This window comes from Muntiacus reevesi, chromosome 2 (assembly GCF_963930625.1).
Source record: "Muntiacus reevesi chromosome 2, mMunRee1.1, whole genome shotgun sequence".
Lineage (NCBI taxonomy): Eukaryota > Metazoa > Chordata > Mammalia > Artiodactyla > Cervidae > Muntiacus > Muntiacus reevesi.
In genome coordinates, this window is record NC_089250.1 from 34,591,308 (window position 1) to 34,663,396 (window position 72,089).

General features: G+C 43.0%; 1 protein-coding gene across 1 annotated transcript; it reads right to left on the reverse strand.

Annotated features, from left to right (window-relative positions):
* Nucleotides 1–41,579: 41,579 nt before the first annotated feature.
* Nucleotides 41,580–53,232, reverse strand: LOC136157818 (lysozyme-like protein 1). The gene is made up of 4 exons (XM_065919583.1): nt 53,094–53,232; nt 52,449–52,607; nt 42,515–42,593; nt 41,580–41,716 (listed from the first exon to the last, which is right to left on the reverse strand). The coding sequence occupies exons 1-4, from the start codon at nt 53,230–53,232 to the stop codon at nt 41,647–41,649; spliced, it is 447 nt and encodes a 148-aa protein (XP_065775655.1). The 3' UTR covers nt 41,580–41,646.
* Between the last annotated feature and the right edge of the window lie 18,857 nt (nt 53,233–72,089).

A 72,089-nucleotide genomic window follows, 5' to 3' on the forward strand; every position in this document is an offset into this window, starting at 1 on the left:
TCCCTTTCAGACAGCCTCCTCCAGAGCCTCCTCCATGTCAAATATCCACCTCCATCTTAAAATAAAAAAGAAGCGCCCCATTTGCCCCCAAAGCATCCCTTTCTGTCACTGTCTTCCCCAGGATGTGTCTGTACTGGGTGTCACTGACTGCTCTGTGACAGTGCTTGGCACCTGGAGTCTTAGTGAATCCTTGCCCCCAGCCCAAAAGCTGTGCCACCTTTTCCTTCATGAAAGACGGGGAAACCAAGCCTTGTGGAGGCGAAACACCCTGCCCAAGGCCAGAGGCTAAGAGCCCACATCCTGGCTCCAAAGAGAGTTCTGTCAGTGGTGAGCTCAGATCCCCCCAGAGCTGGCGTGGATATGCCTCATTTGATGAGTCACTAGGGAGAGGAAAGGCCATGATTTGGAACAACTTTGCAGGACACTGGGTCCTGGGCACATCAGAGGATTGGCTGAGGTCTTCGCTGTGTTTGGTGGCAAGCCCACCTCCCCCTCTGCTCGTTCTGGTCTCTATGTCCTCACGGGTGTTGACCTGAGAGTCCCTCTTGTGAACTGCCCACATGCCAGCCTGCATTCCAGAGCTGACTTGGGGTTCAGTGGGGATTGTTGCCACAGTGTATCTGTACCAGGAGACCCCGACCCTCAGAAAGGTCTAGCTTACTTCCTCATCTTCAATGTAAAACCCTTCCCCAAAACCACAATTCCTGTGCCAGGATTGGCTCTCGGGGTGATGGACAGTGGGATCGTCTTCTCTCTGGCCTCTGAAGACAATTTCTCAAAAAATGCAGAGCTCCATCAGGAGTTTGTTCTGGAATGTTAGGTCTTAAATACAAATTGACAAGGGCGTCAGCAGCCCGACCCTCACCCCATTTAAGACACATTACAGCTTACCTTCCAAGGAAGGGGCAGTAGTGAAGATGGCTCCTGTAAGCCTTACCCTGAATTCGAGTGCTTTGTGTGTCTCTTGAGAACAATTAATTGAAATTTGACAAAAACAATCAACACTTTAATTTTAGGCACAACTAACAGTTTCTTCCTTCCCAAATCGAGAAATTCTTAAGAGGTCACAAAACTAAGGGCAACCCCCAGAACACCAGAACAAAGATTTTTCATCAGGTCCAGAAATGTAAGCTTAGGTCATCTCTTGCTAATTTGAAAAACCCGCATGTGGCTTTTGATTTATGAATATTTTGAGATTTAACTTATCAAGTTTTAGAAAAGAAAGATTTGGGGTCCAGTCTCAAAAAGATCATCTAGTTACACTGCAGAGACATTGATGAATGACCTCATTACAGAGGGATGTGGAAGGGCCTCATTGGAAACTTCACGCTTACATCTCATTACTGTGAACAGCTCTGAGTTCTTGGAAAAGCTGCTCTCTTTTTATCTTGTGGACTTGCCAAATTGCAGAGCTTGAGGAGATGGCATCAGAGCACAGGTCCAGGGATAAGATTGGTTTTGGAAAGAAGAGATAGGACCATGGATGTGCTAAGTCACTTCAGTCATGTCCAACTCTTTGTGACCCCATAGACTGTAGCCCACCAGGCTCCTCTGTCCGTGGGATTCTCCAGGCAAGAACACTGGAGTGGGTTACCATTTCCTTCTCCAAGGGCCAAGGTTCCTGAAGGTTAATTTGGATTCCAAGCAAGTTGGACGTTTGGGACAGCTCCACCTGTGTGGCCCCAAGCACGTGTGGGAGGAAGGTTGTGTTGACTTAAAAAATAGTCACAACCTAAAAGTTGAGGGTTATGAGAGAACTTTGTTCCCAGGAAGAGTCAGGTTATACAGAAGTTTGCAACAAAAGGGCAAGTAGTCTGAACAAGAACAGTGTTTTTGTTAATTAAAGAAAAGCAGATATCCCAAGATAATGAATTTAGCGCTTTTCTGTGTAAGGAAAGATGCAAGAGTCTGGGCTCACTGAAATCTTTCCTTTCTTATGCATCTCAGCTATGTGGAGCTAGCATCCTGTGTTTTTCACATCCTTAGTTCCTCAGGGAGAGGCTGCAGCCTGATGTCTGCTGATCTCAGGGATTCTTCTCCTTCTTGAGTGTTCTGGAGAGCTGGAATCGTTGATGACTGTGACATCCTTGTATATTGCTATGGCAGGAAATACTCTATGTCACAGCTGGCAGCTGGATTCCCTCCACTGGACAGGAAAGGCCCTCAGGGAGAGAGAGCCTTGTCCTTCCACGAGGGAAGGCCCCCTGGGGAAGATGAGGATTCCAATCCTGAGGATGTTCTGGACCAGATCAGTGTGGATGACGGTGAAGGCAGCACACAGAGCCCAGCGGCCTTGGAGGGAATTGTTCAGGACAGGGGGTCTTACGACTCTCAGTTCAGTTCAGTTCAGGCATTCAGTTGTGTCTGACTCTTTGCAACCCCATGAACCGCAGCATGCCAGGCCTCCCTGTCCATCACCAGCTCCCGGAGTCCACCCAGACTCATGTCCATTGAGTCAGAGATGCCATCCAACCACCTCATCCTCTGTTGTCCCTTTCTCCTCCTGCCTTCAATCTTTCCCAGCATCAGGGTCTTTTCCAATGTGTCAGCTCTTCGCATGAGGTGGCCAAAGTACTGGAGTTTCAGCTTCAGCATCAGTCCTTCCAATGAACACCCAAGACTGATCTCCTTTAGGATGGACTGTTTGAATCTCCTCACAGTTCAAGGGATTCTCAAGAATCTTCTCCAACACCACAGTTCAAAAGCATCAATTCTTTGGTGCTCAGCTTTCTTTATAATCCAACTCTCACATCCATACACAACTACTGGAAAAACCATAGCCTTGACTAGATGGATCTTTGTTGACAAAGTAATGTCTCTGCTTTTTAATATGCTGTCTAGGTTGCTCAAAACTTTCCTTCCAAGGAGTAAGTGTGTTTTAACTTCATGGCTACAGTCACCATCTGCAGTGATTTTGGAGCCCCCCAAAACAAAGTCTGTCACTGTTTCAACTCTTTCCCCATCTATTTGCCATGAAATGATGGGATCAGATGCCATGATGTTAGTTTTCTTAATGTTGAGCTTTAAGCCAACTTTTTCACTCTCCTCTTTCATTTTCATCAACAGGCTCTTTAGCTCTTTATCGCTTTCTGCCATAAGAGTGGTGTTATCCCATACACAAAAATAAACTCAAAATGGATTAAAGATCTAAATGTAAGACCAGAAACTATAAAACTCCTAGAGGAGAACACAGGCAAAACACTCTCCGACATAAATCACAGCAGGATCCTCCATGACCCACCTCCCAGAATATTGGAAATAAAAGCAAAAATAAACAAATGGGACCTAATGAAACTTAAAAGCTTTTGCACAACAAAGGAAACTATAAGCAAGGTGAAAAGACAGCCCTCAGAATGGGAGAAAATAATAGCAAATGAAGCAACAAAGGATTAATCTAAAAAATATACAGGCAACTCCTGCAGCTCAATTCCAGAAAAGTAAATGACCCAATCAAAAAATGGGCCAAAGAACTAAACAGACATTTCTCCAAAGAAGACATACAGATGGCTAACAAACACATGAAAAGATGCTCAACATCACTCATTATAAGAGAATTGCAAATCAAAACTTCAATGAGGTACCATTACACGCCAGTCAGGATGGCTGCTATCCAAAAGTCTACAAGCAATAAATGCTGGAGAGGGTGTGGAGAAAAGGGAACCCTCTTACACTGTTGGTGGGAATGCAAACTAGTACAGCCACTATGGAGAACAGTGTGGAGATTTCTTAAAAAACTGGAAATAGAACTGCCATATGACCCAGCAATCCCACTGCTGGGCATACACACTGAGGAATCCAGATCTGAAAGAGACACATGCACCCCAATGTTCATCGCAGCACTGTTTATAATAGCCAGGACATGGAAGCAACCTAGATGCCCATCAGCAGACGAATGGATAAGAAAGTTATGGTACATATACACAGTGGAATATTACTCAGCCATTAAAAAGAATACATTTGAATCTGAGATGAATAAAACTGGAGCCCATTATACAGAGTGAAGTAAGCCAGAAAGATAAAGACCAATACAGTACACTAACGCATATATATGGAATTTAGAAAGATGGTAACGATAACGCTATATGCAAGACAGAAAAAGAGACACAGATGTATAGAACAGACTTTTGGACTCTATGGGAGAAGGCGAGGGTGGGATGATCTGAGAGAATAACATCAAAACATGTATATTATCAAGTGTGAAACAGATAGCCAGTCCAGGTTGGATGCATGAGACAAGTGCTCAGGGCTGGTGCACTGGGATGACCCAGAGGGATGGGATGGGGAGGGAGGTGGGAGGGGGGTTCAGGATGGGGAACACATGTAAATCCATGGCTGATTCATGTCAATGTATGACAAAACCCACTGCAATGTTGCGAAGTAATTAGCCTCCAACTAATAAAAAAAAAAAAAGAGTGGTGTCATCTGCATATATGAGGTTATTGATATTTCTCCCAGCAATCTTGATTCCAGCTTGTGCTTCATCCAGCCCAGCACTTCTCATGATGTACTCTGCATATAAGTTAAATAAGCAGGGTGATGATATACAGCCTTGACGTACTCCTTTTCCTATTTGGAACCTGTCTGTTGTTCCATGTCCAGTTCTAACTGTTGCTTCCTGACCTGCATACAGGTTTCTCAAGAGGCAACCCTCACATTCTGCTTTTTTTTTTTTTTTAATCTTCTAAGAATGAAGTCATTACCTTCTCCTGTCCGCTTTGCTCTGTTCCTGCTGCCCCTTGCCTATAGCCTCCCATCTTGGTACTCTAGCCTCTCCTGAGAGCTGGGTGCTGATGGGGGACACATGACTCTTATGGCACCTGTGACCTTCTCAGATAACTCCTACCCATCTTTTTTTTCTTTTTTAAGAAAACTTGAGGACTTTTTAAATTGACAGTTCTTCATATACACAGATGTCCTTGTAGTTTCTCCTCTCATGTGTAAATAAAGCAAGAGGACTTAATTCTCATATCTCAACAGGAGACAGAACCCCAAGGAAGGGGGTCTACCATGTCCAGCCTGATTCTCCAGGGACTTGCCCCCCAGGGCCTGGAGCAGGCCCCTGGCTCCTAGACTGGCTGGCCTGGAGAAAAAACTGGCCTAGGATGACCCCTGTCTCCCAACCTGCCTTCTTGGGTCCCTGCTTAGAGTATAGATGCATCTCCACCTCCCAGAGCTCTGAATCCCAGACAGCCCATGAGTCCAGGGAAGTGTCCCAGGACAGGAGAAGCCCCCCATCCTCCTTATCCTGTTCCCTGAGCCCCAGGTTTCCAGGAACCATGCACTAAATAAACAAATACTTCAAGAAAGCATGGAAGCTCCTGGGGAAGGAAGGGGTGCCTGAGCCTGCTCATGGCTTAGGGAGAGACAGATTCACTTGCCCCTAAGAAACCATGGACATGGAAGTGTCAGAGATGGGATGGGGACCCCAGGTGGCCTTATGCTGTAACTGAGATGGTCCTGCTGAAGAGCAGACCTGGAATGTGAGACCCAGCCCAGCAAGATCCCACACTTCCCAGGCCCCCAAAGGTAACTGCCACTCATCTTAAACTTAGAAGGTGGTGGACTTTGAGAGTATAACCCCTCACTCTCCCTACTTGCTCTCCGAGAGGAAAGTCTTTACATCTGCTAACCCCCACCTCCTACTCCATCCCTCTGCCATCCCCTCCCCCGTGGTGACCACAAGCCTGTTCTCTATGTCTGTGACTGTGTTTCTGTTTTGTAGATAAGTTCATTTGTGTCATATTTTAGATTCCACATGTTAGTGATATCACATGTCTATGATTACATCTTTGAAGTGAATCTGTCTGCTGAATGAATTTTAGTGTGAAGATCAGTTATTTTCTTCTTCTTAGGGAAGAAGAAAATGAAGTTGTAGTTATAATTTTTTCCAATCAGCAGCTTTCAATACACTTGTGAAACTGCCTATTGTGAAAACAGTATTTTCTTTTCCAGACAGGGGCAATTAACTGGAAATATTGAAATCTAGGCTATGAATATTGTCACCAACCTGAGGTTTTTATTTTAGCTCTTAAGAGGAAGGTCATAAACATGAGCGTTGAGATCAAGCTTCCATAATTGAAAGAACCTCTGCATAAATTTTTAATGTGTGTGAATAACCACCCCATTTGTTGGTTTCTAATCCTGGATTTTACTGTGGGTTTTTAAATCCACTTCCTGGTTTTTGTCCTAAATGGAAGGGAATGGGTTACATTCAAGAAAATCAGCTACACGTGGACTGTTACTCCGGAGTGATCGTTGATGACATATATCTTGATGTGCTTTTTCTCCTCAATTTCAAGTCATAGTAACCTGCCCCTGGCTCATTCCTGCTTCTTCATTAAGAGCATCTCACTCTTACAACCGTTTCCCCTCCCATTACTGTTTGGGGCCTCAAGTTAACCACTCAGCTCAACATTTGATATAACCTGCTTTTGTCTCATCTTTCCCTCTGCCCCGTCCACTAACCATCTTGAACAGTAGTCCTCTGGCATTTTGTTCAATTCCCCCTAAAATGATTTAGAAAAATTATATATCTGCTGGCCCACCTTAAGGTTGATACCTAAATTTTTTCCTAATAAATTCAAGTGATTACAAAAGATGTAAATCTCTAGTCTAAACACTGACATTGAAAAATAAACCTGTTATAGTTCTCTTTAAATATATCTAGTAGAATCTGAACATTACAGTTATTTGACACCTGTTCATTTAAAAAATGCATGGGCAAGCATGAGTGGGAAATTTTATTTGAAATCATATTTTTATCCCATTTTCTTCCCTAAATACCACCTTGCAGGCATGCTAAGTTGCTTCAGTTGTTTTCAACTCTTTGTGACCTTATGGACTGCAGCCTGCCAGGCTCCTCTGTCCATGTGATTCTCCATGCAAGAATACTTGGTTGCCACACCCTCCTCCAAGGGATCTTCCCAACCCAGGGATCGAGCTCAAGTCTCCTGTGACTCCTGCATTGCAGGTGGATTCTTTACCTCTGAGCCAGTGGGGAAGTCCAAATACCACCTTAGAATACTTTTATTAGGAAATTTCATATTGGTAACCCTCCTGCTTCTCTGAAGCAAAAATATGATTACAAAATCAAAGTTTAAAATGCTTTCATTTATTTTCTTCAATGAAACTGTCATTAGTGAGATGTCTATGAAAGTATCATTACTATCTTATATACTTTTATAAGTAATTATTAAACTTAATAGTAAAAATATATTGGAACCATGCCTCTTAATGGGGTGGCTGCAAAGGGAGTGGATTTGGGGTCTTGATTAGCAAGAAGCCTCACCTACCCCGAAGATTTTATTTTAATTTTTTAAATTGAAGTATAGTTGATTTACAACGTTGTGTTAATTTCTGTTGTACAGAAAAGTGACTCAGTTACACACATATATACAGTCTCTTTTATATCCTTTATCCCTATATTTTAAATGATCCTGTGTTTGATATACATTGTTATACCTTAGGGCAATGCATACCTACAAAGATGTGAAATGCGAAGAAGCAAGAATTACCTTAGTCAAATGAGAAAAGAGTGATTGTGAAAGAGGAGACAGAAAAGGAGAATCAGAAAATGCAAAATGCTCATGGATGGTTTTAGGGAAGAATACATCGTGGAGCTGAGAATCTGCAACCAGGGTTGTACAAGCCCAGTTCTGAGATGACCGCCCTAAAGTACTACCATACCACGACCAGTAAGTGAAGTTTCTTCTGCCTTTCTTCTATTAGTTACAAATATTTTGAATGTACTGAACATTAAGGTTTGGTGGGCAGGGGAGACTTTATTTCCTGAAAATATTAATGTATTTACAAATATATTTTCTATTAAATGATCATATTTCCACTATGATTCTCTGTGACTTTGTCAGATGAATGTGTATTTTGTGTCTATTACCCCAACTGAGCTCTGCATTCAGACCCAGGGCTGGTGCTGGCTTGGGCCATGACCCAGTGATGAAGGCGGGTCCCTTGGGATTTCATTCCTTCACTCTGGCCTCAGTGCCACAAAAGTGTTGCCTGGATAAGTTGACATGGACTTGTCAGCTTAACCTGGCATATTTCAAATACATGTTAACTAGTGCCAATTTACCACCATTTCATTTCAGGGGAAAAGAAAAAGACAGGCAAAATAATAAATGTAAAATTATTAATAAAATATCACCATGAGATTTTATTTAAGACTACTGGCTCATAGATAAATATATCATTTTGGATATAACTTATGATGAATCATGAAAATATTATATATATGATGTATAGCTTGGATATATTAACAGCTTTTAAAATCTATCTTAGTTCTCTTCTAATCTATTATACTTTTTGAAACTGCCCTTATTTCCTTTGGTAATTAGGGCAGTTTTTTTTTTTCTTCCTGAGAATCCCATTGGTCTTTAGACTGATTGTTGTTAACTATTTGTCTGCCAAATAATAAGTAATGAACCATTTGAATTTGCCATCACAATGCTAAAAAGTTAAGGTCTGTTATCCAAAAATGCATTTTTTTCTAGATTAAGAGTTATATCAAGGTTGAGTAGACTGAAAAAATAAACCTTACTCTCATTCCTGCTTTTCTGCCCTTTAGTGTGAAAAGCTTTTTTTCTAGCAGCTATCTGTACTATTCCAGTTCACAGAGTCACAGTCATGAATTAACTGAACTTGATTTCAAGGTCAATTGATCCATCATGGAGGTTTTGGCACGAAAGTCTCCTTTCTTCTGGTGGAATCAAAGAACTGGAGGGGACTCTAAGAGAGTGGGGAAGAGGTGGGGAGATGCACAGATGATAGTGGCATAAGACTTGGTCAGGAATGTGGGTGTTTTCAGCTCAGGAACACCCTTTGGCTGATACTGTATTACATTTTCTCCCACTGGGGAAAATTATCTTGAGGTGGAGTTATGTGGTTTGGCACATCTGATTTGTTCTAAGCCTGAAATTAAATGTGCCCTATGTGTTTAATTCCATATGGGAATACCAGAACATGGTGAAATAGGAATGCCAAGTACTCTGTAGGACTGAGCAAGGACATAATTCGATTTTGGTCTCATCTATGTTTTTCTGGACTATGTTGTGATGGGAATATGGAAGCATTTTGCTCCTTTTTTTTTTTTTTTAAATCTTGACAATGAGAAGTAAGACTTTCTTCAGGGCCTTGAGTGGGATTCTTGCCACTTTGTGCAAGCTATACCTCACAGAAGGAGCGTACATTTCTGCTGTCTGGCTGCATAAACTTTCTATGGATCAGAGTGAAATTAGTGAGAAGATCTCAAATTGGGGGTTGAAAGTCAGGACCCTCAAGTCTGTCTCCAAAAAGTCAGCTGACCTTGGGCAGGTTGCTTCCCACCTCTGGTCTTCAACATCATCTTTAGAATGAGTGTGTTTTTTTTTTTTTTAGTTGAAGTATAATTACTTTACAATGTGTTAGTTTCTGCTGTACAATGAAGTGAATCAGTTATATGTATACATAGTTCCCCTCCCTCTTGAGTCTCCTGCCCCACCCCATACCTAATCCCATCCCTCTAGGTAGATCATCACAGAGCACCAGGCTAAGCACCCTGTTCAGTTCAGTTAAGCCACTCAGTCATGTCCAACTCTTTGCCACCCCATGGACTGCAGCATGCCAGGCTTACCTGTCCATCACCAACTCCCAGAGACTGCTCAAACTCATGTCCATCAAGTCGGTGGTGCCATCCAACTATTTCATTCTCTGTCGACCCCTTCTCCTCCTGCCCTCAATTTTTCCCAGCATCAGGGTCTTTTCCAATGAGTCAGTTCTTCGCATGAGGTGACCAAAGTATTGGAGTTTCAGCTTCAGCATCAGTCCTTCCAATGAATATTCAGGAGTGATTTCCTTTACGATTGACTGGTTTGATCTTCTTGCAGTCCAAGGGACTCTCAAGAGTCTTCTCCAACACCACAGTTCAAAAGCATCAATTCTTCAGTGCTCAGCCTTCTTTATGGTCCAATTCTCACATCCATATGTAACTACTGGAAAAACCATAGCCCTGACTAGATGGACCTTTGTTGGCAAAATAATGTCTCTGCTTTTTAATGTGCTGTTTATGTTGGTCATAGCATTCTTCCAAGGAGTAAGCGTGTTTTAATTCATGGCTGCAGTCACCATCTGCAGTGATTTTGGAGCCCCCCCCAGATATAAAGTCTGTCACTGTTTCAACTCCTTCCACATCTATTTGCCATGAAATTATGGGACTGGATGCCATGATCTTAGTTTTCTGAAAGTTGAGTTGTAAGCCAGCTTTTCCACTCTCCTCTTTCACTTTCATCAAGAGGCTCTTTAGTGCCTCTTCACTTTCTGCTATAAGGGTGGTGTCATCTGCATATCTGAGGTTATCAGTATTTCTCCTGGCAATCTTGATTCCAGCTTGTGCTTCATCCAGTCCGGCATTTCACCTGATGTACTCTGCATAGAAGTTAAATAAGCAGGGTGACAACATATAGCCTTGACGTACTCCTTTCCCAATTTGGAACCAGTCCATTGTTCCATGTCCGGTTCCAACTGTTGCTTCCTGACCTGCATACAGATTTCTCAGGAGGCAAGTCAGGTGGTCTGGTATTCCTATCTCTTTAAGAATTTTCCACAGTTTGTTATGATCTACACAATCAAAGGCTTCGGCATAGTCAATAAAGCAGAAATAGATGTTTTTCTGGAACTCTCTTGCTTTTTCGATGATCCAGCAGACATTGGCAATTTAATTCCTCTGCCTTTTATAAACCCAGCTTGAACATCTGCAAGTTCTTGGTTCACGTACTGTTGAAGCCTCACTTGGAGAATTTTGAGCATTACTTTGCTAGCATGTGAGATGAGTGCAATTATGCAGTAGTTTGAACATTCTTTGGCATTGCCTTTCTTTGGAATTGGAATGGAAACTGACCTTTTCTAGTCCTGTGACCACTGCTGAGTTTTCCAAATTTGCTGGCATACTGAGTGTGGCACTCTCACAACATCATCTTTCAGGATTTGAAATAGCTCAACTGGAATTCCATCACCTCCACTAGCTTTGTTTGTAGTGATGCTTCCTAAGGCCCACTTGACTTTGCATTCCAGGATGTCTGACTCTAGGTGAGTGATCACACCATTATGATGATCTGGGTCATGAAAATCTTTTTTGTATAGTTTTTCCTGTGTATTCTTGCTACCTCTTCTTAATATCTTCTGCTTCTGTTAGGTCCATACCATTTCTGTCCTTTATTGTGCCCATCTTTGCATGAAATGTTCCCTTGGTATCTCTAATTTTCTTGAAGAGATCTCTAGTTTTTCCCATTCTATTGTTTTCCTCTATTTCTTTGCATGGATCACTAGGAAGGCTTTCTTATCTCTCCTTGCTATTCTTTGGAACTCTGCATTCAGGTGGGTATAACTTTCCTTTTCTCCTTTGCCTTTCACTTCTCTTCTTTTCCCAGCTATTTGTATGGCCTCCTCAGACAACCATTTGGCGTTTTTTCATTTCTTTTTCTTGGGCATGATCTCGATCACTGCCTCCTGTACAATGTCACAAACCTCCATCCATAGTTCTTCAGGCACTCTATCAGATCTAATCCCTTGAATCTGTCACTTCCACTATATAGTCATAGGGGATTTGATATGGGTCATACCTGAATGGTCTAATGGTTTTCCCTACTTTCTTCAATTTAAGTCTGAATTTTGCAATAAGGAATTCATGATCTGATCCTCAAGAGGGAGGACATACATATATGTACACATACACTTTCCATGGGTTGGAGTGGAATTAGTGGGAAGATCTCAAATTGGGAATTGGAAGGCAGGACCCTCAGGTCTGTCTCCAACAAGCCAGCTGACCTTGGCCAGGTAGCATCCCACCTCTGGTCTTCAACAACCATCTTTAAAATGAGTATTTTTTTTTCCCCTTATTAAATTGGAGTATCATTACCTTACAATGTTGTGTTAGTTTCTGCTGTATAATGAAGTGAATCAACTATATGTATACATATATCCTGTCCCTCTTGAGGGACACCCGTCCCTTCATCCCACCCCTCTAGATCATCACAGAGCGCCAGGCTGAGCCTCCTGTGTTATACGGCAGCTTCCCACTAGCATCTGGTTTACAAATAATAGTCTACGTATGTCAGTGTGTGTGAATGCATGCTCAGTTGTTCAGTCTTATCCGATGCTGTGACCCATGACTGAAGCCCACAAGGCTCCTCTGTCCATGGGATTTTCCCAGCAAGAATACTGGAATGGATTGTCATTTCATCCTCCAGGGGATCTTCCTGACCCAGAGATCGAACGCATGTCTCAAACCCAAGTCTTCTGCATTTCAGATAGATTCTTTTCCACTGAGCCACCAGGGAAGCCCCATATTTTTTCCCTGGGGTCAATTAAATTGCTTTCTCTTCAACCTGTAGTAAACCTCCAAAATTTCCTTATTTTTTGTTTTATTGTTTGGTTGTTGACAGCATGCAAGTTCCATGAGGCCAGGGATCCTGCGTCACAATTACTATGTCACTATTTCATAATGACAATTATGGAATGGATGAATGAATAATGTTAGGACTAATGAGCAGATAAGGAGAAGCATTGCTGTGAAGAAGAACCACGAAACAAAGAATGAAAAAGGACATTGAAGCTATTATGGAAAGTTTTCTGTAACTAAAGAATTCAAAGAGCTGGTCTCAGCTGAGAAAAGACTACAAGGAAATGACACATGTGAGCAAAAGTTCTGTGAAAATAGGGCTCAGGGGGTCAACTCCTTTAGCTGTTTCAGTATTCTCATACTTCAGGAACTCTTGGGATGCTGGGAGCATGGAGAAGACATTTGGAGAAGCTGGATAGCGTATCTTTTTTTCCTTTGTTTTAACCTGTCTAAGTACTTCAGTCATCCTCTCAGAAGCCTCCCAGAGTCCTTCTAGATTGTAGCATTCCTGCTGGGAAATTCAAAAGTCTTTTGAAAAGTAAAGTGAATGTATTAGTTGCTCAGCTGTGTCTGACTTTTGCAACCCCATGGACTGTAGCCCACCAGGCTGCTCCTCTGACCAGGGGATTCTCCAAGCAAGAATACCGGAGTGGGCTGCCACTCCCTTCTCCAGGGGATGTTCTGGACCTGGAGATCGAACCCGGGTGGGTCTCTGCGTTGCAGGCAGATTCTTCACAGTCTGAGCCACCAGGGGAGTCCTAAGAAGCAGAACATTAAATGAGGGACCAAACTTGATATCCTGAGATGACTGAAATTCAGGAAAAATGTTTATTTTTAGTTCTTCTCCCAAAATTAGACACACACAAAAAAATCCCTTTTAGTAGGTTAGTGACAAGATAAAAAGTTAATTATTAAAATGAAGATTTTTTTTGTTTGTTTTATGGCTCAGCTTCCCATTTGGAAAGAAAACATCTTTGAAATTCAATTTCCTGTGGAAAATTCTTTTGAAAAAAAGAAAATGGCTTTTCACAGGCCAAATCTTGGAGTTAAAAAATGTATCTTATACATACACAAATAGATGTATATGTGTACGTGTGAGTGTATATAAATATTTAGTATATACATTTACATTTTAAATCATTTTAGGGGGAAGTGAACAAAAAGCTAACACAGCATATTAGTTTAGGAGAGTTGCCCTGGCCAATACTCCAGTCCCAACAATAGAGATTCCTGCAGTGGGGGAGGTCTCCAGCCCACCACCTTAGTTATCCTATTGAATTCCCTTTTAACTGGGTGAAAGAGGTTGCCAGCAAATATAATCCCAAACTCTACCTCTGAGAAAGTGGATCTTTGCCCATCCTAAGTGAAGATGGAGTTTGTATTTGAAAAGGTATTTGAGGAGATCATAAGAACAATCTAGAGTCCTGCCTCTTCTGTCTGCCAAGCCTTTCCCCCAGAAATCTTGCCTTCACATTGATCTTAATTTGAATCACTTTCTGCAGACTTACAGGGGTGGGCATGGTGCACAACTTCCTTTTAACCATTTAATGAGTCTGCCTGCAATGCAGATTCCTGGGTTGGGAAGATCCCCTGGAGGAGGACATGGTAATCCACTCCAGTATCCTTGCCTGGAGAATTTCATGGACAAAGAAAGCTAGTAAGTTATAGTCCATGGGGTTGCTAGAGTTGGACACAACTGGACTAACACTTCCAACTTTCAAGTTAAATCCACTCCAACTTCTTTCCTATAATACCTCCTCATTCAGGAGCACTTGCCACATTTCAACTGCGTCCCAGGCATGAGTGAGACACAGGGAACGCAAATACTGAGGACATGGCCTCAGTCCCCAGCAGCCTCGCCCTGCTCAGGAATGGCCATGTAAACACCCCCTGTTGTGGCTCGTGGGGACATAGCCCCGTCATCCAGAGGCCTGGAGGAGGGATCCCGCCCTTATCTTCGTCATATTTTGCAAAGTTGTTTTCACTCCCGTCTCCCCACATCCTTCAGTTTCTTTTTTTTTCTGTTTGATTTCACCCTTTGGTGAATTTACCAAGGGGCAATTTACCAACCAGCAGCAATAAAGGAAGCAGAGGCCTGAGCATCTCTCCCTCACAGGCTGTCAGACGAGCAGAGGAGACAACCTGCAGGAGGCATGTCCTTCCCAAAGCACCTGCAGACTCTGTGTATAGAGTCAGCCCCAGGTTCCCACCCTGAAACTCCATCCCACCAAAGTCATGGGCATCTGCCTTCTGAGAAAGTAGGCGTGTGGGCCTGGGGAGGCCAAGGGCCTTGGGGAGATGTCCTCTCAGACTCATTTCCCTATTTTTTTTTAGTGTATAACAAGGGTCCCCAACCTCCGGGATCTAAGACCTGATGATCTGAGGTGGAGCTGATGTAATAATAATAGAAATAAACCGCACAATAAAGATAATGTGCTTGAATCACTCCAAAACCATCCCCCTGCCCAGGTCCTTGGAAAAACTGTCTTCCATGAAATGGGTCCCTGGTGCCATAAAGGTTGGAGACTGCTGATATACAGGTTCACAGGATTGTGTTTATTTATTTGCTTATTTACTTTTGGCTGCACTGTGAGGCTGTGGGATCTTAGCTCCCTGACCAGTGGCTGAATCCTCACCCCCTGCAGTGGGAGGGTAGAGTCTCAACCACTGGACCACAGCGGGGGGGGGGGGGGGGGGGGGGGGTGTGTCTCTCATTTCCCTCTTTTGTTTTGTAAATTTCTTTTTAAATTTAAGAGACTCTCCACAGAGGCCAGGGGGTGGGGTCAACACTGGCTTCTCCGTGTGTGGCTACTTTTTGTAACATTCACCCCTGAATCTCTCTTGTTCAGTTCCGTGACCCTCTATGTCATTCTTGCCACGAAATCCTGTGGCTCTCTGCTCTCGCTCCCAGTGTTATTTCTAAGATGTGAGTTGGCACCACGGAAAGCCACCAAGTAACCAGGGTGTCCTAATCAGCCCAGCCTGGTCAGATGGAGTCCCCAAGTGGGAACCTGACGGCTGATGAATTAAAATATCACCCCAGCTGAATTTTGCCTGGATCTGTTTCTCAAGTGCAATGGTTCCTATACAACCTGCCCAAGGCTTAGCACACATCTCTTTCTGATCAGATGCTAAACATTTAAAATATTCATGGAGTTTTCATACAAATTAGTCTCAGTGGTGTTAAACTTTCTGGGCACTTCGTTTTGCCCAAGTAGGATCTCGCGCACTGGTAACGGTTGCTATGCAGCCGGTGACTAGAATTCCTCCACAGTGCTAGTTTAGGGCTTAGCATTGGTTTTTCTCAGAAAGAGTTCAAACCCTGACTCTCAGATCCTGGGATCTTCTGAAAATTGAAGTTAATCCACAGCTTGATATAACAGGAGGTCATTTCAGTCTTTTATAGCCATACCTAGAAAGCACTGTGCTATTAACATTGTTAATTCCCAAGGACATTTTTATACCTGACAGATTAAAGTTTATTTCCCAGTATTGAAAGCAAAATCTTGACCCCCTGGTGATTTCTGAAACTCTGCCTGGTGGGCATGTAAGTCCCTTCAAACTAAAATTAAGCTTATTTTCACATTCTTTAGGTGGGAAGGAACATGGGATAAATCAGTTGTGCCCATAGCTTGAGGTTTGCATTTCTGGAACTTGCCTGATTTTTTTTTAAAACCAATTAAGTGATATTTCTGCTTGGGCACCCTGGGCTTGGTGGAGGACCTGATTCATCTATTCAAGTTTTAAGGGAAGAATGGATTTCTGATTTCTCATGGTGACTTTTGACCAGAGATGCCAACGTTTTTTGAGCATATGGTCCCTTTTAAAAGTAAAAATAGAAATGTGCACACATGCCATATTATAAAGCTGTGTTCTTAACAGCCTTTGATGGGAAAATTCACAAGTTACCACAGATTCTAGGACTCTGGTCATAAATCTCTTGTGCTCTCGGTCTCTGGTTAGGGAATCTGGGCTGGAAGAGAAGAAAACCAAGTTCCTGCTGGTTTAACTCACTCCCCGCATGGGTCACTAGGAAGGATTTCAAAGGAGGTCTGACCTGATTCCTCCATGGCCTGAAGGGTACACACCCCCCAGTGGGCAGAGAGAACTTGGACCTGAATCTGCCTCCTCCCCCTGCTTCAAACTTCCCTTGAAAGCCCCTGGGTCCCCCAGCCTGTGGGTGGCATTGTTGAAAGATGAACGCGATGCACAGGCCAGTGATTCACGTCCGTGTGGGTGGCCCCTGAAGGCCATTTGCAGAGGACGTGAGATTGTTTTAAAGCTTCATAAATGAGCAGCACAGGGCTCTCTGGGGGCCTATCTGGGGTTTACTCTTTCAAAGTGGTGTAAGCCAAGTCCAGCTACCCAAGGTGAAGCCAAGGTTAGGATGCTCTGGCCGCTTCTCCGAGGCGGGGAAATGATGGGTTTCTCAAATGTGGACCTCCCAGTGGCCTTCTGGAAGGCTCTTTGTAGCCGTGGGAGCCACGGGTACAAAGGGAAGCCCTAGCCTCTTCTGGGAAGGGTAGCCGCGGAGGCGCGGGAAGATGGTGAGCATCAGTCTTCCTCTATGCATCCTGATGGCTCACATCTGGACCCTCTGGATGCTCCCCTTTCCTTTGGTGGTTTCGGAGGTCAGCGGGGCTCCCCGTCTGTGGTTGGGCCCACCTACACGGGGTCCGGAGGCAAACCCACCCCAGAGGCCCGGCGGAGAGTGTGGGGAGGGTGTTTGGCAACTTCCCCGCAGCGCTGTGGACTCTCAGAGATACAAGTGGATCCTGCGCCAGACGTGGGGGCCGCCCTTCTCCAGGGCAAGGAGCCTGGCCATCCGGGCCCGAGGGGGCAGCTGCCCAAGCTGAACAAAGACCCCGGGGTGGGAAGGAGCAGCCCCCCGAAGGGCCCCGCTTTCCCAAACTCCAGCCTGGACCCCGCAGGGAGGGCGGTAAAGGCTGCCCCAAGCCTCCCTCATTATGTAAAACCAGCCCTCCACCATCACTCACCCCAGCTTCCTGTTTTGAAGCGGCAACATAATGGAGCCTCTGTAGTTCGTTTGTTTGACTAAGGAATCTAATTCTGCTGCGTGGCTGGCTCCCAGAGTGGAAAGATAAAATTCAAACCGTCAGGAACTGTCAGGTTTGTTGGATTTTTTTTTCAGGCCACAGGAAGTGGGGATGAAAAAAAACACATCTCTTTCAAGTTAGGTTTGAGCATAATTGTAAGTTTATGGTCAGAAAGGTTTTATAAGCCCACCTGGACACAAGAAGGAAGGATTTCCATCCTGCTCTGTCAGGTAAGGGGCGTCCTCCCAGGAAATGTGTCTTGGCTAACTCTGTACTTAAGAGCAGATTTCTGGGAGGCATCAACTTTTGCAAGTCAGCGAGCAGCCAGCTTGTGCTAAGTGGGAAATGGAGCATTTGGAGAGAAAAAATAAATTAGCCTTGGCACCACACCTTGACTTTTTCTTTCCCGGGCTGTAGAAAAAAGTCCCAGCGAATGGGCCAAAGATTATAAAGGAGAATGGAATTGAGGAAAATAAAAGCCTCGGAAATACAAAGATGAGAGTTTGGCCCGAGACATTCAACAAACACAGTCACAACATCCCTATCAATATGGTAACAAAGTCATTATGCCATTTATTCTGGGGGCTTCCTCTTCATATGATTTGGGTATGAATTGGCTGGAAAGGAGACTTGGGAAGGCTTCGGGACACCTGTGGTTGGTATTAGAAGCTGAGATGCCTCAGTCCTGGGCTAGTTTCCCTGAAGACAGAGGCAGGGCAAAGGTGACTATAAAATCTTTATCAACTTGCAATTCTTCATGTTCAGAGATGCAGAGCATTCTTGGCATGAGAAATGCCAAAAAATCTACAATCCCGGATCTCTGAGGAATGGCATGAGCTGAAACATAAGGCACTGAAGAGGTCTCATCCATGTGCCATGTTCTCAGTGGGTTTTCCAGGAGAAGACTTGTTTGTGGAGCATGTGTAGGTGAAATGGTTGGATCACTTCTGTTCCTCTCCCTCCCTCCACTGCCTCTCCTGGCTTTTGTTATCAGGACTTAGAGTCTAAAACTACAGAGAAGTTACATCCAGTCTTCTCACTCCTATTTCCTCAATTCCCTTAATTCACCTGGACCTTGATGTCAAAGAATGACATCTCTCTTTGTTAAGAGTTAACCCTCCTTCCAGCATCTCAATAGATCCAGCACTTTCAGGAGATGATGACCTATATTTCATCAATAATTCCTCAGCCTCCAAGATCTCAGTGATACCTTATATATCTCTTCCAGAGTTGAGAAGCAGCAAGGAACCCAGTGGGTCTTCATTTTCCTGCCTTAAACACTATAAACTCCCAAGAAAAGATGTGTACATCTGTCAGTGACGTGAGCCCTAAGAGCCCACCCCTCACTGAGCCACATCGGCACATGGCAAAGCCAGTTGACCTGCCCTCTACCCCTGTAGCCCCACCTTGACATGGTGGACAGCTGGATGCTGTGGGAAATGACCAAGTCTGGAACTTCCAAGCTCAGGTTTAGACCATGGCCTTGACACTGACTACTTGTGTGATTTGGGGCAAGTCACTGAACACTTACAAACTCTCCAAGTCTTGGATTCCTCCTCTGTGACAGGGTCATATCTACCTCACTGGGTTTCCCAAGGATGGAATGCTCTATGAAGACCTGTTCAGATGTAAGTTGTTTCCATGCTCATAAGCTGAATGATGAAGATCCTTATTGCCTTGACCTTCTGGTAAATATCATCATCTTCATCAATATTTACAGAATGTTCACAACACATTGGTCTCTGTACTGGGTTATAGGAAAACAAGATTTAATATGTCTAACACTACAACATTATCATCCTTCCCATCTTTCCCATCTCAAACCTGTTCCCCTCTGCTGGACCTTGATTAATTGCATCCGCAACCACCTATTAGTTCAACCAGAAACTTTAATGGCATGCAACTCATTTCCCTCACTCATCACATTCAATGGGTTCCAAAGCTGGTTAAGCAATTTTTTTTTTCCAAAACACAAATTTCTGTATAGAAGCCTAGATGGCTTTTTGTTTTGGCAAACGTAAGTTCGAACTCACTTGCGCTATTGCTTGGTCCATCACTATGTGATTCTAACGTAAATTTACTGTGTCCTCTCCCAGACTTCACTCAGCTCCTCTTTGCTGGTAATGCATGACCAGCTGCTTTCCACAAAGAACAGGCTCTTTCCAGCCTCCAATCCCTCCAGCTATAGCCTCCACCCAGGAGTCTCACAAGCCAGCCTCCCTTCTTTGCCGCTCTCATCATTTATCTTTCAGTGTCACAGGTTGAATGTGTCATCTGAGAAGCCTCTCCTTCCATTAGAAGTCATCACTCTGTCTCTGTTCTCCTGCATCATTTTTTTTAGTTTTACTATAGGGCAAGAAGTGGGACAGCCTTTTGGCAATGGTGTACACACCAGCCCCTTCCAACTTGGAAGCTCTTGAAAGCCCAGATGCTGCAAGTCTAGTAGTTGAATTCCACTTAAGTCCTTTTGCTCAAAAAGCTTACATACTATGTGGGAGTCAGGCATTAATCACAGAGAGATCAATGACAATACAACAGACATCAGCTCTACCGGCCCCAAATGAGTGCTGTCCTACTGGATCATGGTGTCTGAGAGCAGGGGTGCAAACCCAGGACTCCCTAGACCCACGTGTGTAACAAACTCTGCTGAGCAGTGTGGCTTTCTCATCCTGAGAGTGCAGGCTTATCAAGGGCAGCTTCTAGAAGGCAGTGCTAGCTTTACACTCAGCCTTTCACTTGTTCATGGGACTTGATTGAATGTCTGCTACATGCCGGACTCTAGAGAGTGAAACAAATCCAGTCCCTACCTTCAAGAAGCTTGATCCTCCAAGCAAGGTTGGTGATATCATTGCCAAGGGAACCAGTGATTGGAAAGGTCTGAGGATGATAGTGAAACTAACCACTCAGAGCTGATGGTCCTGGATTGAAGGGACCTTCAGTCTACCTTCATCTACCTCTGTGTTGATGATCAGAACTCCCAGGGCACCACCAAGAGACAGAAAGAGGCAGAATCACATTAAGCAACACCATGGAAATGTCACTTCTGATGACATTTTCAACCTTGTCCGACAGATGTAGGGCTGATCTGTAGCTGGAGAACTCTTGGGAACCATTAAAGAGATCCTGGGGACATCCCAGCCCACATGGGCTGCAGTGCTAATGATAGCGACCCTCACGACACAGATGACATCACATTGGTGTGGTCAGATGCACAATCAGGAACAACCGGGGAGAATACTTTAATAGAAGACCATTTGAAAAACAAAAAAATTTATGGATAAAATCTAAGAGGACAACAAAGGAAAATTTAATTCTTTTTGAAGTAGAGAGCTGACTTTGCTTTTTGATTTTCTCGTAAGGACCTGAGGATCATCTCAGTTTAGAAGATTTGGTACAAATAAAAAAAAATTTAAAGCACGAAATTATAAAGCCATAGAGATGGTTGAGTCAAATTCTGTAGCTTTATAGAAATTTTGGTTACGAGAAATTTTGCCTTGTCCAAAGTCACGTGATGAGTTAGTGACTAAACCAGGATGCGATGCCCGGTCTTCCCACTTCAGAGGCTTCTCTTGTTGCAGAGCACGGGCTCCGGAGCACCAGGCTCGGTTGTTGTGGCACACAGGCTTAATCCCTGCTGCATGTGGAATCCTCCCGGACCAGGGATCAAACCCATGTCCCCTGCATTGGCAGGTGGATTCTTTACCACTGAGCCACCACGGAAGCCCGAGGTGTGTTATTTTTAAATACTTGCTCTGCAGGAGCCTGGGGTGAGCATTGCAGGGGCTACAGTGATAAACACGATGCTGTTTTTAAGGAATTTACAACCTGTGGGAAATCTGACTCATTTGGAGAAAAAAAAAAGACTTCTCCAAAGCAGACTGTGTTTTGTGTCATCACGGAGGTAGAAACTAAATGAAGCTATGAGAGGTTCAAAGAGATCACAATTATAATTGTGAAGATGGGGCTGGAGATGGAATCAAAAGGGGCCTCACAAAGGAGCTGCCTTTGACCTGACCTTGAAGGATGGATAGGATTTCAGTAGTTGGTGATGAAGGGAGGGGGTTGTTACGGGAGGGGACCTGAGTCGGATGACCCCTGTCATTACAGATGTTCAAGGCCGAGGACTGTCACAGACACTCCTCACACAGCAGGGAGTCAATAGCATATGTTGATTGATTGCTGCTCTGTACCAGGGTTCCTGTCACTCATCTCTGCCTTTGGCAGGTGAGGTTCACAAGCGCTATGAAGTCTCTGAAGACCTTCATCATGTTCATGAAGCTCTTTGCTTCTCTGCTTTGCCTCTGCAATGTACCTAAGTGCCTGATTCAAATATTTGTCTCTTTCCTGCTCTCAGAACACACCTGACTTCCAGTCCACAGTTGTCAGTTTAGATACTAATGGTGTCCAATTTGCCTGGGCAAAATCTAAATCCAGGTTCCGGGGTTTTAGCTCCATCATCTCCACAGCTGGAGCTTCCTACTCCCTGGCTCCTGGATGTGGCTGCAGACCCTCTGGGTGTAATGAAAGCGCTCATGGGCGTGGGCTGTGGTTCTGCCTGCCTTCCTTGCAGTGGAACAGTCAGGTCAGCTTTGTTAACCTGGATGTATTGTGCCTGCTGGATTTTCCTCTCCTGGCCTTTCCCCAGGAACCCATTAATTAAGCCAGAGTCTGTGCAGTGGATGTGTCCAACCCTTTTGAGAATTGGCAGCTGATGTTCTTTTGCTGAAATGGTCAGACGCCCGATCTCAGAAGCTGAGAGCAAAGCCATTGTCTAGAACAGTGTGGAAATTCACTGGGGAGTTCTGTCAGTGGGACTGTGTTGCAAAAATTAAAAATAAATGAAAGTTAATTTAAAAAATAGCTACAAGCAAAAGAGCCTTTAAGCTCAAAAATCACTTAGCAAGAAAAATTAGAAAGGATCCAGTATTTTCCCCATGATGATGTCACACTCATTTCATGGCCTGGGGTAGGAGAGAGTTGACTTATAGGGCAGCAGGCTGGGGTAATCCCAACACCTCCACCCTGGCCCACATGGTCCTGATGGGTCAGGTGCAGGGTGGGGCCCATCTGTGTGGCTATTCAGTGACTCAGCTATTGACCTTCCAGCAGATGACTCTTCAAATGAGACCAACTGTGAGCTGGCATCCCAGGTGGAGACAGGGGGCCTTACTCACTCAACCATTATCCCCTAAAGCCTGTGCCAACATCACTCAGTTGTGTCCGACTTCCTTGCAACCCCATGGACTGTATCCCTCCAGGCTTCTCTGTCCTTGAGGATTCTTCAGGCAAGAATACTGGAGTGGCTTGCCGTGACCTCCTCCAGAGGATCTTCCCGACCAAGGAATTGAACCCAAGTCTCCTGCATTGCAGGCAAATTCTTTACCATATGAGCCATCAGGGAAGCCCAAGAATGCTGAAGCGGGTAGCCAATCTCTTCTCCAGGGGATATTCCTGACCCAGGAATTGAACCAGAATCTCCTGCATTGCAGGTGGATTATTTACCAGCTGAGCTATGAGGGAAGCCCTGCCTTTTGGAGCTCAGAGTGGATTAAGGTCCCTGTGCTATCATCAGGAGCCATGACCTTGGGCCACATGGCGATACAGGCATGGGAGACGGCATGCCAATTCACAGATGACTTACAACCCACCCAGACATGATAGGAGCAGATCCTTGAAGACTTTGCTCGCTGGGTTTTGTACTTGATTGTGTCTTTGCTACAGTAACTCTGTGTCCTTAAACACTTTCAGGTTCTCTCTCTACATAGGCTGTGCCCATCTCCTGGGGTGGGATCAGGAGATGCACTTGGTCACTGATTTACCAACCAACCAGAGGTTCCATCTACTGTGTCACTTTTGTTGAGTCCTGCCCCAAGGCCACAGGTACAAGGCCTTGCACCAAGGACACAAAAGTGGAGCCCAGAACCCAGGTCACCTCCTAAGCTGACTGAGCCCCTTTGTAGCCATTGCCAAAAGCCCCCTTGATCATCACTAACAAACTTCCTGACCCCAGATTAGGCAAAAGTGCCCACCATTGTACTCACCCTGTAGCACCCTAACCAGTCATCTAATGCCAACCTTCCAGCAGGACTTTTATATCTCAAGGCTATAAAAATTGGCTACTAACCCACAAAAACTGTCAACTCTCCCTGGTCTGTCAGGAGTTCATTCTGCTGCACTTGCAACACCTTCATTATCTCTGCTCCTTGCTCTTAATAAACTCACTCCCTTCTGAAATGCTCTGTTTCTGGAAATTCTTCTCCAACCTGTGCTTTGACTGCCTCCAGAACTTTATCTGTAAGGAGAGATCATGACATTTTGTCCCTTGGGTCAGCATGGAGGCTCTATGATAAGTGAGTGATGATAGGATTTCTCAGGAAGGCAAGTCATACAGGTTCTTGGGGCTGCTGTAACAAATGACTAAGAACTTGGCAGCTGAAAACAACTGCAATTCATTCTTTTCACAGTCCTGGGAGGCAAGAGTCAGAAATCAAGATGTTGGCAAGATTGACTTCCCCTGGAGTTTCTGAGAGACAATTCACTCCAGGCCACTGTCTAGCCTCTGGTGGCTGCTGGCAGCCTCTGGTGCCCCTGGGCTTCTGCCTCTGTCTCCATACAGGCTTCTTCTCTGGATTTCTGTGCCTGCTCCTCTTCTGTCTTTATAAAGACAGCTGCCATCAGATTTAGGGTGTGCCCTAATCCAATATGATGACCTCATCTCCAGAGCCTTACCTTAATTACATCTGCAAAGACCCTTATTCAAAATAAAGTCAAATTCTGCCATCCTAGATAGACATATCTTTGGGAACCAGAATTCAACTCACTACAGTAATTTATAGTTTTGGGTGATCTTCAAGCATTTACATGGCAGGTAGTCCTATCTGAAGCATCCATACTATCTATTTTGAAAATGCAAAAATAGTTACTATGATCTGAGGTCAAATCTTAGGCTCAGAAGAGTCAGGACCTGCCCCCCCCTTCCCTATTTTGTTAGCACCTTGAGGAGTTGGCTAATGGTGACGCTCTTTTTTTTTTCTTTCCTCCCTCTTAAGATCTCCTGCCCAGTAACGTAGAAGAGGAATATATTTGGCTCACATCCATCTTGGCACTGACCTTCTCTCCCTGCAGAAGAGATTGTTGGCCCTTAGCCAGCAGCTTTACATTCCTTCTTGCCTCTCCCTGCATATACAGGTAATGACAACATTTCTAAGGTTCACAGGAGTATAGGAAGGAGGCTGCCCACAGCCAGAGCTGCCAAGGCCCAGAGCAGGATCTCAGCACACGTGGGGTGCACTTGCCATGGCCCTTGGTGGATGCCCTGTCATGGGCAGTCATAGAGATTGGACCAGAGTGATTGTCCAGTTTGCCACCAGCTTATCTGAACCACATTTGCAATGTTTTACCTAGTGGTGTAACTCAATAAACAGAAACTGCCCCACTGTTTACTTATAAAACTGCATCCCCAAGATGTATGTCCTTTCAAGATTTTTCTAGTTCTCAAATACTGGAGAGGGTATGGAGAAAAGAGAACTGTCCTACACACTTGGTGGGAATATAAAATGGTGCAGTCACTACAGAGAACAGTGTAGAGGTTCCTCAAAATATGAAATGATCCAGCAATCCCTCTCCTGGGCATATATTCAGGCAATACTATAATTCAAAAAGATGCATGCACCCTCCTGTGTTCATAGAAGCACTATTCACAATAGGCAAGACAAGGAAGCAACCGAAGTGTCCATTGAAAGATGAATAGATAAAGGTGTGAGATATATATATATATACATATATGAATATTACTCAGCCATGAAGAAGAATGAAATAATGCCATTCACAGTTAAAGGGATGGATCTAGAGATTATCATACTAAGTGAAATAAGTCTGAAAAAGAAAAATACCATATGACAACACTTATACATGGGATCTAAAAAAATATGACACAAGTGAACTTATCTATGAAACAGAAAATAGACTCAGAAACTTGTGGTTGCTAAGGTGAAGATGGGGGGTGGAGGAAGAAAGGGCTGAGAGTTTGGGATTAGCAGATGCAAACTAGTATATAGAGAGAGTAGATAAACAACAAGGTCCTACTGTATAGCACAGGGAAGTATACTCAATATCCTGTGATAAACCATAATGGAAAAGAATATGAAAAGAATATGAAAAAATATACTTCACTTAGTATGATAATTTCTAGACTCATCCCTGTAGCTTGAATGGCATTATTTCATATGTGTGTGTGTGTGTGTGTGTGTGTGTGTGTGTGTGTATAACTGAATTACTTTGCTATACAGCAGAAACTAACACAACATTACTATACTTCAATAAAAAACTTTTTTCTAGTTCTTAATCTTCTTATATAATAGGTCAGAAGTCAGTCAAATAGGTTGGACTAGTCAAGATAAGCGCAAATCACTCAACTGGTAGGTTAAGAAGGAGAGGTGCTGACACTAGCTGAAGGGTAGGAAGAGTTAGATTTTGAGTTTAGGTCAGGTCTGAACTTTTTTGAATAATTTACACTCCCTGAGACTCAATTTTTCTGGCTACCAGATCAGAACCTTAATACCTGCCCTGATTGTCTAACATGGTTTCTTTCTCGAGAGTTAAAAAGTGTGGAAGTTAATTGCATAAAAGCTAGAATTATATTGTTGCTAGTGCGCAAAGTTTAAGGAGATATTCTCAGGGCCAGGCCTGAGATGTTCTCAGGCCTCTCTTGTGTCACCCTCGTTACTAGAAATCATTTCATTCAATAAATAATGAATAATTAATGATGGCAGGCTCTTGAAGCTCCATCAGTGTTCTGGGCATTGTAGGGAATTGATGATTCTGCTTAATGTGGAGATGGGCAGATGGAGGGTCAAACTTGTGATTCCAGAACCATGAAGAGTCTTTTCTTTCCAGTGTTCTAGACAAGTTTTGCATTTCTTTCTTTATCTGAATTCTAGACTTTACTGATGGACATGCTGGGGTTTTGGGATGCTATCTTTTCTGTCAAAAGGACATCAGAAAGGTAGGAAATATACATTGAGTACTTACTAAGTGTCAAGTACTATGTGCTAGATACTTGACATGCATTTGTTCATTTAATCCGAAGAATATCACCATAAGGCAAGTCTTATTATCTTCATTTACAGATGAATCAACTGAAGAGATTAAATACATTTCCAACACACAACCGGTAAATTAATGTATCTGTCTCTGATGTTAAAGTTCAGTGTTCATTCTGTTAACCCATGTAGTTAAAGAGGAGGATGTGGAGGACTTTCTGTAACTGTTGTTGGATGATTTTATACAACTGTGTAGGTACCTAACATTGGAGTGACTGTCGGCTGACAAAACCTAGATGGTATATTAATATGTGAGAAAGAAAGAGTGAGAATGAGACAGAGGAATGGAGTAGAAAAATCCAAGGAGACACAGACACACATGCATGGTCCACGTTCCTCTGACCTCAGCCAGTCAATGGGAGGATTGGATAGAAGCGGGTCCCTTGCAAGACATTGACTTTAGAAAGGTTGTCAGCGAATTCTTTTAACAGCTGTTTGCTGATGATTGCATCCAGAGGCAAAAAACGTGAGTGCAAATTATGTCTGAATGTTATGATGTCAAAAAGAGAAAGGAAGGAAGGAAGAATGAGTGAATGAATGAGGGAAAGAGACAATTTGGAATGCCCAGGACCATTCTCCATTCCCTTGTGACCATATTTTCCCTTGGTCATAAAGAGGAAAGAACACTGATTATAGAAATGATTGAGTTCTTTGTGCTCTTTCTCTTGCTGCTTGCCATCAGTGCTGAATCCTTTTTCTTTTCACAGAAACACACACGTAAGCACACACCCCAACTCATCAACAAACCACGTTAAGTACTTAATGCCAAGTGCTGTGAAAGGCACAGTGTGAGGGACTCAGTCCATGTTACTGAAGGTTCAAATATGTGCTCATGGATTTGAACTAAGAGGAGACACCATGCCTTTTAGGGAAGCAATCGTGTAACTACTTTGTTCTGTTTGAGAATTTACAAAGTAGAGTGCCCTTAACACCTATTTCAGTTAGATGTAAATGCATTAAGTATAAAATTAAACTTCTCTTCAGTGGTGGTTGTGAAGCTAAGCAAGATTGGCTCAGAATAAGTGTGACCCATGGGATTTGCTGAAAATCAGAGAGGTGGGGAGACCAAAATGTGGGTTGCATTTGCTCTAGTGGGTAGAAGGTGCTGAGATGTTTCGCAGAGCCAGTCTCGGGATAATTGGTAGATCATCCACGTGGCAGTGAACTTGGGAATGGTGAAGCCCTTCTCAGGCATTTCCTCTGCTCCTGGCATCAGTCTTCGTGTTTGGAAAGCATACCCCGTGGAATGGTAGTTTCCTAAGTTTTAGGTCCTGACTGCTTTCCTGAGAAACATCAGAATAATCTTTGTTCCAAACTGTCCTTCCATCTTGCTGCTAAAAATCCAACTAACTAACCACCTCACCAAGGATGTCATATAGGTTCCATATCTGCCAAGCTACTTGAAAGAAAAATTTCGGGGGTGGTCTCTCTTGATATCACATCAGATCTATGAGATAAAAGAATAAAGAAAAGGAAAACTATGGGAGGGAAGATGAGGGTAGATGATGGACATATTATCCCAAGTCGGCCACGTGCAGAAGAACCTTGTCTGAAGAGGCAGAAAACTGCATACGGATAGACACAGGCTTTGGAGTCAAGTGGATACTTGGTGCTCAACTTCTGGTTCTGCCCTGACTGCTTGCGAAAATTTCCCAGCCCCACCCCCAGTGTCTGCATTTGGAGTGATCCTCATTCCTCATGTAATTAAAAAATATATGTCATTATTATTGGGCTTCCCTGGTGGCTCAGTGGTAAAGAATCCACCTGCCAATGCAGAAGATGTGGGTTCCATTGCTAGGTTGGGAAGATCCCTGGAGAAGGAAATGGCAATCCACTCCAGTATTCTTGCTTGGGAAATCCCATGGACAGAGGAGCCTGGTGGACTACAGTCCATGGGGTCACAAAGAATTGGACATGACTTAGTGACTAAAACAGCAACAACATTATTGCTATTATTTTATTTATTTCCCAAATAGTGATTTGTTGGTTGTTGCAGAAATCTCTCACTGCCCTAGGACCCTCAGAAATTCTTGCAGCTTAGACATTCTGACCTCCAGCTACAGAAATGGGGCCATGGAACTTGCCAATGGGTAGATACCTTGATTTCCCCAGTTGCCTTTCTGCAAGGTTTGAGTGTGTTTATGGTCAATAAACTACATAATCTACTACTAACCCAAAGAAGAAAACCATTTACATGGCAGCAATGGCTTGAGGTTATGAAACTGGAATTTGAGAAAGTGAAAGGAAATTTCCAATGCCCCCGGATTTAGCCTGGAGAGTCTCAGCCACTGTTCCACAGATGGCCTTGCCAACATCGCAGGGCAGAATGACAAGATGCCTTCATCTTCACGGCATCTCAGGGATGACTGGGCAAAACCAACAGCCGGAGAAATATTGATGTGTAAATCAGAGAGAAACCACTTCTCTGTGAGCCTCGTGTTTAGTTTAGGGTTCTTTGGAGTTTGAAACAAGAAAGCTGACACTGTCTGGGGCACTGCCTATAAGCGTGGGAAACCACAGGCTTTGGAGAACCCAGGACCTGCAACCATGTGGGTTTATTTTTTCCACACACTGATAAGTTCTAGCTTTAATTCCTTCATGTACTTATTTTTTATTACTGCCCCTGCTCTGGGTGCCCATTAAACATAATACATAGGCTCACCCAACATTAGCAATAGCAACACAAACCATCGCTTGTACAGTTAATGGAAACCAAATGTCCCAGTAGCTTGCAAGTAACTCTGCATATCATGTTTTTCTTTTCCCCACTGATTTAGGAATCTCTCTCCCTGAGCTAATTTTCTTCCCTGTTCACTCCATTCCTGGGCCCATACATCTAGAGTCTAAAGGTCTTTTGTCAGCTGCACTTAGAGAGACGTCCATCTCCTCCAGGGTGAACTGGCCTCCCTTGGTTCATTACTTAACATGGCCTTCCTCACAGATGGGGATATTGACCTTCTGAAATTCCTGCTGGAGATGAAATACCACCCCCAGCAGTCCACAGGAGAGTTAACAGACAGCTTCGGCACAGGCAGCCAGACCTCTCAGAGGGGTCAGATTATGAACTTAGGGGAAATCTGAGGGGGGGGATGGCTAAATGCAGAATGTAACCCACATTATGATTGGCTCTTGGCACTGGGGGGTGGGGGGAAGAGTCCAAGGTAGGGAATATCTCTGCTCTTGGTGAGCAGGAGTTAGAAACTTTGAGCTTTTTCTGCAAAGCACATTAATGCTTTTGATTCCTTCTTGATGGGACTTTTTAGATGCTTTGTTCCCTTTTTAACCATTTGAAGTGGCCCTCATTAAAAGGGCCCTCATAACTGGCCCTCATTTCAGTGGTCTTGGCAGTGAATGAGTTGGAATCACCACCTTCTTTTTTAACCTCCCGTTCTCTTTTGCACAGTTTCAGGCTTTCCTTTCCTTTTCTTTTCTTTTTTTAAGGATTTTCTAGTAGTTTAAAATATTACATGGATGATCAGTAAGACAGAAATTAGTAAGAAGTTTCCTGGAACATGAGGCATATGTTTCATTGTTATCAAAAGTGGGGTCCGGCTGCTCACCATTCAACAGCCTGTAAAGAGGCAACGATGGTGGAAAGAAAAGTTTGCTTTATTTCAGAGTCTGGCAATGGCGGGGGGAGGGCAGACTCCTGTCCAAACGCTGACTCCCTTCCCTGCCACTGACAATCAGTGGGCAAGAGCTTTAATAGGTGGGAGAAGGGGGCTACATGTAGAAACAGCAGAATCAGCTCTGACAGTCATTTTGAAATTGGGCCTTGGTGGTCTGACCAGCCTTATCTTGATTGTTTAAAGTACAGTTAGTCTTTAGTTTCAGGGTCGCTTTATTCTCATTTCTTTGAGGCCAGTTCTCAGAATTATGGCAGCCTATGACACTGCTTCTTGGCCTTTTGGCTAAGATCAGATGTAGTATGGGGGTTTCCCAGTTGGCACAGTGATAAAGAATCTGCCTGCCAATGCAGGAGACCCAAGAGACAGGTTCAATCCCTGGAACGGGAAGATCTCGTGAAGTAGGAAATGGCAACCCACTGCAGTATTCTTGCCTGGAAAATTCCATGGACAGAGGAGCCTGGTGGGCTACAGTCCATGAGGTCACAAAGAGTCGGACACGCCTGAGCAACTAAACACATATCATGGCTACAGTCTCGTCCTTATGTAGTTAACTTCTTCCACCTGGTGGGAGTTTCAGTATCTATAAGACAGTTCACATGACATGACTTAGAATATTATCTATAGTCCTTGAGGAGGAACTAAAGATCCTTGATTATAGAGAATAAACTATTATTTAGTCTTGTTGGACTGCTTTCCTTTGTTTCTGCATTTTCTCCCTTCTCTGATTAAACTTATTCTTAAGCTAAAATTTTTCTATATGAAAGGGCAGACTGAAGACACAGTAGGGGGAGGACCCTGCTCTGCTTCACCATGGCTTTACTGGGTCTTGAAGTTACCAAGTTAAGTCACTGGTGGGGGAGCCAGGAATATAGTTGAGAAATGTAGGTCCTCCATTCAATGAAAAAATATGCTCACATATTTATTGTTTGTAACTAAACAAAGGTTTTTAAGTTTCTAAACATTCTGAAAAATCTGTAAATTTCATTGAAGATGTTGGGCCAATGGTCTTTTGATCAATTCAATTTTTTCCCTTGACCCCGTCTTTTGGTTGCCTGGCCTTTGGTTATCTTTGTTACTTACTCCATGAAACAAAGGGAAGGGTCCCAGAGAGAAGGAGAGATAAAAATATGACTCTATGTTCTTTCCATTTTGGAATTTGTTAACATTTCTTGTCTATAGTGAAGTCGCTCAGTCGTGTCCGATTCTTTGCGACCCCATGGACTATAGCCTACCAGGCTCCTGCGTCCATGGGATTCTCCAGGCAAGAATACTGGAGTGGGTTGCCATTTCCTTCTCCAGGGGATCTTCCCGACTCGGGGATCAAACCCGGGTCTCCTGTACTGCAGGCAGACACTTTAACCTCTGAGCCACCAGGGAAGCCCTTTCTTGTGTATAGGAGACTGAAATTCTGAATAAAATGTGTTTAGGGGTGTGTATTCAGGTAGTATAGTGTAATGATTAAGAGTAGTCTAGAAAAAATCTAGACTTGAATTACTTTAATTAGCTAACCTTGTATGACTAGACTGTTTTACCTTTCTCATTTGTAAAATGGGAGTAATATTAATTTCATAAGATTATTAAGGGAATTTAGTTATGAAAAATTCTTAGCTCTGTTACCAACATATAGGAATGTCTATTAAATATTATTATTACTATTATTATTTTTACTATTGTAATAGAGAAGAACAAATCTAACTCTGTATTGAATCTGTTTCTTTTACTTTAGCCTTGGTATTATGTTGCTTTTACTTCAAGTTAAGAATGGCTTCCCTGGTAGCTCAGTTGGTAAAGAATCCACCTACAATGCAGGAGACCCCAGTTTAGATTCCTGGGTTGGGAAGATCCCCTGGAGAAGAGAACAGCTACCCTCTCCAGTATTCTGACCTGGAGAATTCCATGGACTGTATAATCTATGGGGTTGCAAAGAGTCAGACATGACTGAGAGACTTAAAACAAAAAATGTTGCCTATAGCCTGAAATATACTGGAAAGCCCATTCTTAAGGCTCTGAACTTTAAAAGTATAACATTTTCCATTCATATAGGTAAGAAAGTTGCAGAACAGAGAATATTTGTCTTGTTGGAGATTTATAGGAACAGTATGGCCTGACCTATATGGACAGCTGCAAGAAAAAAGGATTCAAGCACCAAGAAGTTTGCAACAATCAGCCATACCTACTCCCCTTTTAGTATAAAAGAAGCCTGAATTCTAACTTAGGTAAAAATGGTTCTTTGGGACATTAGTCCACCATCTTCTCAGTCTGCTGGCTTTCCAAAGAAATCCTTGCCCCAACAACTTGTTTCTTGATTTATTGGCCTGTGGAGTGGTGAGCAGTATAAACTTGGACTTAGTAACATTATTATTACTATTCTCTGCATTACCACATTAATCTATCACATATGGAACACTGATGGATCAGCTAGCAAACCATGACCCCACATGCCAAACATTTTATATGCATTGCGGCAGGATATTTTTAGAATTTAGTTGATGGTTTTCTTCCCTCCTCCCACCCTTTTATTGTTCAAACAGGTAGCAGGTTACTTCTTGGGTACCCAAGTTGGTGGGTACAAACCATATGCTGTGCCATTAGACACAGCAAAAGTTCCCTAAGTGGATAAAAGGAATGTCAGATCAAATGGACTGATGCCTTAATAATAATTCTGGTGCTACATGCATGCTCAGTCACTTAAGTCGTGTCCAGCTCTTTGCTACCCTATGGACTATAGCCTGCCGGGCTCCTCTGTCCATGGGATTCTCCAGGCAAGAATACTAGAGTGGGTTGTCATGCCCTCCACCAGGGCATCTTCCTGACCCAGGGATCAAACCCGTGTCTCCTGCATTGCAGGCGGATTCTTTACCCACTAAGCCACCTGCAAAGCTCATCCTGGTGCTACGTGCTCTCGATTATTCTATTTACCCAAGTCCATAAAGTTAGGAAACTCAGTAGCTTTTTGGAGTGTACATTTGGCAGCACTCCTAGTAAAAGCACAAAAGAGAAAGTTCAGAAAATTTCTGCAGTTTCTGACCTATGCTGCAGAAGCATTTCAGATGCCTCAACTTTGCTAGGATCTACTGTAGGAGCATTTACAATATCCATTGTAAATCAACTATGCTTCAATAAAAAAATAACTTAAAATGTTCAGAATTTAGTAGTGCTCACCTGATTTTTTTCCCCCCTAATTTGGCCAACTTGGTCCAGTTCTTGTGGTTGCTTTGTCTGCAGGCTTCTTCCAAGCCCCAAGAGCTTGGTTTTCACTCAGCTTCACATGAGAAAGAAACTATAAGCCATTATAAGACTGCTTGGTCAACCTTCCTGTGGTTCCCCAGTTGATTAGGATGGGGCTGTTCAGAACCCACTCAATTTTAGAGTCAAAAGTCCTTCTTGTAGTGTTGAGGAGTGTGAGTAAGAAACCCTTGTGTTCAGCTCCCAGAAACCTTGGAATTGGCCCAGCTTGTGTCCTGACTTAAGCCTAATTAAAGCCAAGAGGTCAGTGATGGTAATACTCCCTGATGATACTTTGCAGTTCACTGAAGATGAAAAGTATGCAGTTCTTTCTGCTCTGGGAGGTCTGCTGGGCTAACCCATAGTAAAAATAATAATAAAAAAGTATGGAGCACTTGCTGTGAGCTAGAGTTCTTGTGAGGCACTTGAGTGCCCATCGCAGTCCCATGGATAACACTATTATCAGATTTGAAGATGAGGCAGAGGCTAGGAGGGTCCGAGTCACTCTCTAGGCTGCAGAGATGGGGCTGGAGCTGAGGTCTTGCCCACCACCTTCAAGCAGGAAGCAGCCTCTGGGAAGTAGGAGAGTTGGCACAACCAGGATCAAAACCTGGATCCCTCCTTCCCCAGCTGGTCCTCTTCCTCTTACATGGTGCTAAAGGCACTCTATATTTTGGATTATTAAACTTTAAGCAGCTTATAAACCCACTCAGTTTCACTCACCCTGCAGCTGGGAGTGATTAGCTTAGTACACGCCCTCCGGTCGGCACACAGATTACACGGGGCCCAGCTTTGCTCTCTCCAGCTCCGTCTCCTCCTGTAGCATCTCAACCCGGGTGCCCATCAGAGGTACAGGTTTACAAGTAAACGCTGATACCCTCTGCAGATGAAGTAAATAAGAGTCTGGGGTAGGGTGAGGGCAGACACGAATGTTTTCTGAAAGCTCCACATGAGCCCTGTGGCAGTTAGGGTTGGGAACCATCAACTGAGGTGTCAAGGTGTAAACCCTGAAGGTGGCTGTGGAAATGGCGCATCATCTCAGTCCTGTATGTGTCTCAGCCAGCGTTGCAGAGGGAGAGATGCAGAGTGTTCCGTGTAACACTTAGCCCAGGGCCACACACTGGGAATCTATCTGTTTTGGATGCTAATCAGCTCAGTTGCTCAATTATATCTGACTCATTGTGAACCCATGGACTATAGTCCTCCAGGCTCCTCCATCCATGGGATTTCCCAGGCAAGAATACTGAATGGGGTTGCTATTTCCTCCTCCAGGGGACCTTCCCAACTCAGGAATTGAACCTGCATCTCCTGAGTCTCAGTTTTGTTTTTATTTGTGAAGTACCCATGTGGTGCAAAAAAATCCACCTGCCACTGCAGGAGATACAGGAGACTCGAGTTTGATCCCTGGGTCAGGAAATCCCCTCAGTCATGTCCGACTCTTTGTGACTCCATGGACTGCAGCATGCCAGGCTTCACTGTTCATCACCAACTCCCAGAGCTTGCTCAAGCTCATGTTCATCAAGTTGGTGATGCCATCCAACCATCTCATCCTCTGTCATCCCCCTGTCTTCCTGCCTAATCAAACTAATCAAACTGATCACATGGGCCACAGCCTTGTCTAACTCAATGAAACTATGAGCCATGCCGTGTAGGGCCACCAAAGACGGCTGGGTCATAGTGGAGAGTTCTGACAAAACATGGTCCACTGGAGAAGGGAATGGCAAACCACTTCAGTATTGCTGCCTTGAAAACCCCATGAACAGTATGAAAAGGGCTACAGTCTACAGAGTCGCAAAGAGTCTGACACCACTGAGCATGCACACAGTTGATGTTAGTTTCAGGTGTATAACAAATGGATTCGGTTATACATATGTTCTTTTTCAGATTCTCTTCCATTATAGAGTATTACCAGATATTGAGTATAGTTCCCTGTGCTGTATAGCATATTGTTATTATTTCTCTATTTCATATGTATTAATAATAGTGTGTATCTCTTAGTCCCAAGCTCCTAATTTATCCCTCTCCCTCTTTCCCCTTTGGTAATCTTAAGTTGTGATTGTATGATTTCTACTCCTTTTCTCCCCCCCCCCTTTTTTTAACTGTTTTTCAAAAAAACCTTGGTTTATAACATTATATAACTTTCATGGGTATAGCATTATATTTCTACTGTATACACTATGGTGTGCTCAACACCAAAAGATTAGTTTCCATCTCCCCTGTCTGCTTGGATGCCTGGGGTCAGATCCTCAGGTCCAGGGATTGGTGCTAAGCCTTCTGAGGGAAATGGCTTCCTGAGGACCCAGGATGAGGCCAGGAACATGGGGGTACTTGATGTTCTTCTCCCAATGAGGAGACTAGGACCCAAGAGGCAGAGGAAGGCCTGTCCCCGTCAGGGTCCCTTTGAGTCTCTCTCTGGAAGTTCAAGGCCTTGACCTCACATTAGAATTGGGAGTTTTAAAAAAAAACCTCCAGGGAGCCTGATTAGCCCAAGTGAGCCAGGCCTGGGCATCAGCATTTTTTAAAAAACCTCCCAGGGATGCTTCTGTTCCGTGAGGGTTGAGGACCCCTGCTCTGGCACAGACTCTAAGCCTGCCCACAGGACCCCAGGCTGTCCTTCCCCTGGGTGCGGCTCCTCCTCCCCCTCCTGTGCGTCATTGGAGCTGGGTTCAAACGGCTCCTCAGGACTGCTTTTTCGGCACAGCATCCTGTGTTAGTCCTCCTGGTAGGGCCGAGAGGAGTTCCAAAGTCCACAGAAAAATCCCAGCTCCTGAAAGATTCTCCTCGTATCTGTCAGCTCCCGGCTGCCTGCACAAAACATTACTGTGGGAGTTTTTTCTTTCTTTCTTCTTCTTCTTTTTTAATTCCAAGTTCCTGGCAGCCACTAAAAAGGCAGAAGCTGACTTTGATAGACTGTCAGTGGAGTTGAAAATTGCAACTTTTAACAATTTTCAAAAACCTCACTTTTCTGGTCTGTCTTTTGCTTTGGATATGAGTGTTAGTCAGACACGGTCGTGTCTGACTCTTTGCAACCCCATGGACTGTAACCCACCAGGTTCCTCTGTGTGTGGGATTCTCCATCAAGAATACTGGAGTGGGTTGCCATATCCTTCTCTGGGGGAATCTTCCTGACCCAGGAATCAAACCTGGGACTCCTGCACTGCAGGCAAATTTTTACCATCTTGGCCTTTTCTTTGGATAGCCTGCCGGATACACACAGTGCCCTTCATGGGCCTGCGTGCCACCCGCCTTCCCCTCCTCCAGCCCCTAGAAGTTAACGCAGCACTGCTGACACCGTGTCCCTCTCTGCCATCACAGCCTGGCAGTGTTAAAACTCTCACCATCCTGTTCTGTCTACTCCCTGCCTTAGCCCTTTGGCCGGACTCCACTGCCTGGGTCAAAAGTGTGGCCTCAGTGCCCAAGACAGGAGCTGCAGTGCCCAGAGGCTGTGCCCGCCTCACCTCATTCTCCCCTTTTCCCCTTCTCCACTTCCTCCTCCAAAACCAGCTCTTCCTCTGCAAAGATAAGGCTCTCTTCTTAATTCTTGCATCCCCTTCCCCTGATTCCCATTTCCCTTTCTTCCTAATGCAGGCGGCCCTTTGTGAAGGAAGGGGGTGTGGGTCTTTGCACAAATATTTAATCTTTTCCAATCTGCCCTCTGCACTCCCTGTCAGTTCCCGGGGCTGAAACCACTCTGTTTGCTTTAGCTGGTAACAGGATACTGTTTTGAAAACTGATGCAGAAGTCCGATTACTTATGAATCCTGGCTTTATTTTGCATGAATGCTTTTCAAGGCCAACTATAGATTTATTTTTTCTTCCCTGCCAAGAATTATGCTGCCAGTGGGGGCGTGGTAGCGGGAGGGTGGGGCAGTCTAGAGATGCCTTTAACTTTTCACCCTGTGGGCTGGAAATCGAGCAGCGCAGCGCAGACCTGGTGAAACAAATTCGGCCTCTGTGTCGCTGGCAGGTTCCGTCAGAGAAGATCTCCCCCTCTCCCTTCAGGAAATGCCATTGTTTCACCCCAAATGTAATTCCACCTACTGAATTGTCTGCAGTCCCTGTTAGAAATCACCTGTTCAACCTACTGAAGAAAGAACAGTGTATCAATAGAAATAGAATAAGAATAAAGGAAGCCCTTTAGGGAAGCCCTGGTTGCTCAGCGATGAAGAATCTGCCTGCCAATGCAGGAGGTACAGGTTTGATCCCTGGGTTGGGAAACTCCCCTGGAGAAGGAAATGGCAACCCACTCCAGAATTCTTGCCTGGAGAATCCCATGGACAGAGGAGCCTGGCAGGCTACAGCCCCGGGGTCGCAAAAGAGTCGGATCTGACTTGGACTAAACAACAATAAACTGATTTTTATTAAAAGGGTGGTTTGTGCCATGTGCTTCTCAGTGTGAAAATGTGAGTTGCTCAGTTGTGTCCAACTCTTTGCAACCCCACGGACTGTAGCCTGGCAGGCTCCTCTGTCTGTGGTTTTCTCTAGGCAAGAATACTGGAGTGGGTTGCCATTTCCTTCTCCAGGAGATCTTCCCAACCCAGGGATCAAACCCAGGTCTCCCGCATTGCAGGCAGATTCTCTACTATCTGAACCACCAGGGAACCCCTATGTGCTTCTAACGCTGTGGCTAATCCCCACCACAGCTGTGTATGTCAGATATTATTCCCACTTCACAGGAGGGGAAACAGCATGGTAACAGGAGGGTCAGGTTTTTCAGAACAGCACCCACTTTAAGTCTTTTCTCTCAGTGTCAGACCAAATGGCCTAATATATATAATTGTTTGGAAAATGTGACCCGATATCATATTTTTCTGTTGAAGTCACCCCCAAAGTGGTCAAGGAGTCTGTGGAAACATAGACCTCATAAAATTATGGACTGAGAGCTTTTGGTGAAGTTTGGAGGAGAATACGTAGTGGGGAAAGAAAGAGCCCTTTGCAAAAATTGGCCTAGAATCCAGACCTGAAAACGCTCCTGGTTAACCCAAACCTGCAGTAATAAGGGAAAGAGGAAATGAATTATGGGACAGCACAGTCGCTATGGTGCTGTTCTCATGGATCACAGATATTTTAGAAAATATTAATTGGGGGAAACCTTGGAGCATAGTAAGTGAAAAGTGTGGCCTACAAAAATAAAGCTCCATAATTCCAACTTTATAAAAAGTAAAAAAAAAATTGGAAAGAAAGCCAGAAGCGTTAATGGTAGCTATCATTAAGTGGTTATCATTGAGGAGAATATTTTTAAAGTTTTGAAGAATAGTTTCTATATGTTGAATTATGAATATGTATACTTGTGAAAACCAGAGATCGCCTGATAAAGGGACCATAAGCCAGGAAAGGCAAACACCATGTTTCAACGCTCATGGTTTCATTTGGGTTATCAAGGAAGCACAACCCATCAATAAGGAGGTCTCGTGGTAAAAATTTTCAAGTTGCAGCCTTGGGTAAGAAAATATATTCTTTGTCTTTCTTCCCCTTCCCCTCTCCAGTGAGGCTGTTCGTTACCACCTGGCCTCTGACCTTTCTGCTGTTGCAGAAGGATCAACTGACACGGATGTGCTGTGTCTCTGTGATTCAGATGGTTTGCATGTGCCTCTTTCCCCCAGTCTCCTGAACTGTAGCACTAACTGGATGTGAGACAGAAAGAAAACGAGGCAAAGAGATGGTCACCTAGCCAAGTCATCATGCTGTGTAGCTGCCTTGAGGTCCCTAGAGGAAGCTCATTGTGGTCCAGAAACTCTGCCCCAGCTGGGGTGCCCCTGCATTCCCCTGCACCCCCAGCTCTCCCAGGCACTGGCTCTTTTGGAAGCTGGTTGTGTGAATTTCCATCCAGGATATCATAGCCCATCAGGAACTCCTAGCAACCTGACACTCCATGGAGCAGCTGCCCTGGATGACGGTGAAGTCTGTCGTGCTTTCTCAGGCCATGTCTACTCCTCAACTGAAAGAAATGATTTTCATCTTTTAGATTTGTTTTTTTTTATGTTGTTGTTAGGAGAAACTGAAAATCTATTTCCAAGTGCCTTAGAAACTGTAGAAGGGAATATAGATCTTAGTTGTTTATGTTAATATAATTTTGTTAAATAAAGATAATTAGGAAATAGGAGTGAGGGCTTCCCTGGTGGCTCAGAGGGTAAAGAATCTGCCTGCAATGGGGGAGAACCTGAATTCAATCCCTGGGTCAGGAAGATCCCCTGAAGAAGGGCATGGCAACCCACTTCAGTATTCTTGCCTGGAGAATTCCATGGACAGAGGAGCCTGGTGCGCTATAGTCCACGGAGTTGCAAAGAGTTAGATACAGCTGACTGAATTTCACTTTTAGAAACTATAAACGGGAATATAGATCTTAGTTGTTTATTTTAATATAATTTTGTTAAATAAAGATAATTAGGGAATAGGAGTAATATTTTCCTCTTGAATTTCAGAGGGCATTGATTGTGGAAAATTATCCAGGACCATGCATTTTTTATCCTAAATTATTATTTATGGAAACACTAAATGAAACATTTGAGGAGAGAAATAGTAGGTTTGCATGCTTAGAGCACTTACGAGTTTTGCACAGAGGTCAATCAAATTGTAGGGCCAGCCAGTTCCCCTTCATTTTGGATTTCAAAACACTCTTTTTGTTGTTGTTGTTAAAAAAAATTTCCTCTAGTCTTTGAATGACTGGCACCTGGTTCCACGCCCACATAAGTCATTAACATGGCACCACTGGTTTTAACAATGCAGGAGATTTGGCTAAGAATGGTACTGTGAGGTAGATGAATGACAATAATAATGAAAAATACATATTTATGGACTTTTACAAGTACTGATTATTAATTTAGTATAGCTTAATGGACTCTCAATTTTGTAGATTTTCTTCAATCCTGTTAAAGAATTGTTTTTTGATTCTTATATCAGAAGTTTCAAAAGTTTTTTTCCCCCTATGCTTTGTAATGCCTGTCAAATTGTCACAGGATTATGTTTGTTTAGACATATATAAAAGTTTACTTGTTTGGCAAGTAGCATTCAGATTTTTTAAAGCCTATTCCTGTGAGAAAAGCCTGTGGATGTGAAATGAGCCAACAGTAAAACCCAGGCAGTTGGCAATGAGAGAGTGTTTATGGGTTACTTTGGTGCTATCATAAAACCCATCGACCTGACTAGTGAGGACTTCCTTCCAACCAGGCAACATATTTCCAAGCATAACCATTTTTCCAACAAACCTCAAGTTAGTGCATTCTCGAGGTCAGATTGCATTCAACTTGACTCTGAAGTTCTAACAAGATAGCCCAACCACATCTAACTCTAGCCAGGACAGAGAATGGACAAGACAAAACTTAGCATAGCAGAGCCGCCCAAAAGAGAAACCATCTCTGCATGGAGCAGAAAGCATCCTGGGAATATCTTTGGGATCTGGGCTTCTCAGCCCACAGTTTCAGGTAATGAAGTATCTTTTAGATAGTCAGGTCAGTTTCCAGACCAAACTAATAAAATATAAGTCTAGAAACAATTTTGCCCTGAGGATGTAAGTGTGGTTTTTGATAGTGATAGTAAAAGTTGTTAAGTCGTGTCTGACTCTTTGCAATCCCATGGACTCTGCCCATGGGGATTCTCCAGGCAAGAATACTAGAGTGGGTTGCCATGCCCTCCTCCAGGGGATCTTCCCAACCCAGGGATCGAACCCAGGTCTCCTGCATTGCAGGTGGATTCTTTACTGTCTGAGCCACCAGGGTTTTTGATAGATTAAACTTAAATAGATGTTGGAATACATGGGGAACACTGGAGCTAAGAGCTGCAACTTAAGTATTTGGTCCCATTAGAATGTTTCTCACAACTGCCTGGAGGAAGTGGGAACATTCTCTCCAGGACAGCTGAGCTGAGAAAGGGCTATCCATCCGATGACGAGGAGAAGGACTCAGTGCTCCAGGACAGAGGTCAGCAAACTACAGTCATTCCTCTAGTGTTCCCCTGGACCTGAGAATTGTATTTTTAAAATAAGCAGCCATAAAGATGAGAAGTTTGCTCCTCCTAGGACTAGAACATTTTATAGGTGACTTTTCAAGTCTTAACCTTGTGCTATGATGACATCATTGAAACTGAGTCAGGGTGAAGTCAAGACATTTAAATGGAAATATTTATTTCCTTAAAAATATAGCTTAACTCTCCCTATCCAACTTTGAGAAGGACCATCAGGAGGATGGAGGACAAGATGACATGACCACTCTCACTAGGGGCCGACATGAGGCATCCTTGGTACTGTCCAATTCATGAAACCTCGCATCCCTTTTTCCACTCAGACAGGTCTCTGCCCTCACAGTTCTTCTTCCAGCCTTGCCTGGGGAGGAAAGGGAAGAAGGAACAACAGAGCAAGTGTGACAGTCCAAATGCGCTGAGGCTCAAAAACCACAGACAAGGAACCCACTTAACCAGCAGTGCCCAGGCTTTAGCATCATTTGTTTCTGGCCCTGATCTAAGTCCTGATCTAAAGACTCCATCCCTTTTGCCTTAAGACTTTCCTCTCCCTGGTTTTCTCCTAGTCTATATGAACCTCAGCAACAAGCAGACAACTTTTATAAGGATGGGGGCATTTAGTTAAACATCCACCTCTCTTAAAATTTGGGTTCTGCAAGTGAGTGACCCAATCAGCAACGTTCACAAGAAAACACAGCCACAGAGAGCTGGTGTGCACTGGCTAAGCCATAGCTCACACACCACCTGGGGAAGTTTCCTGTCAATGTCTCATGAAACCGACATGGTTAGTTTCCTCTCACTGCCACTGACTTCCCAAATCTTATCCAAATTTAGAGCAAGCTGGAGCTTTTTCTTCTGGTGTATTGTCTTCACTGATGTTCTCCAGTTCACATGAGAAAACAGCCCTCTATTCATTGTTTGGAACATCTTGATGTGAAAAGCAATTGCAAATAATTCTGACTCCCTAAACTTCTACTCCCCATACTAATCCCAGGTTCACTGCACATCCACACAGTGATGGAAGACGACATAGACAAGGTCAAGTGGAAATCACTGGACCACTCTGCAGAGGTGACCTTGTTCCCATCCCCTGCAACTCTGATGGACACACACACTAAGGGTCTCACCCATGTCAGCTTGTCTCCCAAGGAAAGACTCTTACCAGTAGTTCATGCCATCCGTTTCTTTAACAATTTTCTTGGCACAGATAATTGCATCCGTGAGATCGTCAGTGATCAAGGCTATAAGAGAGAGTAGTAGAGGGTTAGCTGAGAATTTGCTGTTGGAGGAGGGGAAGCCCAAATCGGATTTTCTTCACTTTTCTCACTGCATTTTGGAGCAGGAAGGTTGGAAAAACTATGAGCTGTCTCTCTTTTTTTTTGTTCCACTTCTTCACAAAGAAAGGATTGTTTTTGTTTCTAGGCCATCCACATCTTAAAGTTTAGGACTCTTTGGTAGAGGACTAGACCATCCCTGAAAGGTTTTTGGAAGTGTGTTTAGGGAAAACACAATAGGAAAAAAAAAATTTTTTTTTTTTGAAAAGTGTTTAAGGGAAAACACAATAGGAAAATGTTTATGTCCTAAAGAAAGATAAAAGTTAGACAGGATAGTAGTGTTTTCTTTACTCATGTTAATTTGGCATGTAAGATCTCTTTATATGTAATGATTAAACTTCTATTTATTATAGCTTTCTGGTTTGTGCATTAACTTTTTTTTATACCCAAAGTATTTTTCACATGCAGAAAACTTTAAGCTTTATGTGAAACCTTTGCCTTTATTACTTTTTCTATGGCTTTCAGACATAACAAATCTTTCAACTGAAAATGTATTAACTCATATCACTTCACCAGAAGTGACCTCAAAATCCGTCTCAACATGAATATGACAGGAAAAGGCAAATAAACAAAAAAACCCAACATCATTTCTGTTTCAGGTTGCGTTCTCCAGAAGTAGATGTGGAGGTGAGCTTGGGGTGCAAGGTGTTTTTGTTAGGGATCCACACCTGTAGAAGAATGGGTGGAAGCAGAAGTGGGCAGAGGAGACTGTATCTGTGATCTACAGAGGATATTCTGCTAGACCTGCACGCGGAGAACAAGGGTCCCACTGGGGGTGAAGCAGGTTGCTAGTCTGGAGATGCTGTGGACAGGTTGGTGGGAAGGGTAGGTGCTGCAGGCTCAGGCTGTACAATCCATGGAAAGTGTTTGTCAGTGTCCCACTTTGTTCTACCATTTTATTGCACAAGTGAGATGTTTTGCAAAGACCAAAAAACAAACAACAACAAGTTGCATGGAACCTTGAATTTCTTTGCAAAAATATGTTAAAGGGGTAGGGGGCGGGGGAATAAAGAACCTGGCTCTGGGCTAAAATGTGGAAACATAGTGAAATCACCACAGTGGGGCAGCAAAGGGGCAGAAATGAGCCCAGGGAGCACGTATGTACAAGGACCTGAGCCAATAGTGGCTTCTGCTCAGTGTTCACATAGACAATTCTGTCCAGTCACACACGGATAAGGAGAGGGTTCTGTTGAATATCAAACATCATTCAAGGGAATTTTTTATTCTCCCCCATCCAACAACAGAAAACAGCAACAATCTACACAAAAAGAACCATTTCTTTTCAGTGGCGTTCTACTGCAAAACCAGCCTCTCCTCAACATCCCCCTGGCCCCATAAAAGTGTCACTACCTTGCCCAGAATTTACATCTCCTTGACCTTTCTGAAGTGGCAACAGCCAACTCAGATACCAGGCTGGTAGGAGAAACAGAGATTGATACAGGTGGGCTATACTAGATACAGGAGGCAATGACTGCTTTCTTAAAATCTATTTTAATAAGGACTAAGTTACTGGAGGGAAACAAAAATGGCTATTATATTATTATATGCGTGTGTGTGTGTATACATAGGTGAATTTATATCTCTATATAACAAAGACTGTGGTCAAATAATTTGGGGATGGTTGACAGCCATTTGAGGCATATGGTCTGGTCTGGGAATGAGAAGAGGACTAGCTTCAGTAGATGGGCATGAGGTGCGTGTACTTTGTACACACATGAGATGCCACCTACGCTGCTCACACACCCCAATGCTAGGTTGTTTCCAGGTTTCCATGACGAATAGCCTTACTTCTGTAATCCATGGGACAGAATGACATTGTCGCTAATTATAGACTCTCTGGCCTGAGGCTGGGGGAGGACAGTCATGGAGGGTGATTAGGATATAAAACCAACATCCTGTTTTCTATTTTAAAGCTTTCCCTAAAAATCCCAAGCTCTTTTTATGAGAAAACAGATATGAGTGATCCTTCACCTCTAACCATAAGCCATCTAGCATTTTAATTTCTGAGAATCCACTGTTGTCTTGTAAATATACGTTTAGCCCACACTTCGTTAATTGTTCCACTGAACAATATTCAGTTAGTAAACTGCACATAAAGTCAAGCTTGGCCATGATGCACTAGAGATTTTCTCTCCTACTGTAACAGCTAGACAACTAGACAACAACGAATGCAGAATCTTTGAGGGATAGAAACCAGATGAGGTGAACGTTGGGATTGCTGTGACTTTCTGCCCAGAGGCACTTTCCAGACCACAAAGGTAGAATCCAGGCAGACCATGGCAATCTAAGTAGAGGAGACAGAGATCAGAAGCCAAGACAATTGGAATTTATGGAAAGGGGTCCCTTTGAGGACAGAGTCACAGAGGAGTGTGCCAGAACTCTGCAGAGAGAGATCTCTGAGTCTTTGAAAAACTCCATGAGAGTAACTAGAAAACTGCTACCAGGAACCTTAGCAATTGCACGGCTCACACGGGCAGACGTGATCTGTTACTGGCCAGAGGAGAGAGACTTTGCTGAGTCCTGGTTTATTCAAGAGATGCTGTAAGCCAGAAAGATAAAGAACATTACAGTATACTAACACATGTATACGGAATTTAGATAGATGGTAGCGATAACCCTATATGCAAAACAGAAAAAGAGACACAGAAGTACAGAACAGACTTTTGAACTCTGGGGGAGAACGTGAGGGTGGGATGTTTTGAAAGAACAGAATGTATATTATCTATGGTGAAACAGACCACCAGCCCAGGTGGGATGCATGAGTCAAGTGCTCGGGCCTGGTGCACTGGGAGGACCCAGAGGAGTCGGGTGGAGAGGGAGGTGGGAGGGGGGATAAGGATGGGGAATACGTGTAACTATATGGCTGATTCATGTCAATGTATGACAAAACCCACTGAAATGTTGTGAAGTGATTGGCCTCCAACTAATAAAATAATATTAAAATGAAAAAAAAAAAAAAAAAAAAAGAGATGCTGTAGATAAATACCTTGATAGTAAGGCTGCACAAGCCCTCCCATAAAGACTACTCTAGAATGAACCAGACCAGAATCAACTGCTTGCCAAGATGACCTTGAATAATCCTTAAAGGGACACAGCATAATCCAGACACTCAACAATGTAATATACATGCAATCTAGTATCCAGTAAAAAATTGATCATATGTACAAAAAGGTATGAAAACATAACTCACAGCCAGGAGAAAGACCTAGAAATGACAGAGATGATTGAATTAGATAAGAAATTTAAAACAGTGCTTATTAAAAAAAAATAAAACAGTGCTTATAAATATGTTTATTGATAGCACAGATTTATAGGAAAACATCAATCAAATGAAAGAAATAATTACCTGGAATTGAAAAAATACAATATCTGAAATGAAACATTCAATTGCTGAATTTAATAGATCAGGCACTTCACAAAAATGATCAGAGATCTTGAACATAAAATGATTGAAAATAAAACACAGAAAGGGAAAAAGTCTGAAAAAAAAAAGAGTCTCGGTGACCAATGGGAATATAAAAATGATCTAGCATGTGTGTTATTAGACTCTTAGAAGGAGAAAGTTTAAACATTATTCACTCAGGGATCCAAAATTTTAGTGAATACCAAGCAAAATAAAAACAAAAATATAGGCATTTGTGATCAAATTGCTAGATACTGTTGATAAAAAATTGTAAAAGGGGATGGAGAAAAAGGACAAGATACACACAGGGAACTCAAGTGAAAAAATCACTGATTTCTCATAATAAACAAGTCAAGCAGAAGATAATGGACATATTTAGTAAGCTGAGAGAGAAATATCTGTCAGCTTGAAAGTGAAAGTGAAGTCTCTCAGTCGGGTCCGACTCTTTGCTACCCCATGGACTGTAGCCTACCAGGCTCCTCCATCTATGGGATTTTCCAGGCAAGAATACTGGAGTGGGTTGCCATTTCCTTCTCCATCTCTCAGCTTAGAGTTTTATATACATAGAAAATATCTCTTGTAGAAGAAAATGCAATATAGACATTTTCAGACACACAAAAGCAGAAAGATGCTTCCTAGAAGAATTCTACTCCAGGAAATTGTTCAAGGATGTTCTTTAGGCTGAAAGAAAATAGCCCTTAACTGTGTGTCCAAATGAAGGCACCAAAGGTATAGAGAATGTGGTAATTGGTAAATGTGTGTGTGCTCAGTTGTATCTGACTCTTGTGACCCCATGGACTGCAGCACGCCAGGATCCTCTGTTCACGGAATTTTCCAGGCAAGAATACTGGAGTGGGTTACTATTTCCTCCTCCAGGGCATCTTCCCAACCCAGGGATAGAATCTGAGCCTCTTGCATTGGCAGATGGATTCTTTACCACTGAACCACCTGGAAAGCCCCAAATGATAAATATTGTGTGGTAAATATAAAGAGATCCTTCTCATCTGAACATTTTACTTAAAAGATAGTAATTTAAAGCAAAAATAATAAAAAAAAAAATGTACTGTGTCTATACATGTTGTGAGGTGTAGAGCACGCATGTAATGTATGTAAAAATGCATTCATCACGCTTCCCTGGAGGCTCAATGGTCAAGAATCTGCCTGCCAACGCAAGAGACACGGGTTTAGTCGCTGGTCTGGGAATGTCCCACATGCTTTGGAGCAACTAAGCCCATATGCCACAGCTACTGAACCTGTGCTCCAGATCCCGGGGACCCATGACTGCAACTACGGAAGCCCACGCGCCCTAGAGCCCATGCCCTGAAACAAGAGAAGCCACCACAATGAGAAGCCTGAGCATAACTAGAGAGTAACCTCCATTTGCTGCCACTGGAGAAAAAGACCACATGGCAACAAAGACCCAGCATAGCCAAAAATAAATAAAATTATTTTTTAAAAGCATTGTGAAGTGTATAACGTGTGGAAGTAAAAAGGACGACAACTTAGCACAGAAGACATGATGGGGAAAATTGAACCACAGTAGTATAAAATTCTTATGCAGCAGATCCTTGAAAAACATTGGTTTGGATTTTTTTTTGATGAATACATTGGAAACTTTTTTTTTTTTGTGATTTGTGACAGTTTGAAAACACTTGTAGACCACATAGCCTAGCAATATCAAAAATTAATAAAAAGTTAGATATATGATAAATGCATAAAATATATGTAGGCACTCAGTTTAGTTCAGTTGCTCAGTTGTGTCCAATTCTTTGTGACCCCATGAACTGCAGCACGCCCAGGCTTCCCTGTCCATCGCCAACTTCCAGAGCTTGCTCAGACTCTTGTGCATTGACTTGGTGTTGCCATCCAAACATCTCATCCTCTGTTGTCCCCTTCTCTTCTGTAGGCACTTAGTCTATCCTTAATAGGTACAAGGTGAGTGTTATTTAATATAAAATTAACAATGTGTAAGCTCTCTTGGGCTTCCCTAGTGGCTCAGATGATAAAGAATCTGCCTGCAATGCTGGAGACCTGGGTTCAGTCCCTGGGTTGGGAAGATCCTCTGGAGAAGGGAACAGCTACCCACTCCAGTATCCTTGCCTGGAGAGTCCCATGGACAGAGAAGTCTGGAGAGCTACAGTCCATGGGATCACAGAGAGTCAGACACGACTGAACAGCTTTCACTTTAGCTCCCTTCCTGTTTTATAACTTTGCCTTCAGAGAATTATATTACCGTACAGTATATGTCTCTTTCTCTCATTTAAAAATGCAACAATGCTTCCAATACTTTATTATGGATATGACTGTAATACTGCATGCCATTAAAATTTTCTAACCATTCATTAGAGTATAGGCTGGGCTATTATGAGGCAATTGTATTGATAGCACTAGGCGATCATAAAATGATCATATTGTTGCTTCTTGGTTATTAATGCATGAATCATTATACCTATAAATATGAATTCCTTTTTCACATTATCTTTCATTTTAGTGTCCAGTGTTAGTAATATATATAACATCTACAGTGTTTTGTATCATCTAAAACAAAATTGATGTAGGTACTGACAGATGATTCATCTTATAAACATAAGCTTACAGAATCAGTATATATGATAGAGTAAATGTATTTTCTCTTCCTTATCATTTTCTTAACTTTTTTTTCCTCTAGCTTACTCTATTGTAAGAATACAGTATATAATACATATACAAAATATGTGTCAGTCATCTGCTTATGCTGTTGGTAAGGCTTCTAATCAATGGTAGGTTTTAGTAGTACCTTGTTCAAGTGTCAACTTTATTATATGTGAAGTGGTATAATGTTATTTGGAGGTAGAAAGTGATGCATATTGTAAACCCTAGAGGATCTGCTAAAAATAAAACAGAAATGAAGTTAATAAGGGCTTTCCTGGTGGCTCAGATGGTAGAGAATCAATCTGCAATGCAGGAGACCCGGGTTTGATCTCTGGATTGGGAAGATCCCCTGGAGAAGGGAATGGTTACCCACACCAGTATTCTTGCCTCAAAATCTCATGGACAGAGGAGCCTGGAGGGCTACAGTCCATGGGGTTGTAAAGAGTCAGACACAACTAAGCAACTAATTAAGCATGCACACATATACTTAAAAAGCCAATGATAGAAATAAAATCGAATACTGGAAAATATTCAATTAATCCAAAACTCAGGAAAAATAAACCAAGAGTAGATGGATAGATGGAACAAATAGGAAACAAATAACAACATGGTGGATTTTAAAGTTATCATATCAGCAATTACATTAAATATAAATGATCTAAATCAAAGTTCAGTACAAACTTTGGCCCACAGACCCACCCTCCATTTTTGTACATAAAGTTTTATTAGAACACAATCATGCCTATTCATTTCTATACTGTCTGTGGCTGCTTTTGTGCTGTATGGCAAGTAGAATAATTACAAAAGAGACTATATGGCTCAGAAAACATAAAATATTTATTATCTGTTCCTTTCAGAAAAAGTTTCATGATCTAAACATTCCTGTGAAAAAGCAGAGATTGTTGGACAAGCTCTAAAAGCAGCATTCAATTATATGCTGTCTATAAGAAATTCATTCTAAATTAAATATACCAAAGATATTAATAATAGGCTTTTTTCATTTGAAGTTTTCATTTTGCTGCATAATCTATACTTTCAACAAATTACTTTTATCTGGTTTTTGTTGTTGTTGGTGGTGGTCTCATTTTCTCATGCCAGTAACAGCCTATGAAGTCTAGTCATTGGCAGACTTCTAGTTAGCTGCACTTATTTAAGAGAAGGATGCTTAAAAAAAAAAAAGCTGTTTACGAGTCCAGTACAGAGATGGGGATTTTCAACTGTGCATCTCACTGAGGGAGATCTAGCTAGTTTGTCCACAGGGAAGCCCCCACTCAGAATCTAATTTTCCTTTTCCTCTCTCTGGATTCCCCAGACTAGGGTCTTCTCTTCTGGAAAGACTAGGCTGGCTGCCATCATTCAGGGATCAGAGTGGAGGGAGGTGATTGGAACTACAGGAACTTGACTCCCTCTTAGGATGGAACTCTCACACTCAGATGTTGGTGAGGTCCTTCAATGAGAGAATTTCTACCTATTCTGTCCAAGAGAGAGCTCCAGTAACTTGCCAGGGTTGGGAGGAGCAGTCAATAGATGAATGGAATCAGGAGATGAGTCAGCTGCTGTTTAACTGACTTTCCAATTAATCATACCATTTTTAGCCTGCCTTCACCCCAGTTTCTGGAAGTAGCTGATGTTGTTGATTTCTGAGCTCTTTTGGGATCCCGTGGTTGCTTTTTGGCTTTCGCATGGTCATCTTAGGATTGAGATTTCTCTAATTGCTAAATTAGTCACCATTAGTCCTCTCACTTTCAGCTTCGAACAATACTTATACATCCAACTGCCATATTTAACTGGAAGACTCTAGTGGCTAGCTCACAGGGTATGCTAATGAGATTAACCAGGAAGGGGAGGGTTTTAAAAAGTCATATCTGTAGAAAAATGAAGGTATTGAATGTTTTAGCCTGGGAGATAAGATTTGGAGATGAGAGGTACCTCCTAATCATCATTTTCAAATATTTGACAAGTTGAAGGCAAAAGGAGAAGGGAGCAGCAGAAGATAAGATGGTTAGATAGTATCACCAACTCAATGGGCATGAATTTGAGCAAACTGCAGGAGATAGTGGAGGACAGAGGAAATTGGCATGCTACAGTCCATGGGGTCACAAAGAGTTGGACACAACTAAGCGACTGAAGAACAACAATATATAAAATAGAGAAAATTTGTTTTTAATAAATCCAGAAGGAGAAACCAGCATTAGTGGGAGAATGCTATGAAGAGATGGATTTTGGCTCAACAAAAGAATGTTCTAAAATAAGGGCTGACCAAAAATTGAGTGGTTGGCCTCAGGAGGTAGTGAGCATTCCGTAGTAAAGTAGGGGCAGGGACTACTAATTTATTAGGTAAATTAACACAGTGTGCAGTCATTCATACATTCACACTAGGTTACTGATTATCTTGTGCATGTCTACGAGAAATTAAAAGTTTATTTCCTGCTCTTAAGGAATTTGCTGGAGAATTTTTTTTTAATTTTATTTATTTATTTATTTATTTTTGCTGGAGAATATTTTATGGCTCCCTGTCTTCACCCTTTTTATCTTCCCTCCATTGATTTAGTCAATGAATATTTCTTGAGCTCCAACAATGGCCAGGGAGCATTCTAGGCACTGAGAATGCATCAGTGATTGAAATAGAACTCCTGCCCTCATGGGGTTTGCATTTTACAGGTGAGCAAACAAGACAGTCACTTACTTTGCTTCAACCTTCTACTGCTGTCTCTTGCATGCTCTTCTCTATATTGCCAGCCATGACCATCATTCAGGTCTGTTTATTTCTCACCTCAACAATTGGAGGGGCAATTAAACTGCCTCTTCTTTAATCTCTCTCATATCCAGCTTGCACATTCATTTTTCTGAAGCAATGACGAATTAACTGACCCATTCTGATTCCCTGTTACGGGCAGAAATCAGCTGAGGGCACTCACCTCGGCTTGGGTCCCAGCGCCCTTCGTGGTCAGATAGTCATCAAACTTTCCAACCACATGTCTTGTTATATTTTATGCACATTTTTGCTCTTTTGTTCTTCTTAACTGGAATAACACTTCTCTATCCTTGAATATCCAAATCTTATCTATTTTCCAAATATTAAATAAAATATCATGCTGCCTATAAAGCTTTCCATAACCTTAGTAATAACATCTCTTTCCTCTGAAGCTCACACCTATTTACAGTCATTTATATAACTTTGTATAAGCACTCTTCCTTAATACCAGAATTCATGTCTAAAGAGTCCTGCTATGCTCAATTCTATGCCCACATATATTTCTTGAGTGATTAAATAGAAAGACTTAGAAATAAATTCTAGCATCATTTCTACTGTTGAAGAAGTGCTATGTGAAGTGAATTTGTTTCATTCTGTATAAAGAAGCATCAACTGCATCTTTTGAGTGGATTGCTTACGGAAAGCAGCTAGCAAACAGCTTTCTCCTTCTTAATGAACAAATTTAACCTCTCTATGCATGGAAGGGTAGTCAGGTCGTTTGTCCAGGCCCCGGCTTTTGTGGTGGGCTTCATAAAACCCACCCTGGATAGAATAAGCCATCTTTGGACAAGTTGACCACAAGGTTGTGAGTGCCACTTTGGGGAACTCTTGAATAATTTATAATAATTTATTTACACACCCACTTGCACATCTGAACTTCCAAATTTTGCGTAAAGCAGAAGATGGGTGGATATTCCATGGCCAGCTTTCCTGTCTGCTCCTAAGGGCAATATCTGCAGAATCAGAAGCCTACCTGAGCAGGCCACGTGACAGCGGTTTTTTTCCTGTAGCTTCGCACTTCTGCACCACGTGTCACTGTTAATCTGAAAGATGCCGTAGTCGGTGCTTCCGTCCTCCAGCCGGGTCTGAGCCGTGGTGTTGTAGTGGCTCTCGTAGTAGGCCATGCAGATCCCTAGAGGGGGAAATAGCCAGGAGTGTCAACAAAAGCAATTCATTGTTTCCTCCTACCTGCTCTCAGGGGAGCGCTCCCTTACACGTATTACACCCACGCTCTGCTCCCGACACGCCCTGGGGAGTGTCAGGGCCGGTAGCACGCCTGAGCGGCACAGGATGGGCAGGGGGGCACACCTAGTCAGTGGCCGACCCTGGACCAGACTAAACATCAGGTCTGCCCCTTGCAATGCCAGCCAGAGGAAGCTGTTTTCTCCTTTCCTCACTGGTGTCAATCACACAGGACTCTAGGAGTGAGGACAGGATGGGCAGGGAGGAGGAGGGAAGCTCCGGAGAGCAATAGTGGAGGACAGGCAAACAGCCAGCAGCCGTCGCTGGTGGGGCAGAGCAAGGACAGGAAGCAAACAGAAGTGGGTACGGGAGGGGCCTTTGGCATCTCAAGGAAGAGTTAAAGGGCACAAAGAGAACAGGAAGGGGGAAATCTCACAGTTTCCAAGGCTAAAGCCTCGGTAATTGTCCAGGCTGGCCCTCGAAAATATTTTTGCCAGTTTACATCGAGTGTAGATTTTGGGCTCAATGACTGTGACCAGGCAGCCCATCAGGGCCAAAATACCAGCAGCCTTCATCCCCAGGCCTGTTGGAAGCAGAACCTGTCAAGAATAAGAGACCACATCAGACAACCCCGCTTGATTCCCAAGACCAAGTTTCTTGCCAACAAGAACTTCCAAATCTGCCAGCCTGAATGTAGCCTGTCACTTGTAAACACTGAGAACCAGCATCAGGGAAAACCCAAGTGCCAATAGTACATAGTACAGGGAAGGGATGATTGCAGGCTCTGTAAAACTTTCTACATGGCTGTGCATGCGTGTTCAGTTACTTCAGTCACGTCCAACTCTTTGTGACGCCATGGACGGTAGCCCACCAGGCTCCTCTGTCCAAGGGATTCTCCAGTCAAGAATACTGGAGTGGGTTGCCATGCCCTCCTCCAGGGGATCTTCCCAACCCAGGGATCAAACCTGAGTTTCTTTAGGCTTCCTGCACTGGCAGGCAGATTCTTTACCACTAGTGACACCTGGGAAGCCATTCTACATGCTACTTTCAAGTAAATGCTAAGCTCCTGGGACCTGGCAAGCAAAGGAATCAACCTTCCTTTACTGATGTCCAGAAAGAATCCACAGAGGGTGACATATTCCTCAGATTCCCCATTTTAACTCTATGAATAGAAATAACCAGAGTACAATGAGGTAAGCATCACCTGTATACATAGAATCAGACATCTCGGTTTCAACCAGAGATGGATATACATGGGTCTTCACAGACAACCTTAAGATTTATTGTTGGGAGTTTATTGAAGGGAGAAGATTTTTAAAGAAGACAGGAAATGTTTTATTTTTTATGTTTATTTTAAAAAAACCTTTTTATTTTACATTGGAGTATAGCTGACTACTGGGCTTCCCCGGTGGCTCAGACAGTAAAGAATCCACCTGCAATGTGGGAGGCCTGGGTTCAATCCCTGGGTTGGGAAGATCCCCTGGAGCAGGGCATGGCAACCCACTCCTGTATTCTTGCCTGGAGAATTTCATGGACAGAGGAGCCTGGTGGGCTACAGTCCATGGGGTCGCAAAGAGTCAGATATGATGAGCGACTAAGCACAGCACAGCACATAGTTGTGATAGCTTCAGGCGGACAGCAAAGGGACTCAGCAATACATATACATGCATGCATTCTGAAGGTAGAATGTTTAGCACCTTATCTTTCCTCTTTTTTATTTTTTTTTTCGCACTTTCATAACTCATTATCTCCTCTTTCTCTTGATACTTTTCCAAACATGGGAATGTTGCTTCAAAAATATCAGTGTTATATTGCAAATGCAATATAATATTTTTCTGGGTTCTTCCATCACTGTTTCATGGGTCCCCTGAAAAGCTTGGTGTCAATGGCAAGCAAGAAGGGGACAGATGATGATGAGTCAAAAGAGGAGAAAGTGCTGGTGGTGGGAGGACATGAAGGAACTCCCACCTAACCATTTAAAATGAAAATAGGATCAAAAGGTCCCTGCCTTGCTGGCTACTGGTTTTCCAAAAGTGCTTCTTCTCCCAAAGAAATTTGTCTTCCCCAAATAGGACAACCTTGCTGAGATGAAGGTGGAGTGAAATCTCTGGTAATAACTGCTCCTGATTCTGAACCCGACATTCATACATACTTTCATCCAGTACCATTTTCTTCACCTGCCCAGACATTTCTAGACTTGTTCATTTCTCCTCATGGAGCTAAGTTTCCCAGTTGAGAGGAGAGGCTAAGAACAAGGCTGAATATTCAGCAAGGCCAGAGGGGAATCATTATGGTGGCTTTAAGGTAACTGACCAATAAGGTGACTACGCGTCAGATGGGGTGTCCAGATACATACTGGTGAGTAGCAAGGATCAGTGCTTTTTGTGAGTAAAGTTTTATTAGGACACAGCCATACTCATCCAGTAATATATTGTGTATGGCTGCTTTTTACAGTTGAGTGTTGTGTTGGAGATTGTATAGACCATAAAGTCTAAAATATTCAGTATCTGGACCTTTATAGCAAAAACCCCTGATGTACAGCAGGGAACTATACCCTAGCACTGCGCCAGACACCAAGAGGGAGACCAACGAGGTTTATGACACAGAGTTTACAAATCCAGTTGGTTTCTATCCCTTATCTTTAGACTCTCACTGGTCTCAAGCAAATCAAAATAAAATAAAAGCCCACAGCAGTGGTGGCCCCAAGTATAACATTCTACATCCTTCTAGCTGGGGGTTGCCATTGTTGATTCTTTGGGACAGATGGCTTCACCAGAGTGATTTCAGTCAGTCAGTCAGTTCAGTAGCTCAGTCGTGTCCAACTCTTTGTGGCCCCATGAGCCGCAGCACATCAGGCCTCCCTATCCATCACCAGCTCCCAGGGTCTACCCATACTCGTGTCCATCAAGTTGGTGATACCATCCAACCATCTTATCTGTCATCCCCTTCTCCTCCTGCCTTCAATCTTTCCCAACATCAGGGTCTTTTCAAATGAGTCAGCTCTTTGCATCAGGTTGCCAAAGTATTGGAGTTTCAGCTTCAACATCAGTCCTTCCAATGAACACCCAGAACTGATTTCCTTTAAGAAGGACTGGTTGGATCTCTTTGCAGTCCAAGGGACTCTCAAGAGTCTTCTCCAACACCACAGTTCAAAAGCATCAATTCTTTGGTGCTAAGCTTTCTTTATAGTCCAACTCTCACATCCATACATGACTACTGGAAAAACCATAGCCTTGACCAGATGGACTTTTGTTGACAAAGTAATGTCTCTGCTTTTTAATATGCTCTAGGTTGGTCATAACGTTCCTTCCAAGGAGTAAGCATCTTTTAATTTCATGGCTGCAATAACCATCTGTAGTGATTTTGGAGCCCCCCAAAATAAAGTCAGCCACTGTTTCCATTCTTTCCCCATCTAATTGCCATGAAGTGATGGGACCAGATGCCATGATCTTAGTTTTCTGAATGTTGAGCTTTAAATGAACTTTTTCACTCTCCTCTTTCCCTTTAATCAAGATGCTCTTTAGTTCTTCTTCACTTTCTGCCATAAGGGTGGTATCATTTGCATATCTTAGATTATTGATATTTCTCCTGGCAATCTTGATTCCAGCTTGCGCTTCATCCAGCCCAGCATTTCTCATGGTGTACTCTGCATATAAGTTAAATAAGCAGGGTGACAAGACACAGCTTTCATGTATTCTTTTTCCTATTTGGAACCAATCTAGAGTGATTTTGGTCTTATTAAAAGGGTACCTGCCCCAGAGACATGCCTCAGGTGATTCTGGGGAGAAACACCATTCTACTTACCTAATCAGTGATTAGGAGCTCGCACAAGCTTCCCGCATCCCACGAAGCCATTCTGATCCTGACCAGGCACAAGTGATCTTGGCCAAACCAAGGACCTTTCTGTAGAGCTTTAGGGAAAGAAGAATTCTTAGCTCTTTTGTTTCCAGCTGTCAAAAGATTCTAGAATTCTATTTCTTGGGACTTATATGATAACTACATTTAGGGACAGGCTACTTCTTTATCTTCATCTTCCTCACTTCTCAACTCCAGTGGGGCCTCCCACCTGACTGAGAGCTTATTTCCAAAATAACAGCTTCCAAACTTTATCATAAATCCCATCAGTAAAGAAAAATTAAGTGTGTATCTCCTGTAGGTATATATTGAATTATAAACCATACTCCAGTTCTTCTGTACTAATATGTTACATAAATTATAAGCACTACCAAACTGGAATTTTTAAAAGGATGTGACAGACATGAAATTAACATTCAAAAGTTGTATTAACAGTACAAAGTGTCTTTCTCTAATTGAATTACTATTATTAATAAAATACTTTTAGTAAGATCAGAATGATTGAATGAGGTTAAAGCTTTGAAAACTTTGGTTTAGTGCTCTGTGGATCAATAATTAAAGGGCTAGTTTTAAGATCCATTTACTTCCATTCTCAAATTTAAAGGATATTTGAAATTAATTCTCATTATGATATGCAAATCTAAGGAAAAAGTTCCTGTTGGTTGCACACAATAATCATTACATTCTTTTCTTAAATTCTACATGCCAATTTATCAAAGATTTTTGTTCAACTTTACCTAATAAATGTTTACTTTCCCAGTTATGTATCTTTGCTTTTGCAACTTAATTAGAAATGAAAATTTAATTAGAATAGAGTTTTCTAGTTTTAATAAAGGACTTTGAAGCCTACTGGATTTTTTTTTGGAAATTTTTGAAAAATGTTGGGAAATATTAAGATTTTAGAAGTGTGCAGATATAATACAATTTTTAATATCAAATCTCAAAATTTCAAAAGTATAATTAGGATAGTAAAAAATTCTCTTTCCCAGCTTCAGAAGCACTAGTTTTCTCCCCCACTGGCAATAGCTGATACAGCTGTATCTTCCAGAGATATGATACATAGACACACATATATAAAGAGCCTTTTATATCCCTGCTTAAACTATTCCTGTACCTTATTTTTAAAGCCTGATAGTGTATTTTAAGAATCCCCTTTTATGGCTGTGCTGCTTTGCATTGTGTGACATAGTATAACATATTTAGCCAACTGGGTATTGATGCACATTTAAGTTGTTTCATTCTTGTCTTATAAGCATATTACACTAAATAATCTCCTCTGTCTGTGGAATTCTCCAGGCAAGAATACTGAAGTGGGTAGCGATTCCCTCCTCCAGGGAATCTTTCTGACCCAGGAGTCAAACCTGGGTCTCCAGCATTGCAGGCAGCTTCTTTACAGTCTGAGCCACCAGGAAAGCCCAAATAATCTTTTTTATATATGTTATATGCATATTTGCAAAAATATGTGTAGGATAAATTCCTGGAAGTGGAACATTGGGAACTGTTTCCCAATTTTGCTAGATATTGCCAATTTGCCTTCCACATGGTCCTGTATCAGGAGATGAGATTCCTTCCCTTCTGCCTAGCACCAGCAGTTATTGAACTTCATAGTCTTTGCCAATCTGAGAGGTAGGAAATGGCTTCTTAACATGGTTTCAATTTATGGCTATGTTTCCTTTCATATGTTTAGGATTCATCTGTGGATCTTTTTCTGTGATGAACTGTCTCTAATATGAAAAATATTACAGGTTTGTTCTTCAGATATCTTTTTCAAATTCATTTCAGAACTGGAGCAGGAAAAGTGCAAGATGAGCCTGGAGCATCTTGTTAGTGCTAAAAGTTAAGGAAATACTTAAAAGGGAAGAGAGAGAGGAACAGAGAGGGATTAATATATCAACAAAGAAAGGAGCCAAATTGAAAGAACTCCCAATGGCCAATGCTGGAGTAATTTGAGTGACCAAATAAATAACTATAGGATTAGATTATAGCTCAGAGAATAAAATAAATATCTATAAGGCATACTGGTATAAATAAATGATTGAATAGATAAATATACAGAGAAAAGAAGCAAATCTTACAGAAGAATTCTAAATACTCTTTTTAGATAGTCTCCCCTCTAGGAAATGGAGTTTAATTCTGAGTAGCGGCTGGTTCTAGTTGACACGCTTCCAACAGAGAGAGTATGGAAGGGGAAAAGGGTGACTTTACTGCAGAGAAACCTGGTGGGCCCCACCTTAGCCAGTGATGAAAGTTGACCTCATCAGTGCTTAGTCATGTTCTGTAGCCCCTGACGTGATGTGTTGAGAAGAGCACCCGCCTCTCTGGTTTTCTCCCAGCATCCACAACTCCAGGCTAATTGTGAAAATCTAGCCAAACCCTGGTGAAAGGCATGCTACAAAATACCCAACCAGAATTCTTTAAATGTATCAACGTCATGAGAAATTAGACCAAGAAATTATTATAGACCAGAAGAGAGAAAGATGCAATAATTCAATTTAATGTAGTGTCTTGGATTGGCTTCTGGAGTAGAAAAGGATAATATTCATAAAACCCCATGAAATCTGAATAGTGCCTGTAGTTAATGCATTGATTTCTCAATTTTGATGAATGTGTTATGGATATGTCACAGGTTAGTGGTAAGGACCTGGGTAAAGGGCATATGGAGATAAATACAAATTTAGTCTAAAATTATTCTAAATAAATAAAACTAAAAGATTTTAAAAAATCTGCTAGTTTGCATACCTCTGATAGCCACTTATACCAGAAAAGTTGAGCAAATCTGAAATACTTGTGTGATACTGTGCTTTATAATAAGAATATATATTTAGTCTTCATGCCTGTTTCTTGGGATGTCCTAAATAACAAGAGTGAGAAAGTTGTCTGATATTCACAACAAATTCCTTTCAACCACACCTGAGTTTATGTTAATGATATGACTTCTCAAAGCATCTAAGGATGGGGCTGGTTGCTAGGGAAACCAACCATGTGATTAGCGGATTGGAACTTTCAGTCCTAGCTCCCTAGCCCACCTTGCCTACAGCTTCCAGAGTGGGAGAAGGGCTGAGTCTAGTCCTCACTGGCCAATGATTTAATCACTTATGCCTCTGTTATGAGGCCTCCATAAGGACCCAAAAGGAGGGGCTTAGAGAGATTCCACGTTGGTGAACCAGAACATATTCACACGCTGGGGGACTGGTACCTCCTGAACTCAATGTGGACAGAAGCTCTGGTGTTCAGGACCCTTCCAGGCCTGGCCCTGGGGATCTTTTCATCTGACTGTTCATTCGTGTCCTGTAATACCCTTTGCAATAAATGAGTATCTAGAAAGTAAAGTGTTTTCCTGAGTTCTATAAGCCACTATGAGCAAATAATCAAACCAGAAGAGGGGATTGTAGGAGCCTCCAATTTATATCCTGTTGGTAGGAAGTAAAGCAACAGCCTGGACTTGTGATTGGCTCTTTGGTGGGACAAGCCCTTATCTGTGGGATCTGATGCTGCCATCTTCATGGAGACCGTGTCAGGACTGAGTTACAATACAGGATGTTCACCCAGTGTCCACTGAGAATGAAGAACTGCTTGGTGCTGTTGGGAAAACATACACGCTCAATGGACTTCTTTATGGTAAAATAAAGATGTTGTTTAGTTGTTAAGTCATGTCCAACTCTTTTGCGACTCTATGGGCTGTAGCCCACCAGGCTCCTCTGTCCAGGGGATTCCCAAGCAAGACTACTGGAGTCAGTTGCCATTTCCTCCTCCAGGGGATCTTCCTGACCCAGGGATCAAACCTGTGTCTCCTGCATTGGTAAGCTGGTTCTTTACCACTAAGCCGCCAGGGAGGTCCAAAATAAAGAGGATTCATCTCTAAATCTGACAACACTTTTAACTGCTTTGCTCATGACAAAACCAGAAAACATGGCACAAAAGAATCTTGAGATGACTCTCCTCATTACAAATTATTATGAATATTCTATTATTTAAAGGCCTCATATTTATTAAATTAATCATAGTAACTAGTAAGTAGTTAACCTAATGTAGCCTGATATTACTTAATTATTTATAAAATGGGGCCACATTGGTGATAAGCTGGGCCATCTAGCTCACCATATATTACAAGTGGGTGGATGAAAGTGAAAGTGAAAAAGTCAGTTGTGTCTGACTCTTTGTGACCACATGGACTATACAGTCCATGGAATTCTCCAGGCCAGAATACTCAAGTGGGTAGCCATTCTCTTCTCCAGGGGATCTTCCCAACCTAGGGATCAAACCTAGGTCTTCCACATTGCAGGTGGATTCTTCACCAGCTGAGCCATCAGGAAAGTCCAAGTGAACGGATATATTCTTCTCGATCCAGTTATCTGGGGCATGTAAATAGGATGAAGGACTCAAGAACAATGTAACTCGTGTGTGTGACAGGTGGCAACTGGCCCCTGAAATTGGAGAGAAGCCCATCTTTACAAAGGATGGGCTTTGATCAAGATTCTAGGCTACCCTCCTTTGAAATAATTAGGAAAAAGGATAAAACAATGAAAAAAATGCCTTTGTTCATTCTTTTTTTTTTTACCATGTGAGTCTGTTTTTACAGTTTCATTTTTATGAGCAGAAGAACCTGAAAAGGTAAGAGTGCAAGGTCTGGAATCAGACTCCAGGACCTGAATATTTGCCTTTGCCAGCTACTAATGGTTACTTTAACTTCTTTGTGCCTCAGTGGTGTCACATGTAAAATGGATCATAACAGCACTTTCTTCAACAGGGTAACTACTTGGTAGACCAAAGAGGGGTGATACCTGTAAGCTGTTGAAACAGCTCCTGATACATAAAGAGCTTAGCATATCCTGGTTACTATCATCATTAGAGAGATGACCAATATGATTCTTTTTATTACCATGGTGAAGAAAATCAAGTCTTAGGCAACAGCAGCAGGCAGATTTGGTAGCTATTTTGATGAAGAACCATGAGACCTCTCTAAGGAAAAATTCATTCATCAGAAAGGTCTGGAGATACTTTCGAGTTAAGAGTTCTCAGTTCAGGGCGCTGGGAGATCTGAAAATCTTTTGCAATTGATTGCAAAGTGAGCATATGCAGGCACACTTCTTTTTCTCCAAAAGCATCAATTCTTTGGTGCTTAGCCATCTTTATGGATTAGCTCTCACATCCATACATGACTACTGGAAAAACCAGTGCCCTAAACACACCCAAATCCTTCAGGCATGGTTCAGGATGGTAGGAGAACACTGATTACTCCATGAAACACACACGAACACTTTGTGGCAGTCATTCCTGCTCTGGGAGCGTCTGTGTGTGTGTGTGTGTGTGTGTGTGTGTGTGTGTGTGTGTGTGTGTTAATGTCTAGCTCTTCCTGTCAAATTCCTGCTAACTTTTCCCCCCACAAATGTCCGCCTATTGGTAGATCGTTTTCTTTGCCATCATCTTTCCAAACCATCCCCATTTTCACCCTCAGATGTCAGCATGTCATGTTATCACCATTTATAATTTTTTTGAAGTCCAAGATAAATGCAGAGAGTACGTGCACTGTGGCTGAACTCTCCTTTGCTTTGTAGGAAAATGTCTGTGTGGCATGACTTTTTCCATCATTTAATCCAACTGTGCACTCTCAGAATACGAAAAATCAGATCCCTCGCAGGCTGACAACCGCTGGCTCCTGTTAATGGTAAAAAATAGTCATTTCTGGGAGCAAGACGGCTGTGGCATGAGGTCCCAACCACACTAGTCTTGAGTGTGTGTGTCCCCCAAAGGCGGGCCCCAACTCTGCTGGAATCCCGATTATGTTGCCGCTTTTAAGTGGGAAGAAATTTTATGGGAATAATCCGGATTCCCTTGCTGTCATTTATTTATTGTATCTGAGGCTTGCAGTAATTTGTAAGCATGTGTTTAAAATTCCAGCTAACGTTTATCTCTGTTCTGGATGCTGGCAGTCTCTGATGGTGAGTGCTAAATTGTCTGGTGACCTTTCCAATGTATAATTTAGATTTGGGAAAAACCCCAGTAACAATCTGGATTCTTCAAGCTTACAAATGAAAGGCAAACTATTTATAGACAATAACAAAACCAATCAAAATGATATTTTTTCAACCAAAGAAACTTTAGAAATGCCATAGTCTAGTACCATCTTTGACCAATTAGAAAGATGAAGTTTGAAGCATTATCTTGCTACATTTTAATATGTAGCACAAAGTTTTGCTCCAAGTTAGCTTTCAGTAAGTGTTTGCTGAATGAATCTTTGCGCTTAAGTGAATTGCCATAAGAAAAAGTCTCCTGGTGCCTGGCAACTAGTCAGAGTTTAATAAATGCTGAGTTAATAGAAAATGTCTACGGCAATTTGAGGGCTTCCCAGGTGGTGCTGGTGGTAAAGAACTCACCTGCCAATGCAGGAGACACAGGTTCAATTCCTGGGTTGGAAGATCGCCTGGAGGAGGGCGATCCCACTCCAGTATTCTTGCCTGGAGATTCCATGGACAGAGAAGCCTGGAGGGCTATGGTTCATAGAGTCACAAAGAGTTGGACACGACTGAAGTGACTTAGCACGCATGCACACATGGCAACTCAATGTAAAAACCAACCATAATAAACAACCATCTAATCCAGAGATATAAACCTCCATGAACCAGCTGATTTCACCAATGACAATTGAAGTCGTCAATCTGCTTTTTGAACATCACAATCATCTAGCAGAATTCTAAGCAAGAATTATTTACTGGGCAACACTGATGTTGCCCAATATCCTTCATACAGTTAACTGGGGAGTATATCTCTGTTCCCAGTGACTGACCTTGATTAAGGGCATTCTGAACCCTTTAGAAATGATCATTTCTTTCACCATCTCCTAGAATCCTCTGCCCATCCCTTCCTGCCAATGCCTGAGTGCTCAGAAGGCTGTCTCCATCTCTCCTCGCCTCCATTCAGTAAGTGGTGGTTCATCCCCTAATTCAATAAGGTACTGCCACCTGGCCAGCTTGTCACTATAACTACTCCAGTATATCCATGCTCAGGATTCTACACTTTGCTTGTTTTTTTACTTAATTTATTTATTTTAATTGGAGGCTAACTACTTTACAATATTGTGGTGGGTTTTGACATGAATCAGCCATGGGTGTACATGTGTCCCCCATCCCAAACCCCTCCCACCTCCCTCCCCATCTCTTCCCTCTGGCTTGTCCCAGTGCACCGGCTTTGTGTGCCCTGTTTCATGCATCAAACTTGGACTGGTGATCTTAATGGTTTTTTTGACAAAAAGATAACACTGCTTGCAAATCTGGATGGGTTTTCGTGGCAGAGTTTCCAACATGAATGAGGTTGCATAAGAAAAGTCAAGGATCCAAGATTGCATGGAAATTCCACTTGCTGACCCAGATGTGGTAATAATATTTGATATGAGCTCAAGCAAGCATTCCACGGATGTTAAAAAATCATGGGCACTTCCAGGGGGTTATTATTTCTAATTTCATTTGGGGATTTGGGGAAACTCTTGATCCTTTATATTTTTCCTTTGACTGGTAACCCAGTTTGTAGACTATTTGAACCTCCTCTCTCTGGTTTCTGCACACACAAATCCACGCATTTTCCTGGTTATTACATCGCCACTCGCTAGCAGGAAAATGTAGGCACAGGTCCATTTTGTTTTGAAGGCAGCTCTTGTAAAAGATTTCAAAGGAGAAGTTGCTACAATGATTGGCAAAATTGGGGCTGGGGTTTCTGTGGATTTAAACTAGTTATGCCTTTCCTGTGTCCTGCTAGAAAGAATAATCTTATTTAATTTGGTTTTTGGAGTTGAGAGAGCAATAACTGGCTTTGGGATGATTAAGGAATCTTTGGGGAGATTAATTGAACATTATTTGGGCCATGGGAGAATCTGGTCCTTTATGTGTTAGAGACACTCTCTTTGTAACTAATTGCACACAGAAGATGAGCATGTGTTTTTATCTATTAAAAATTATTAGAACTTAAATTTTTTCCCTTTTTAAAAAATACTGTAACCATTTTGCAAAACAGTACTTCTCTCTTTTGATGGGTTTTGATGACGCAGGTTAGTTTCCCCCCAAAGAATTGTTTGGAAATGTACAATTTCTGTGATTATGCATATCCATGTTCAGTATAAAGCAGAGGCTGGAGATAGTTGGACGGCAAGGATTTTGCAGTATTTGGAAAGCCTGCGCCTTTTAATATGTAAGAATGTTTGGAAATGCAGAGTCTACTTGGCTTGGAAAATCCAAGGACTAAATTTGTACTTAGACATCTCTCTTCCACTTTCTGCAGCGGAGCACGTGTGTATCCGCCAGAGAGCTGGGCTGGCACCAGGCTCGGTTTCCATAACCTCGGGGCAAGGTGAGGAAGACCGGCCTCTGAATCTGGCCCCAGACCGTGAAATGGAAAATCTAATCACCCCTGCCCCAGGGGAAAAGATGAAGGGTGCATGACATCACTGCCTTGAGGGAATAGTCCTCTCCTTGGGGACAGAGTCAAAGGGGACTTTATTTCTGTCTAAAATGAGTTCATAAAATCATGTGCAAGGAAGATGATGTGAAAGTCGATCTTTTGTTCATCTTTGCATGTATCACAGGCCCAAGCATAGACTTTTGTACCCTGTGGGTGTGCAATACATCTGGTTTTTGACTTGTATTATTAAAGATATGAAACATTGTAAAATGTCTTGTTTTTCAAATGCTGCTAATAATCACAAAAAGATATGAGTTTAAAGTGATTGCTTGGCATTCAAATTTCTATTTGGGGGGAAGTATATAAATACTAAAGTGGCTTAGTCTCATTTGAGGTACTAGCTGTATGATATATATGTATAAATATAAAATGCATATAATATATAATATATCTGGCAGTATTGAATATATTACTTAATCCCCTGCTTGGAAACAAATGGCTTGGTGTCAGGAACTCTACTGAGAAACAATGTGGATATTTTTTTCTTTAGTTTATAGCAGCCCTTGTCTTTGCAGGGAAAAAAATTCTGTTATGGAATAGCTTTCTTTTATGAGCGCCGGCAGGGTTTCTTGGAGAGAAGGTAATCTTAAGAGTTTTTAAGGGCTGAGGTTCCAAGAGTCTTAAGTAAGGGCCGGGAGCTTTGTCAGAGCTCACGGCTTCCTTTGCCTCGTAAAACTGCTATCTCCATCCATCTCTGTTTATTTTTCTCCTGCTTTTTAATTTGCCTAATGGACTTCAGCTGAAGACGTCCCTCAACGTCTGAGGAAAGTCAAGTCTAATAAAGCCCTGAGGACTTAGCTGGCTGAGTTCAGCACTTTGGGCTGATTTTTGTCTGACTTTCATCTTGGTTGCTGCTGAGTGGATGTCTGTGGAGCACCCTGGACCCGGCCGGGAGGACCTGGAGCCTGGGAAGCTGACACTGGTGAGTCATTCTTCTCTCTCCTGGAGGGCCTCTGGTTGGCTGGTCTCTGCAGGGCAGGGTCTGCCTCTTCCGGCCCCCTCTCCCCCTCCCTCCCCCACTCCTCCCCTCCTCCTTCCCTCCTTCCCCCCTCTCTCGCCCCCTCTCCCCTCTTTTCTCACCCCTTTCCATTTTCCCCCTTGTGGCTCAGCTGGTAAAGAATCCACGTGCACTACGGGAGACCTGGGTTCAATCCCTGGGTTGGGAAGATCCCCTGGAGAAGGGAATGGCTACCCACTCCAGTATTCTGGCCAGGAGAATTCCATGGACTATAACAGTCCATGGGGTCACAAAGAGTTGGACACGACTGAGTGACTTTCACCAAACAGTCCTCACCATTTTACTAAAGTCTTGGGTGCCTGTCAATCACCTTGTTACCATCCTGGGAACCAGGAGTACAGAGAAATGACCCATTTCCAGGGATATTGTTTTCCATAGAAGCATAAAGTCATTTTATTTCAGGTTTTTCCCTCCAGATGTTTTATCATAATACACATTTCTGGGAGAACTCATTATTTGAAATACAGGAGTTGATGGATGGTACACCCTTAATTTCATTTCTATTGCTCTTTCATGCTATCTAGAGAGGAGACTCAGAAAACTGACCACCATATTTGTGATAGGGGCTTCCCAGGTAGCGCTAGGGGTAAAGAACCCACCTGCCAATGCAGGAGATGTAAGAGATATGTGTTCGATCCCTGGATGGGGAAGATCCCCTGGAGGAGGACAGGGGAACTTACTCCAGTTTTCTTGCCTGGAGAACCCCTTGGACAGAGGAGCCTGGGGGGCTACAGTCCATGGGGTCGCAAAGAGTTGGACACGACTGAAATGACTTAGCACGCAAGCATGCTTGTGATAAATGCGGGTAGAAAAGTGGCAAGATCCTTTTTACCCTCTTGAGTCAGATGTCTGCAAGACTGGCGATGTTGTTGAGTTGCTAAGTCATGTCCAACTCTTTGTGATGCAGAGTACGGGTCTAGAGTGTGTGGGCTCAGTACTTGAGGCACATAGGCTTAGTAGCCCCAGGCATGTGGGATCTTACTGGATCAGGGATTGATCCAGTTCACTGGTCTTATTTTCCTCCTAAATAATCCTAGTTCACTGGTCTTGTTTTCCTTCTAAATAAAATAACTGCATTTTAAAATGAGACTTCTGTGGCTGAAGCTTGAAGGAAGGCCAGTATTGAGAACCACAGGCCCCCAGCAGAAGCAGCATAGATGAGGCTTTGAATGCTAAAGAACTCACGTCACTGCATGCAGAAGGAAGACGACTCAGTAGACTGCTGTGACATTTCTTAAAGACCTGCCTTGCTGACCAAAGTTTTCTTCATTGTAACTGGAAAGCAGCCAAAATATTCTTTTTAGCTGAAAGGTGAGCAGAGTGTGTGAAACATTTGAAAGCGGTGCTTAGCACACTTACAGGGCCCAGCGTACAAGGATGAAGATTCTCTTTGATGTAAAGGACCTGGACGGGAGGGATGGACAATTGTTATCAACCCCCAGGGCCACAGTGGAGCGTCTCCAGTTTCCAGAGTCAAAGCAGAATTGTTGTGTCCGACTATGTCTAAGCTGAAAATGTGCCAACCAGAGATTCCTGGTGAGTAGGGAGAAAGATGTTCAGTGCTAGGAAGTTTCCATCTGCTCCTAATGTATGTCCTCTTCTGGTGTAACTTGTACCAGCTTTTTAGGAAGATATTTAGGAAGGAAGCTCTGTAAAAAATTATCCCTAGGACGTTTTATGGCTGAAAGGACATATCCGTGGAGTCATTAGATTCTGTGTAATCAAAGAGCCCACACCGTGTATATATTACAGAACGTGTGTGTGGGGGCAGGGGCGGGGCTGGGCATCTGACTCTTTGCGCCCCCTTGGACTGTAAACAACCAGGCTCCTCTATCCACAGAATTCTCCAGGCAAAAATATTGGAGTGGGTAGCCATTCCCTTTTCCAGGGGATCTTCCCAACCTGGGGATTGAACTCTGGTCTCCTGCATTGCAGGCAGATTCTTTACCATCTGAGCCACCAAGGAACCCCTATCTTTTAGAAAGTTCTAGAAAATTCTTAGGGTTCCGTTACAACTCAAGAGGCTTTATATGACATTTTAAAAAGTCAGTAAAGAGACCCTTAAGCCCTGTTTCTCCTTATTCTTTCAGCTGACTCTAAGACTTCTATTTCACTTAGTGAAAAAACACAAAACTTTATTTTCTGGGAACCTGCTAATAACAACACTGTATCTGACGGGCATGGAAAGACACTTTGGTGGGAAATTCGTGAGTTTCTTGTTTTCTCAGTGTTTCTGAGGAAGGACTTTGTGGTGTTCCCAGGCAGAAAGTCATGATTTGCATTTTGGAAATAGAAACAAAACAAGGACGGGAATGGAGCTGGGTCCCAGGATGAGGGAACAAAACAAGACACACACACACTCATTGCAATCATTTATGCTGCTTTGAAAACTGGTGAGTAGGAGCCAAAGATGCTGCTCCCGCTGTTGTGTCATGAATCCCCTGCTCATGCTCCCCACTGCTGGTTGCCTTAAAGAGAGTGGGACAAGTCACTAGTCTCATCCTTGCCGCTTTGGATACCCTTTGCACACATTTTTCCAATAAAACTTTGCCATGCACCTCGCTGGGTCAATAGCAGAGCAGAAAGAAACACTGCATGCAGCAAAGCAAACAGCCAAGACTCCAGATTGCCCCAGAGGCAAAGCGAGGTTAGGGCTTCATTCTAATTAGACTATTTGCACTCCCTACACACTTCACTTGTTTTTCTTAATTTGCTGAAATTTGCACCTTCGTCCCCTTGTGTTTCTCAATGTTCTCCCAGCATGACCGAAATGTGTTTCCAATGAGTATAAATCACTTGTTTTCAGGTGCAAAGATGAGGAGAGGAAGATAACCATTCCTGCCTGGGTTGGAAAAATTTCAGGTGCTTTTCACAAATGGGGTGCAAAAAAAAAAAAAGTCCCTTAGGGACTTCCTTAGTTGTCCAGTGGCTAAGACTCGGCATTCCCAATGCCGGTGGCCTGGTTCGATTCCTGGTCAGGGAAACAGATCCTGCATGCCACAACTAAGACTCTATGCAGCCAAACAAATAAAAACATTAAAAAAAACAACAACAAAAACCCATGTGCCCTTAAATTTCCTGGCATTTCAGCCTATGATATGGTCACAGCAGCATCCTCTCAGGCTGTGCAAGGAAATAAAAATGACCCCTGGCCTAGGTGGCTGGTCCTAAATGTGCAGAGTCCTGGGTCTCCCCTTGAGAAAGGACACTGCTCACTGCACACTGTCGACCTTTCTGTCTCTACCTGTGTTTTAGATACAGGTAGACACACACGTCACACCTTTTACACGTCCGTACACTTATATGTAACATATTTGTGTTGAATATGCATTCGTGCTAAGTTACTTCAGTCGTGTCTGACTCTTTGAGGTCCTATGAACTGTAGCCTGCCAGGGTCCTCTGTCCATGGGATTCTCCAGGCAAGAATACTGGAGTGGGTTGCTGTGCCCTCCTCCAGGGGATCTCCCCAACCTACGGATCGAACTCACATCTCTTATGTCTTCTGCACTGGCAGGCAGGTTCTTTATCACTAGCACCACCTGGAAAGCCCTGTATTGACTACACGTGGGGTTTAGTCCTTCACAATCCTCTTGTGCAAGCTGTGTGACTAGGTGGATGAGTCCTGATGCGGCTCTTGGACACACACGTGTCCACTTAGAATCGTTAGGATGCTCTTCACTGCTCTGTGCTTCACGCACCAGAGCAGGATAACCCTGCAAACTTTCAAGGCACTCTAACCTGCCATGGAATTTTTATTTCTTTATAAATTTATTAATTTATTTTTGGCTGAGCTGGGTATTTGTTGCTGTGCGTGGGCTTTCTCTAGTTGTGTTGAATGGGGGCTACTCTTTGTTGTGGTCCACGGGCTTCTCATTTCGGCGGCTTCTCTTGTTGCAGAGCACAGGCTCTAGAGGGTGTGGGCTCAGTAGTTGTGGCACACCAGCTTTGTTGCCCCACAGCATGTGGGATCTTACCGATCCCACATGGGGGATCGAACCCATATCCCCTGCATTGGAAGGCGGATTCTTAGCCAGTGAATCACCAGGGAATCCCAGAATTTTTATTTTTGAAGACAGCACTCTCAACTTTATTTCCTTTGCTTTTCTAGATCAGCTAAAAATCTGAACAAACAAGCAAATGAAAAAACACCACCCCTCCTCCCCCAACCCCAAAGTCACCCTGACTTGACTTGATCTGTCCCAGATGTAAGGAGTGAATACAAGACCCTGATCACAGCTGAGGAGGTGAGTGGGGACATGATACCACATGGGAGGGGGCTGGGGTCCCAGGAACAAACCTGTGGATCCAGGTGCAAAAACAGGTGGGGGTTTCCATGTGAGTTTCCAGCCAGGTATTTTTTCAGATATGTAAGGGGAGATTATGAACAAGGTTAGCACTTCTTGGTGGTCCTTCTCACGTCTTCCATTGATATGACTAATGATGAGTTGACACCGGGAGGGAGCGAAGTGTGAAGGAGCATCTGTGTATGGCTCTGTGCTGTGTCATCCTTCTCCATAAGAAGGGCCCACTGTCACCGGGGAGTGTGACAAGGTGACCGGGCACTCTCTAGCCCTCGAGTTTCCTGGGGGCCAGGCTCATGCCTTAACCATCTTTGTGTATGACATAATGTCCCTGAACAGTGGATGCTCACAGGATGACCACTCAGGACCTCCCTCTTGGAGGGGCTCCCCCTTTCCCCAGACAGCAGATCAGCACACATGGGTACCATCTAGACTTGGTTTCTAGAGCAGCACCATCCCGTGGGTCTCAGGGCTCCTCCGGGAGGGGAATGAGACTGCTCTCCACTGTGCATCTCAAAGAGCCTCCTTGGAAGGAGTGATGGTGCAAATAGGAAAAGTGTCATGTTTGTCATGACACCTTCTGTAAAGTTTGCCTTTGACCTTCGGGAACTGTCTTGGCCCCCATCATCCTTGAGACCAATCCCAATGTCTTAGAACCTGAAACCCAACTAGAGGCAGCACAGGAAAGCTTTGCTCTCAGATTTCTGCCATGTTTGCTCAATCTGGGATGCACCTGTCTGTCTCCTGCTGAAAATATCCCCTTGGGGAGGAAGATAAGAGCACCTACCTCTTCAACATAGCTCATTATCACTTTGTCAAGCACATCAAGGGAGCATAGATGATGGGGTGCAAGGCAAATCCACTGAGGTTCTTGGTGGAGTGGAGTGCAGAGAGAAAAGGATGGAGAAAAGGAAGGTTGGGATTCTGGGACTTGGATGGGGAGCCAGCAGCAGTGGGAGCAGCAGGTGGACCCTGGAGAGGGCAAAGGCTAAGTAGGCAAAGAAATTAATGAACTTGGCCCCTACGGTGTGACCTGGAGGGGATGGCAGAGGCCAAGTGCAGCTCAGTTCCACATCCTTGAAGATCACACATGAGTGTGGTCCATAGGAAGGAAGGTGTATACGTTCACTGTCAGACAAAGAGGAGCACGCTCCTGGAGAATAGAGGGGTTTATTTCATTAGCTGCCTTGTATCTTTTTCCTAATTATAAGCCACGTGTTTAATGCAATGGGCTTCCCTGGTGGCCCAGCAGTAAAGAATCCACCTGCAATGCAGGAGACGTGGGTCTGATGCTTGGATTGGGAAGATCCCCTGGAGAAGGAAATGGCAACCCACTCCAGTATTCCTGCCTGGGAAATCCCATGGACAGAGGAGCCTGGCGGTTTACAGTCTATGGGGTCGCAAAGAGTCGGACATGACTTAGCAACTAAACAACAAAAATGATTTAATGCAAAATGAATGAAAAAATAGAAACAAAAAGAAAAGGGATATGTATGTGCTCAAAGCAAAAAAAAACCACTAGTATGTTTCTTTCATACATTAGTTCATTTAACACATTTTAAAATTTTTAGCAAAACACTACTATGTGGCAGGCTCTGTACTAGGACCTGGGGATGAGATAATAAACACCACTGTGGTCTCAGCCTTCAGGGACAGAAAGTGATCATCTACTGTATATTCTGTGTTGTAGTGCTTTTTAGACTTATTATATAGCATCTTATATCAATGAATATTCTTCTAGAATCTGAAAACAGCATCCTTATTATTTTACTTAATGGGCTTATAATTATTCATTAACCAAACTTGTAGT

What these genes read in the sequence shown, in the direction of transcription:
- LOC136157818 (XM_065919583.1), bottom strand. Translation starts at nt 53,232, where the DNA reads ATGAAGGCTGCTGGTATTTTGGCCCTGATGGGCTGCCTGGTCACAGTC. An exon ending in AGGCTTTAGCCTTGGAAACT is followed by an intron (nt 52,608 to 53,093) that starts GTGAGATTTCCC and finishes TTCCCCCTCTAG; the next exon opens with GGATCTGCATGGCCTACTAC. An exon ending in CTGTCACGTGGCCTGCTCAG is followed by an intron (nt 42,594 to 52,448) that starts GTAGGCTTCTGA and finishes TCTCTCTTATAG; the next exon opens with CCTTGATCACTGACGATCTC.